We start from the raw sequence: 66,380 nt of genomic DNA on the forward strand, positions 1-66,380 counted from the left end.
AATGACTTGCACTTCCACAGTGCTTTCAGCGAGAGGCCTTCAAAGCCCTCGCAGATGCAGAAGGCCCTGCGACACCCTTAACAAGTACTTTTTCATCTCAGTTTTACAGACAAGGAAATTGAGGCTAGCAAGGTGAGGTGATTTGCCCATGTGGTGGGGAAATAACGAAGCAGCAGCAACCAAGGAAGACTCCAGTGACTTGCAGCCCCACCAAGGTGGGCCCTCCGTCCAGAGCCCCCGGCAGGACCGTCCCCGTTCAGACTGCAGAGCCCTTCCTCCACCGGGGCTCAGTGTAAACCCAGGTGGCAGCAGGGTGGTCCCCAAACACTGGGCTCAGGCCCCAGAAGCATCAGCTGTTACTGATCATTTAAACAAGCTGGCTTCCAAAAAGCAGTGCAGAGGGGCTGGGGCTGCTCCCCCACATCTGCTGGTAAAGCAAAGCCCCAGCCCTCTCCCAGGTGCCCTCCAGGGAGGCATGGAAAGCAGGCAAGGGGAACAGAGGGCAAAACCAGATTTTCTGCAGAAAAGGCTGGGCAAGAAGCAGGCAGGAAAGCAGTGGGCTGGGGCCACCCGCAAGCACCTCCCTTTCCAGAGCGTGTCTTGGCCAGCACCGCAGACAGGCTGTGGCAGGGGACTGCACCCAGCCCCCCATTTCAGCGGTCTCACCAACAAGCCTTGTCATCGTTCCTCAAGACTAATCTTTTTAAATTGCAAAATCTTACAGAGCTATTAACCTCAAAAGAGTTTAACATATGGCAGCACAAGTCTCCCTCTTACCCTAATTATAAGGCTTGCAGTAATGGGGCTGTCTTTTAAGTTACAGCTGCTATGCTTTTGGCTTTTCACTAACATTACATCCTATTAAGGCACTACATTTAATGCATGCAAATTGCCAGAACACAGAGTGCTTCGGACCAGCGAGGGGATGCATTTAAGCAACAGCAGCAATATCCCAGGGTCAGGTTCACCCTGCTGTGAACTCCGTACGAGCCATCAATCAAACTCCACTCATTAATTAACTAATTCATTAAATATCTTTATAGATGAAGGTTCATCAAGGCGGAACATTGTGTTGACAGCGACATCCTGTCAGCACTTAGCAGCGCACCCCCCCCTTAGCTGCCTCCCAGGGCAGGCAGCACCCATGCTTAGGGTGGTCTCCCAGGCGCAGGGACTCCCAGGGCCCCACGCTGCAGAGCCCAGCCCCGCTCGGCAGCAGGACTCACCTCAGCCGCTTGCAGCCACCTCTTCCAGCTCCAGCACCTATGGGGCAGCCCCCACCCGCCCACTGCCTTATATAGCCTCTCCCGGGCTGAGCACAGCTGCAAGCCCTTTGCAATCAGCCTGCCCCACCTGCCCCGTCATCTGCCCCACCTGCCCCATCGTCTGCCCCACCTGCCCCGTCATCTGCCCCACCTGCCCCGTCGTCTGCCCCACCTGCCTGGACACTGCCACTTGCCCCTACACTGTCCCTGGAAGGCCCCAGCAAGGCCCTTCTGACCCAATACAGTGCAAAGCAGCTGCCCTGCTCGAGCACGGCTTGTTTGTTTAGGAAAAGTAACAATAAACATTGCAAACAACGATAAAAAAATAATAAGTGTCTGTTGAATAACACTAACAAGAACAAAGGCAAGGCGGGGCTGCAGGTGAATTGCAGAGCTGGGCACAGGAAAGCTGGGCGAGGGAGCAGAAAATAAGCTGCCATGGCAGAAGGTTTCACAGACCGGGGTAAAACGTACGGCTGCGGCGGCTCTTTCTGCTGGGCACATCTTGCCCTTGTGGGGGATGCTGCTATTAATGCCGGCAGCTCAGAGCCGTGCCGTGCACTGCCCAGAACTGGTGTCGTAGGTGGGTTTTGGGAAACCCTGCCTTAGTCGAGTGGTGACTGACGTGTTCCTATTATATCAGTAAGCCTGCACGGGGGATGCAAGGGGAACTGCAGCTTGTGCAGCTCTATCCCACGCGCCCCTAGGCGAGCAGGCTTGGCGCGAGAAGGCAGTGGTGCTGCAAGCCCCGAGACGCACCTCTCCCTGGGTCCCCACCTTATTGCAGCCCCCTGCCAGCACTCGGAAGCATCACTGCAAGCAGCCCCTAAATTACCTGCGTTTCTGTGAGCTGCAAACGGAGCCCACGAGCAGCATGGACCTGGCTCCAGCCCAAGGGTGTTTTTACTTAGGTAAACCTTGAGTCCAGCAAGGCGCATTACAGTGGTGCGGGGGTCACTGCCACCCCCTCTCTCTGCATGGGCTGCGCTTCAGGATGTGTCGAACTCATGCGTTTCCTGCAGGATCGGGGAATCAGCCCTCTGCGCCAAGGTCCAGCGAAGTCTGGTCACTACGGCCTCCCCCTTCCCTCTTGTAACAGCCTCCCACCCTTGAGCAGCTCCAGAAGAAGCCGTGCTGCGGCAGCGTGCAGTAATGGTAACCTCTGAATCAATTCGTGCTCCCTGAAGAAAATTCTCCTCTCTTTGGTGCCACAAGCTGTAATACTGGAAATGGCTGTAAATTTTAAAAATTGGCACATTGTAGTCCAGCAAGACAATTTTTGAATTGCTCCGTGCAGCTGTGCAGTTCTGGCTGCGACGCTGCTTGCATCTTAAACTGGGAGGTAGAGCATGTTCTCAGCTGAAAAAACAGTTTTGTTCTTCCTTTCTGCCTATCCCAAACCCATGGACTGCTTCTTGGTTCTTAGCTATGGCAGGAGGAAGCTGGACTCCGCAGTCTTGCTGCAGCAATCCCAGTCCTCTGCAGGGGAGAAAGGAGGCAAATGCGGTGGTAGGGTGGGAGTGAGGTGTTTTGGGGACAAAATGACTCGCCCCATAGTTCCTAGGTCGGCCCTGTAGTTTGGCTGCAATTCACAGTCTGCCTCGCTGAGTTTTGCTCGCTCTCTCCCCCAGTGCTGGGCTGATGCAGCCTGGTAGGCTTGCATCCCATGAGCTGCAAGGCAGGGAGCAAAAAGCAGGTGTTATTTAGGGGCTGGTTATGTGCTTTTAGGAGAACCCAGACTAGCAAAACTGAGCAACACCCCAAAACTCAAATCAGCGTGAACTTGCTCATTATATGGATGTTTAATGTTAGGATAGTATTAAGTGTTCATAGGCACAGCGAACCATGTTAGCTCAGTTTAGGAGGAAACTGGGACTGAACCCTGTGGTAGGGTTAAGCAGCACCCAGAGCAAAGATCACCGCAGATCAAGACAGGAGTGGTTAATCCGTTTATCATCACAGTTATTCAATGAGGGTCTGCAGTTATGCTGGACTACGAGGCCTTCCAGCCTCAGCGCTCTAAAGGGGACATAATTCTGGCATAAAAATGTTACGGAGAGGTGAGAAAGTGACAGGAAAAAAATCTGTGTCCAGTCTGCAGGAGGAAGGGGAAAAAGCCCCTCGGTTACAAGGGACTACTTTGCACATGGTTTCTTCTAGTGGACGGAGACTAAAGAGGGTCTGTGGATGATACCTGGGACTCAGGCACCTTTGAGGAGCAGCACTCCTTACAGGTCTGGGAAGCCAACAAAACTGGCTCAGGAAATTTTAGGATTAACTCCATAGCCTTGGCATAGTTTAATTAAAGTTTAATAACTTGTTTGGTGGCTTTTTCTATCTTTTGTACAGTCTTGCCCTCTCCCACCTTCAGACACAGCCTGCATTTGCTGGAGGAAGCAAAAGGCCTTTGTTGGCTTTGCACTGTCAGAAGGAATTAGGAGCTTGTTACCAAGCAGGAGGATAAATTAAACAGCAACGCTCCACTGCAGAGGAAGAGGGCCTAATCTGGGCAGGCTGAGCCCACAGATGACTGAAATGGCTGGAACGACTTCATGCAATCACGGAACCTGCCTATTTCACTAAGGATGCTATTAATTGCATCAGTCAGCTGAATATATCGCTTCCAGCTATGTATTTCCGAGGAACGTAGTTACCAGACTGGAACGGACCCGTCTAGATGGAAGTCCACTGTCCGGCAGCGTCCAGTGTTGGCTGCTGGATATATCAATCCATAGGCATCACTCGCGTACCGGCACAGCGCGGGAGCTGGATGGGAAGAGGAAGGCTCAGGGACCTTGCAGGGCTACCCTTCTCCGGGCTGAGCCGACTGCCTCGCAGCGCCTGGCTCTGGCTGGCTTTTCCTCGAGGAGAGTCATGTTCATTGCCTTGCCCAAATACCACCCTGATTTTTGTTTTGCCTTGCTCTGACGCCGAGCACGCGTCTCCCGACTCCCCGAGCTTGGCTGCAGCGCCTGTTCAGAGGCAGGCGAACACCCCCGAATCGTCGTCCGTAACATCAGCAAGGATTTGCGGTGTTTTTCAGAGCAGCTGGGAAAGGGAAGCCTACGCACTGCCTTGGAGGGGTACAGATGGAGGGGCTCTTAAGTATACTGCATTTTTGGGAAATTCTCAGCTCTCTGTCTCCCGAAAATCTGGCTCCTCTGAGGACCTTAAAAGTGGCTGAAGCCATAATAGTTAGTTTCTGGAAATCCTCGCCTGCCAGTTCCAAGAGGGCTGAAAGCCCTGCCTTGTTGTTGTTTCCATTACTGGTGGCCATTGTAAGCCTCCCCGTTTCTGCCTGTGAATCAGGCTGTCAGCCTTGGAGTACCTAGTTTCCAGGTACATATGGGAGCCTTGACACTTGCAAAATAACTGCAGGCACCAGACTGTGCATGCAAAATTGAGTGCCTGGCGGTATGAAAATGCTCTCTGTGAAATTAAACTTTAAGTCTGAATGAGCAGAATTTTACCGAGATGTTTGTATGTGCATTGAAATGCAGACGGGCCTGAAGCTGTTTGTCTTAAGAATTTAATGAAAATACTTTGTTTATTGCAATGTGTTGTATGTGTGAATTATAGGTGTACATAATGCCTAACAAACGGAGCACACTTCGGCATCCGCTGCCTGGGGGATTCCTGCGTACTCGTAGCAATGATAGCAGAGCCAGGATCCAAGTAAAATCCACCCTTAACCCCTTAGCAGCGTGCGAGTCTTCGGCCACTGGATGTGATCTTATCATCCTAGGGCTTTGCCCTGGCTGTGCCTGTGAGTGCATCAAAGACGGGGGGTGTCGGCTTTGCAGGAGGAGGGCCTGGCGTGCTGCCCCGCTCGCCTCTTCTGCACAGAACGAACGGCAGCGTCTGATGGGGTTGCTCTGCCCCGGCCCGACGCGTGTGCAGCTGGGAGGCCCCGGGGGTGGCCGGGGGCATCTTTGCACGTTTGGCCTTGCACACGTCCCAGCGCGGGGCAGCAGGCTCAGCCGCTGCGTCACCACCCGCTGCTGTGTGGCAGGAGACGGCTCCCCGTGTTGGCTGGCGTTCGGGATAAACGGGAATTTGCGATCGAGAGGCCGAGTGCTGTCGCAGAACGGACCTTCCTCCTGCCAGGTAAGCAGTGCCGCATCGTGCGGAGCCCGCTGAAGAGCCCGGGGCAGCGAGGACGGAGCAGGCCAAGGCCCCTGCAAAGCCGCCCTTGACTCCCGCTTCGCTGAACTACACTGCACCTTTCCTCCCCCCCCCCCTTCCTTCTTTCTTAACAAAAATCTGAAGCCGCTTCCAGTATTACAGCTTTTGCTGCATAAACCAGGGGGATTTTCTTCTGGGAGCGAAAATTGATTCAGAGGTTTCCATTAACTCCCATTAGCACAGCACGGCCACTTTCAAGGGCTGATCTTGACGGCGAGCATGTTGTAAAAGAAATGGGGCGTTCTCTGTGCCTAACTTCAGCAGAGTTAAGCTGGAACAACTCCATTAGGCTGCTTTTGCGGTAGGGCTTGGGAGGCACGGCATTTTGGAGATCCTGGCCAAGATCAGATGGGAGTCTCACAGCGTTTCACAGGGGTTTTTTAGGGGAGGATTGTCCTTAAAGTGGGAGCTTCAAAAGCAGAGCTGATATGAGGCTCAAGTCGGTATGGCAGGGGGGTAACAGCAAGTTGCTGGTGCAGTGCTTTACTAATGCTGTGGCAAGTGTCTCCTCCTGCATCCCTGCAGACGAGGAAACTGAGGCATGGGAGAGGAGGCAGCTCGGAGGCAGCCCTGCAAACCAGGAATAGGAGTCGGGTCGTCCTGCTTTTTCAGCCGGGGTGGGAGTGGAGAGCAGGTAGCTCGACTCGCCCCTGAGCAGCCACATCGCTCCACCGCGTCTCGGCGCTGACCTGCAATTTCCCTTGCTATTGCAGCCGTGACCTGCCGCCAGCTGCCAGGGTGCTTTTATTGTGCTTGTGCTCTCCGCGGAGCAGAGGTTGCCAATAACACTTACTGACGGCGATACCCGCGCTCGGGCCGGGCAGCCTCTCGCTGGACCGCTGCCTGGCCGCGGCGGTGCTGGAGCAAAGCGGGCGCCGCGGCCAGGCGAAGACGTCCAGGGACGGGTCCTGACCACCAAGCCCGTGTAAACCGGAGTGCTCAGACAAGCACCTACCCTCCACCAAGCCACCAAAGGGCTTCATGTACCTCTGCAGAGCTCCTCTGCGACATCGCAGCGCACGGAGAGCATCCTCTCCTTTCGGCATCCTTGCAGGTGACGGGAGACTCAAACCACCGGTGCCTTTTGCAGGGGGCCAGGGCTGGCGAGGAGCTGCATGACTGATACTGCGATTACGCGCTTGCACCTTGGCACCGCTGTAACTGTGCTAGACAGAGCTGTTTAAATACCGCCAGACAGAATATTACTCACAGGAAAATGAGGCCTTAAATGTCATTATTTGTGTCATTATTAATAGCCCCTAATTGTGTTCTCTAATCATCATGAAATTATGTTAATATTAATATTCACATCAAAACTGTCTAGGGAACTGGGAGAACTACTTTTTTTAAAAAATCCTGCCGTATGTCAATTCCCATTACCGTGAAACACTTGCTTTCTGCGTCTAGCAGATCAGACGCAAGAAGGGGAGAGAGATTGGCGCGGGGGGATTTCTCTGCGCACCTCAGCACTGGCAAACGCTCTGTGCTTCGACGTCCCAAGGACCTGCAGAGGCATCTCAAAGAGCTCACTCGCTCAGGCTGTTTCTCTGTTTGCTGAAGAACTTTGCTTCTTTGGGGAGCGCTCCTGACACATCCGTCAGAGGCGACGAAGAGCTCGGTAACGATTCAGGCTTTGAAACCGGGAGAGCCCTGTACGGAAACAGGCACGGGCCTGCGGGGCGGCGGGTCCAGAAGTGGCCGGGCCAGTGAGAGGCCAAAGTCTGTATTCACAGACAGGATGCTCCGAAAATGCAGACATAGCAAAACATTTTGTAATGTGACAAAGTTCCTGTGTGTATCTCTCCCACCTTAAGTGCACTCCTTGCATGAGATTTTTACCAGCACAAAACTCCACCTAAGAGAACGGTAACAGCATGGGACTACCAAAGAACTGTTTGGAAAAACCTCCCAAAGGAGTTAATTTTAATGGATGTTGCTTGAGAGCTGAAGTCTGCGGACGTCAAGGGCATTTGGCACCTTGCGCAGTGATTGCAATTATTATAGCAGTTCCACGGGGCAGCACTTCCAGAAGCCTTCACCAAGTCACAGCCCCGTTATGGTACACGCACACGCGACGATACACACGCAGGGTGGAAAGCGGTCTTTGCCTCCAAGAGCTTCCAGTCCGGAAGATAAGACTCGCTAGGTGAATAGGGTAATGGGCAGGTGGCAGGGAACAGTTTTTCTGGAAAAGACGTTAATGAAAATAAATCACTTTCTTTGCAATTTTCTGCAGCTCCATTTCCCAACTAGCTCTACTTGTAAGTATCCAAATGCCTTACTTCATAAAACAGAGAGGCTTCTAAGTGCCAAACTATTATGACTTGAGTTAAATATAACTCAGAGCATTAAAATAACTTCGGGGCCCGTGCACGGGGAGCTGACGGGATATGGGCTTGAGAGAGCAGCTCCGAGGCTCACGTCCTCGCCGGCCTCGCGGAAGGGGCCTGCGGCGGCACCGGCGCTTGGCCGACGCGCGGGGAGCCCTGACGGGAGTCTGACACCGGTGACACGCTGGCTTCAGCCGCGCTCCGGATCAGCTCTGCGGCAGGCAGGGAGTGCATTTCCGAGGACGCCTACTTCGGCCTCCGCGGTCAGGCTGCCGAGGAGAGTGACGAGCGGCTTGCCGGGGCCCGGCGCGGGCTGACGTGCCTGGTAAGTGCTAGATTGAGGCCAGAACGTCGTTTCCCAGAGGCGTCTCGGCTGCTGCAAGATGGAAATATTTTATTTACCGCCTTACCTGATCCGGGTATGGCCATGCGGAGCAAAACAGGGCAGGCTCTGTTACGCTCTGAAGCATCCCTTGCTTTCCCTGTCCCCACCGCAGCAGCCGGACCTGGGCACCCACCATCCCTCATCCCTCAGCTGCCCGCGGCCGATGCATTCGCCTCTGGCACGACCTGGGTTGCACCGGTGGGGTGGAGGCGCAGAGAGCCCGAGAGCGGCTTACGGCCCCATTCGGGCCCCCGGTGCCCCCGTTAGCGCTCACGCGCATCCGGCAGAGACCGCGGTGCTGGCTCTGCAAAATGGAGTGCTAGGTGCACGGTTCATCGCCTGCGGGAAGGCAGCGGCTCTCCGCTGTCGCCGCGGGATGATAGCGGCTCTGCCGAAGATGCAGGCGGAGGAGGCCAGAGCTGCAGCAACAGGCTGCTCCGGACCAAACGGCAGCCGACTCTCCCCTCTGGCAGCGGCTTGCAGCGCGGCGGGGTGAGGCCTCGCAGAGCGGGTCGCCACGGCTGGATTCCCCCGGGGGTGCAGGGAAAGGAAGTTTTAGAAGGTATTTAACACTTTCGTGGGAAAGATTTTTCCATAAAATATTAATGACGTGTATATATAATCTAATTGATTCCTTAGGGCAATAACCTCTGACAAAATGGCCCTGATTAGAAGATAATTGAGTGTGTTGAATTGCGTCCTGAGAGAGCTTAATGTTGACAGGGCCCATTATGTCGTGGTAATGACCCCCTTTTGTCAGGTGCTAGTGCCATTAGGAGACACTTTGGGGGGAATAAATCCTTCCGTTCAGCTCTTTCGTCTAATTACGCGGGCCATTTTACAAAGCAAAGCAAAGGTTTGCACCCCCTCAGGCTTATGGGGGGGGGTCACGAGGGGCCACAGGCAGGATAACACCTCGTCGTGCCCCGAAGGGACAGGCTGGCCCGGGCCCGGCTCGGGAAGGGCTGAAGGTGCCGCTCAGCATCGTGGTGCGAGCACCAAACTCCGTCCTGCGCGTGGGCAACAGCCGAAGCTCCACCCGGGCGGCCCCGACAGGGCCCCGGCCCCGCAGCGCTGGCCTCCGGCTGGTGGGAAGGCGACGGCGTTCCCGCTGCACAAATGGATGCCTCCCCACGGACGCACCTCTGGGAGTCCCGAAGGGGCATTAAAAAAGCGGCCTTTCCTTCGCACTGCAGCTGACGGTCCCGCAGGCCAAGAGCTGCAGGGCAGCAGAGGTTTAGGCTGGAGCTCAGGGCTGCGCCGCGCTCGCCGAACAGCCCTTGGAGCCGGGGCGGAGGCTCCCAGTCCTGTTTTTTCCCTCAGCAAGTGCTTGGAGCTTCTTCCCGGCAGGTTTGAAACTTCCTGCCTAAAAATAAACTTCCTTTGAAAGAGCAGTTAGGTAGACTTACCGGTTTGCAGGAGAGACAGATTAAACTCTGGCAGCGTAGATCCTGTTCAGCTCCTCCTCCAGATGGGTGCGAGATGAAAATATCTGTGGTCATTTGTGGGAAAAGAACCCCAGCCAATTTCAGCAGCACACTTCACTTCGCCTTGCTCTGCCTGCGCCGCCGTTATCGCTGGCCTGCATTATAACTGCTGCACTTACAGTAATAGGGTGCTTGGCTTTGTCATTTTGAGTGCGAGAGGGTATCTAAATGCAAATCAGCCCTGCCACTCCGCAAGCTGCTAATTCTGGATGGAGCAGCCGGTTTCCCGGCACCGGGCTCGGAGCGCAGCCCTGGGGGGGCCGGGACGCTGCCAGGCTGGGAGGACGACGCCCCGAACGCTGCCTGGGAAGCGCCTGCGTGCGATGCCCGAGTGGGTGCTGTAGCTGGCAGCTGGGGAAGAAAATTTTGGAGTTGGGGCATTTTAATGCGTGTGGGGCGTTAGGGAGCGTGGATGGGGAGTGCATGCCGGGTGCCAGGCAAGAGGGCAGAGGGAGGCAGATGGGGTTTTTCCCTGGAGACCGACGCCTTGCCTGTGCTCCCCCCCAGGCGTGCGCACATATGGACGTTCAAGAAAGCATGAACGTAAGACACCATTGATTTCAATTTACATTAATACACTGTGCGGTGAGCAGAGATGGCTGACTCACAGTGCTCATCAGATTCCACTGTGCTGGCTAAATCAGATCCCCTGGTTCACTGTAGTTTAATTATAAGCAAATTGTAAGTGAATTAAGATAAATCGGATTAGCACCGCTCTAATACGGAATAAGGACACCCGCAAAGGAGTTTGCTAAGGTTGAAGTAATGCACTTCAGGAGTTAATTTGGATTCATTGGCCTGAGTGTGCCCCATACGGACAAGCGCGTACGCTGAGGCCGGGCTTGGAGCCGGCTCCCGGCGCCCCGCTCGCCTTTCCGGGGCCTCGCAGCATCCCGCCTGCGCCGCGCGGCCGCTGGAGCTGGATGATGGAGCTGGGCGGGAGCCGGGCCCCGGCGCGGCGCGGGCTAAGCCGGCGACCCCGGGCAGCTCCCGGTCCCCGCGAGCGCAGCGCGTGCCGGGAAGGGCTCGCCCGCTCCGGCCGTCGCCAGCCGCCGGGGAGACTCAGCAGAGCCGGAGCACCGCGAACGGGGCTGCCCGTGCGGGAGAGGAGGGACCCGAGCAGGGACCCGTGAGACCCGCGCTGGAAGCCGCGATGGGCCTTTCTCCTTCCTCCTGTTTAGTTTTTCTGCCCTAGGGAAGTGCCGTTTGTACAAACTGCCGGGGAGCGGCCTCGGAGGGGAGAGCCGGAGCCTTCCCGGCTTCTCGTGTGAGCGGATGCCCCTTTCATTTCCGCGCGAGGAGCAGGCGGAGAAGGAAGGAGCCGCTGCCAGCCTCCGTGGGAGACGCATCGGCTCTGACGATCACCCACCCCCGGAGGTGAGCCGAGGTGTCCCCCCCCCCAGCCGCAGGCTTTTAAATCGAGCCCCGGATAAGTAACTAAGCGTCCTTTTCGTTTTTATCTGGCCGGGACGACTTACCGGGCCAGCGTGTGAGCGTGCGTGGGGCTCGGCTGCTCAGGCAGCGCAAGACGCCTTGCCACCCGAGCGGAGCGACCCGGCCGCTGCGCAGGGTCGCCGAGACGCGGTGCTCCCGCTCGCCGCCGCCTCGACGCCTTCTCGCCCGAGGGGCAGGAGGGCCCAGCAGGCCCCGCAGCAGCGCAAGCCACGGAGCTACTACAGCAGCGGAGGCAACGCAGCGGCGCGGATGCCCTGCTGCTCGGACGTTTCCGAGGGGGCAAAGGCAAAAATGCAGGAAGGAGCTCGTGCCCTATAAAAGCACAGCGCAGCGCTTTCTGGTTCCTGCCCGCGCTCGCAAGGCGGCTAATTAACCGGGAGGGAGGAAGCCGCACGGCCACCTCGGGGCAGCGGACAGAAGCCCGGCCCCGCGGGGCACGGCTCAGCTGGGGGCTGCGGGAAGGACGCGGGCTTTCCACCGCCGGGTGCTGCCTGGAAGCCTTTGCGTTTCAGGGAACGGCCGGCACCGGGGCTCGCTGGAACCGAGCGGCTGCGTCCACAGCTCCCAGCGATTCGCCCTAATTCGAAGCGCCGCGGCTGGGAGCCAAGCGGCACGGAAAGGGCGGTGAGCCGCACCAGGGAAAGACAGGCTCCCGCACCGCTGCCTCGGGTTTCTCCCTGCCTCGGCATCCACCCGTCCGTCCCCCGGCTTTGCGCTCCCACGCTCGCCCTGGGGCCGCTGCCCGTCCCGCTTCCCGGGCTCCCGGCGTGCGCGCGCTGCCCGGGGCGCTTTCGGAGGCCGGGCGCGGTGGGTGCCGCGACGGCCCACGCCTCGCCGCTGTCCCTGCGCAGACCGGCACCCCTGCCTGCCCGACCTTGGGCCGGCTGCCTCTCCGCCCACGCCCCATCGCTAATGGCCTCATTAGTTAGGGGAAAGGGTTGCTGGAGTCAGTTTATAATATGCAGTCGTGAAAAACAGCAAAATCGATATCTCTGCGGAGCCAGGGGGAGAGTCGGCAGGGAGGGACAGGACCTGGGGCGCCTTCAGACAGCTGCTGAGCTTGGAAACCCGCTCCCAGCATCCGCGCTTGCATTAAATACCCGATCCGGAGCGTCCAGCCCTGACGAAGGGGGCCGACGGGCTGTGCCTGCCGCTCGCTTTGCTCGTGCGGGGCCGGCCTGGCTGGCAGCCCGCAGAAAGCCGCTCTCCGTCCTGCCGGGAAGGGGCCGGCCCTGGCCAGCCGCGTCGCGCTCCGTGCCGTAACGCCGCAAAGGTGGCAGCCAGCGCGAGGGCTGAAGCCAGGCGCGTTTGGATGAGCAGCGCCGGAAGGTAGCGGCTGCTGGCGCTAGGGAGGACTGCCCGTTTTTGGGGGTCTTCATGTCAAGGGAGGGTTTGTTCTCTTCGCGCTTGCGTGCAGGGCAGGCGCAGGCTGGGTTGCGTTTTGCCGCGGAACCTAACCGACACGTCTGCTTCCAGAGGGAGGGGCGGCAGCATCGCCCCGGCCTGGCGCCGCACCGCGCGCAGCCCCCGCGGCCTCGGCAACGCCCGGTCGCGGGGCTCTGTGGGGCCCCGAAGGGAGGGGAGCTGGGGAAACAGCAACACGATGTTAACGGCTCTGTTGAACGTCGGGCCTTCCCCATCAAATTACGGCAACAGCAGAGAGTTTCGGTCTTGTTTCTCGTCCCCTGGTCGTGCCGGGCGTCTCCCGCCGGGAAGAGCGACTCGCCAGCCACCCTGGGCAGCCTGCAGTCCCGACAGCGAGCGAGGCGCAGCGGCGGAGGGAAGCGGTGTCCCTATCGCTCCTTCACAACGGGGACACGCGGCCGCCGCTCCAGAGGGGCGTTGGCCCCGGCTCTGAACGGCGAAGCCATCCTTGCTTCCGTCTAACGCGCGCTTCGTGCTCGGGCCAGCCTGCGGTAACACAGCGCTGCTTAGGCGGCCTCCGTGCAGCAGGGCAGCGCGGCTGCGGACGCCTGCGAGCGGGGCGGGGAGCAGGCCGAGGGGCTCCAGCCGTGCCCGGCCTGGGAGGGAGGGCGAGATGCCGCGTCCGACCCCCAGCCGCGCTCCTGCCGCTGCAGAGCTGCCCTTCTACCGCGGTCCTGTCCGGTTCCTGGAGCCTCCGCGGAGACAGCCCTCACCCCTGCTCGTTAGCCGCATAGCCTTAACGAGCCCATCTCTCCGTGACTCTGCCTCTGCGCACACCTTGCTTCTGTCTTCCCTTTCCCCTGTCGTTCTTTTTCTTCCTTTATAAATTTTGCATTTCTAGCCTGCTTGTCATATTTCCTACCGGATTGGGTGTTTAATTAAAATCATAATTAAAATTGATCTCCTCATTAGCATGCACCTGCTCCGCTGCTCGCGTCCTGGCATTTCATTATACGCTGAAGATGTCAAGTCTGACAGGCGACAACGAGGCCCTGGCCGGCAACCCCGGGCAGGGCTTCCTGGGGACAACATCTGCGCCGCGGCATCCCGTCTGCCGCGGTGGCCTCGGGGCCGGGCCGGGGACGTGGCCGCCGCGAAGCCGCAAACTTCCAGGGCACAGCAGGCGCGGGGTGGGGGGCAACTTGGGGGGTAGCAGAGCAGCAGACGGCACCTTCCTATAGGGCCGATAAACGCCCGTCACCCTTTCCTTTCGCTGCTCAGTAACGGCTTTGTCCAAGCGGTTTCCGTGTGCAGCAGAAACTTCAGCTGCATCTGCTCCTTTCGCTGCGTGCGAGAGGCAATAAAGCTGCCGAGAGGCGTTTTTGGGGCCATTGTGCAGGCGGAGTTTTATTCCCCTGCACTGTCGAAGCCTCAGACTGACGGCTGGCAGTTCAGCGGGATTCACGGGAGGCTGAAAGCTGGCGTCAGCTGTACCCACCGGCTTTATCATTCTCTGAATTGCTGCTCGGGGACCTGGTGGGTTTCACATGCGCCCAGGGGCCTCCCTCCTCCGCAGCGCTTCCCCGTGCTCCGTGCTGGCGGGGCGTCTGGGCGGCCCGCGTCTCCAAAGGCTCCGGGACATCGGCTCAGGTACTCCGGACGATACGGTGGAGGCTGCCTGCCAAAGTCACTTCCAGCAAAGAACGAAGATGAGCGAACCTTGAAACCTTCCTTGCGCAACTCTGCTTACAGCTGATGCCAGCCATTTGTCCCCAGCCGGCCGCACACGCAGCAGCACGCCTGCACGTGCCAGGGAGAGCGGAGGGGGAAACAAGACCTCAAGGTGTAGTTGCCCTTCCGTTTTTATGGCTACTTTTAAGGCCGAGGCCATCAAATGCCAGATACAGAGACCTTTACGCGAGGAGAGAAGCAAACCTGATGGAAGCTGAAGCAGAAGCTTTATGGCGCCGAGGCTCCCCCAAGCCAGCGCTGCTCGAGAGTCTTTTGTGTTGCAAAGGAGGGAAACACCCGGGACACAGCAGACGCATCGGGCTTAGGGGGCGAGGGGGCTTATTTCCAAAAAGGTGACTATGTCACGTTTCGCGCATGGCCAGAGAGTGAAAAACAGACATTTGGTTTTTGCTTTAAGGACACGTAGCGGCCTTTAACAGTAACAAGCTCTTCAGCTTAAAAATCTACTAAAAAAATACCGGTCCAGTCAATAACACCCGTTCTTCTACTCTTCAGAAAGACGGTGAGGCCCGTTAATCACGAGTGAGACAGCTGATCGTTACGAAGGAAAATACGCATCTGTTAATAGCCCGACACCAACGCAGCATCCCCGCGGGGAACATTATTTCCGAGGCTGCGGTGCCACGAGTGCTGCTGGGACCCACGCCGCCGCGGGCCGCAGTCGCGGTGAGTCACTCAGAGCCAGCAGCGTCTATCAACGGTGATTTACACTGGCTAAAGATGCGGCCGTAATGTCGACTCTATGAGACAGCAGGGCGGGATCACTCTGCCAAATCCTGCGGTTCTTAATTCGTGCAAATTCCCGGTGATTTTAATGAGGTTTTGCATGAGCAATAATTCGTCAGTCTTGAGCAGAGGCTCGGGAGAAAGCAAGGGAGGGCCTTTGCGAGGTTGCCAGGGCGGGGAGAGGGCGAGCTTGCCCAGGGCCGCGTGCTCCCGAGCGCAGACCAGCGGAAAGAAGCCCGGAGGCACGCTCTGCTTTTGGAAGGGGGAGAGCCGAGAGCACCAGTGAAAAATGGAGCCTCAGTAAACATTTGCCGTTTGATTTCTAATTACACAATTACGTAAATGTATGATATTAGTAGTCAAGAGCCCGGAGTTTTCAGTAAAGAGTCCCTGAAGTAAATAACCGTTTTCAAGCAATTACATCCCCGGGTTGAGGTTTTTAAAAATCAAATGTTCAGAACTGTGCAGAATACACGGGAAAGAAAACAAGAGAAGAAACAGATAAAAGAGGTCGTAAGACAGATGAGAACAGAGCGCTGGCGGCCTCGGTAGCGAGGTGGTTTATTTTAGGACTGTTGCTCTAGGAGACGGGAATTATTTCACTGCGAGTGGCAGGCTCTCCTCCACACGCGCAGCCCAGGGCAGCATCCAGGCTGCTCCGAGGCCCTTTCACAGACTTTCCCTTCAGTTTCTGGAGCGCAGGAGCCGGCCGGTTTCCCACAAGGGCTTCGCCGCGCTGAAGCGGCACCGGACTGCTTCCCAGACGGCAAAGCGGCAGCTGCGGGGCGCGCGCGGAGCTCTGCCGGATCTCGCTGCGGCGTGCCCGAAGCGGCCACGCTCGGCGTTCCACCCTGCCCTTTCCCGGGAGATGGTGCTGCCCGGGGCGCAGGGAACCTCCGCGTGTGCCACAGCCACGTAAGGGCAAAGCGGGTGTTGCAGGCTGCAGGAGACTGCGTAGCTGCCCTTTTCCCGAGGGACTAATGCTGCCAGCGGGTGATCACTGCGAAGCGCCTGGGAAAGCAGCAGCACCCTCTCCCAGACGCGGTGGTTAAGGGGCCTCTGCAGAAGCGCAGCTGCCGTGAGGGCGGCTGGAGGCAGAACGGAGCGGCAGAGGGGTTTCCTCCTTCCATCACGCAGCACGAGCTGCCGCAGCGACCAGGACAGGGCACCAAGTCCAGCCTGGCCGTGGCTTTGCCGAGTGGCTTTCTGCGTACACGCGGTGCCTCGCTTTCCCCAGCCGTAAGGCAGGCAGGCTTGTACCTAACCTGCCGTTAAGTGGAGGTTTGGGGGGTTTTATGTTCAGTGCTTGCACTGAGCCTGGCGTTGCACCACGGCAAAAGGCTCTTGCAGGTCCGTTCAGCTCCGGAGGAGAATAGCAAGTGCAGGGGCTCTGCTAAGAGGCCGGTGAGACGCCAGAGCTCACGGCTCGCCCTGTTCCCATTGAATCCAGGCTGCGGCTTCGGCCCCGTGTCTGCGGGAGCAGCCGGAGTTTGGAGGCTCGGCTGTGCCCGTGCCTCGCCGCGCCGGCCGTCACTTGGCCAAGCACACGAAGACGTATTCGGCCTGAAGCACGCCCGGTCGCACCGGCTCGTGCGCACGCGTCGCGTTTGCCGCGTATTGGCTGGCCCGGGGCCAGGGCGTGCTGCGCCGTGCCCGCTCACAGCCGTCTCGCTGAGGACATCCGCCTCCCTCCCTTTGCTCGTGCTGGGAGCTGCGCGGCTTTGAAGGAGGCCGTCGGTGAGCACCGCATCCCTGCTTCATGTCTGCCCGCACGGGGAGCTAAATATTCACTGCGTAATTAGCCAGTTCACATCAGAGGTAGGAAAAGACACTTCCTTCTAACTAGAGGAGATACCGGTTGGGAGATGCTGCACAAGGACGTCAGTGGCAATGGAAATACAGAATGTAAATAAATGTCCATGTGTGCAAAACCAAACAAAGCCTGTCAGGACAACCAACAACCAAACCCAGTCCTTGCATTGCATTTGATAATTAAATATTTATCAGAGCAGAGGAAGTCAAGTCCATTTAATGTTTTGGGCTAGCTAAAATCTTTCTTTAAAAATCCTTTTGCAATGACTTCCTTCCTTCCGCAGAGATGGGGACGCAGAAAGAGAGTCTTGGAGTCTGTCTTGAACAAACTGCAGGATGTTTTCCGGTCTGATTGGTACGGGTGTGCCTAAGCATTTCGCAGAACTAACTTTCTTTAGCCTAGATCTTGGCGCGAGTGTCCTTAACGGTGGGTTGCCATGGGTCCGGCAAGTGGGGAACCCCCCCCCCCCATCTGCGCCGCGCTCCGAACACCAGGACGTGCAGCGCGGCTCCGGAATTTCACCTGCGAGATAATTGCATTAAGGTAATTGCCACTACGGCGTTATTTTCCCTTCCTGGGAGAGGATGAGGGCGAGGCTGAGTGTATCGTGTCTGCGTTGGCAGGTTGGTAATTGCAGCCCTCCGGAGCAGCGCTAGCTGGTGCGGAGTCACAGCCGCCGGATCCTGGCGAGGCAAAGCCGAAGACACCCTGCAGCAGCAGCACGCTGCAGCCAAGAGTTGGCCTCTGCCGCTGCCCGGGTGTGCGTGTCGTACCTGCGCGTCCGTCCGGAGCACAGCTGCTTGCAAACAGAAAACACTCTCGACCCGAAGAGGCCCAAAGCTGGGGTGGTGTGGGACGGACCACAGCGTCCGGGACGCCTGGCCGTGCCGGCAACGCGTCGCCCCTCTCCGTGGCAATGCCGTGCTTCGGCTCGCGAGCTGCCTCGCAAACACGGGTTGCCTGGGCCTCACAGCACCCCTGAGACGAGCGAGAAGCGCAGAGCTCTTCCTCCGCTGCCGCAGTGCAGCCACCTCTGCAGCGGCTGCCTGGTTGCTGCGGTGTGATTGAGGACGGGAGGTGAAAGGGGTCCCACAGCCTTCAGGGAAGCGCAGTGAAATTCCCTCAGCGTTACGATACGGATAACACGGGAGCGCTAACAACCGCATCGGTTTTAGGCCCCGTCTGACGGGGCGCAGGCACAGGCAGCACGGCGCAAGGTCCCGAGGGAGCCGGGCACCAACGCTGACGCTGCCTGCAAGAAGCTGTTCTTTCTCTTTAACAGGGCTGCCCCATTAGAGCGAGCTGAAAAATAAAAGCATAAATCGTGCAAAGAAAATTAGATTGATAAATTGATTTCAATTTCACGATCTAGGATGCAAGACAGCAAAGAGTTTGTTTGAAAGCTAAGAACTCCGTCTTCCGTAATGGTGTCTCTTTCGTATATTGATTAATGTCTATATAAAGCATACCATCTAATTTAGGGCACAGTAAAATAATATTGTATTTCTGCTGCGAAGCATCTTAGGGGATTTCACACAGAATTCTGGAGCATAAGCGAGCGTCAGTCGCTCAAAGGCGACGCAGCCGCGTAGCCGGGAGCACGGCGAGGACCTCCTCCATCTGAAACGGTGCCCGCGTCCACGGCCGCTTGTGCCCCAGGGCAGGAACGGGGAACTGGAGGCAGCCTGCCTCCATCCTTTCCACAGCTTTTAATCCCCAGTGCCTTACGGAAGGACGTGCAGAGCAGCGAGGAGGAGGACAGCTCTCCAGGCCTTGCGAGCTGCCGTGCTTGCGGGGATCGGCGACCTCGGATCGAGCGCTAAGCGTCGTAAGGCCTTCTCAGACGTACGGGTCGCTTGTGCAGCCTCACGGTTTGACCTCGGCGCGGCAGAAATTGCATTCCAAATCCCTCTACAACACCCGGCGGAGGAAATCAGAGTATGAGCCCCGAACACCTACAACCGCTCAGTAAAGGAAACAGGACGACAGCTACGTCTGCAGTACCCAGAGAGGAAAGGAGACCGCTTTCCTTTCTTTTCTTTTCTTTCTTCCTTTCTTTTTTTTAAGCACATGCAATTACAGTGCTGAGCATTATTTGGATTTGCTGCTGCAGCTGCTGCTGCTGCCGCCCTGCAGCGTGCTCCAGCCAAATTACGTTTCAGAAACGGCATTTCTGCTCACAGCGGCACAGCCCGGCTCCCCTGCGAACGGGGGGCACAGGGACGCAACGACTTTAGCCTGCACTCTGCCAAGCAAACTGAACCAACTTGCGACGCGGCGGGTGGATGGTGCTGACGTGCTGCTTTCCACCGGAGCGAGCTGAGGCAGATCGCTTGCAGCTGGCGGGCTGGGTCAGGAGGCCCTGTCGAAGGGGTGGTGGTTAATCTGGCTGTTTAATCTACTAATTCCCATACAGGCTCCTCTATCTCGTTACCTATCCATCCAGGCTCATTACAGCAAGCTCGTTATCTTAGCACCTGATGCCCTCCAACCGTTTTTATGCTGTCACAAGAACGCTCACAAACTTTGTGGTAGCGTGGCACGTTTAAGCGCTTAAAGCAGTGGCCGAACCCTCATTCCGGACTGGGAGAGCTTCGTTTTGGAGCGGCAGAGCGCGATCAGGCCCCGGCAGCTCCCCAACCCGCAGCTCCCTTTTGAGAGGAGGCGGGAGAGGAGAGGAGAGACGGGGCAAAGAGCCTGGACTGAACCAGGCTGCGGTCACGTCTGCAGTCACATCCCAGCTCGGAGCAGCTCTGCCGTCCCCGGGGAGGACTGGTGACTCCTCCGTGGTCTCGTACTGCGCCGCGCTCGGCCCTGGTCCCGGCGAGGTCCGTGTAAGGAGGGGGCTGCGCAGCCGGCGATGGCTTGCAGCAGTAGGACTTTGGGAGAAGTGTGTGTTTGGTTATTTTTACGGCTCATTTCCATCTTCAGGTGCACCGGCACCATTAGAAGAAAGGAGCAGCATGTAAATTGCTCGCCGTATTGTAGCATAATGAAGTGTTATGTTTCTCTTGTTGCCGCATTTCGTTGCAAATAATCAGGACAGGGAATTGGCCTGACACGAGCTCCTGCTTTACTCCTAATACTGTGAAAATTAGAATAGAATCACAAATCTCCATCCTCCTTCCAGGCTGGGGAAAGGAGTTCTTTTGTCCCGAGAGCTCACGTTGTCTCGGAGAGCTCGGAAAGCACGGGCCCTTCGCTAGGAGGGAGGAGGCAAGCTCGGGGAAGGAAGGCCCGGTGCGGGACCGCTCGGGGGCAAAGCCCCGCAGACGGAGCAGGGCAGCCCCGCAGACGGGTCTCTCCTCCAGCAGACGGTCGGCACGCGCGGCCGTTGGAAGGCTGCAGCGCTTGTAAACTAATCCCAGTTAATAAATGATTCATGCTGCCACTCTTTGGGGGGCATTTTCGGCGGGAGCATTATAGTAGCTCTGAAGAAGCCAGAAGATGTAATGAGAGGTTTCAGGCTGCTGGAAGCGAAGGAATGAAAACCCCGGGGCCGGTGGCTGGCCACGGGCTGGATGTGATATTCCCCGGCCAAGGGGAATTATCCCGTGTGCCCCCCCGGCTCCTCGGCACGCGGCCGCCCGTCCGCGTCCGGGGCAGGAGGCCAGGCAAAGCCGCAGGGAACGCAGACAGCAGATCCAAGCAGACGCAGGAGCCTCGTCCCACCCCGCCAAGGCGGGTGCGGGCGGGGGACGAGCTCGGGGCTGCACCCCGCCGTGCTTCGCCCGCTCCGTGGGGCCGACCCCGCCTCCCCCCAGTCTGCTCGCCAGACGAGCTGCAGCGCGCGAGCCGCGGCCCGAGGAGCCCTGCCTCGCCGCGGCGTTGAGGCTGATCGTAACGCGCCTTCTTAAGAGGCTGCTCACAAACAGCACGTTGCCAGCGAGGGCTCTGCAGCCAGTCACGCGGGGCTGGTGGAGCTGCCGGCATCCTGCTCTCTGTTCTCCGAGAGCCCGAGCGAAATCGTTAGGGACGCGGAGGGTAAAGCCTGGAATTTAACTTCCCTTTCAGCTTGCAGGAAGCCTCGGAGGGGCCTTTTGGTGAAAGCACCCTCTGCAAGCCCGCCCCAGGCGCCGGCGCTCTGCAGGGCTGTTTGCCTCCCACCCCCTTCCCAGCTGTGCCTTCTCCTCCATGGGAGCTGCCAGCACAGCTGGATCCCGCGTGGGGCCTCGTGGCCCCTGCCAGGGCGATGCCCGCTCACCCCCCCCCCCCCCCCCGGCTGCACCGGGGCTGCCCCAGCCCTCAGGGGCCCCGACCCTGCCGCCGTGATGGGGGAATCAGCGGTCGCCGCTGCAGACCCGGCGGCAGCCTGCTCGGAGCCGAAAACGCGGGGCCTGCTGCATCAGCCGCGTCTGCAGCGGGGAGGCGGGGGGTCCGGGATGCTGCTCCCGGTTCTGCCGCACACACGAGCAATTCGTCAGGAAAACAGGAGGGGAAATAGTCCCCCCGCCCCAGAGTGAAGTGGTGGAAGTAAGGGGCTCTCAGGCTCTCCAGCAGCGAACTTTGGCCGTACCTTGATCCCATTGCTGTTGAACTTGCTGGGAAAACGCCTCTTGATTTCAATAGGAGAAAGATACAAGGTATGACTGCTACCATTCCATATAAACAGCAGCCAATTTGGTAAAATTCATGGGCGTTCAGGCCCCTCTGTGTGCAGAACGAGTCAGGTGAGCAGCTGCAGCCCTGGGCTTCCCGCAGCCCCCACGTCAACAACAGAAACAGAAAACTGGGAAGGAAAAGTCATCTCGGTGAGCTCATCCCTGAGTCACGTTTGCTGAAACACCCTTTGTAAACCCTGAAACCGCCTGAAGCCATCGGCGTGAGGAAATGCAACATTGCTCCCAGGAAGGAAGCAATTAGCAATGCAATTAGTTTTCCGAGAGCCGGCAATAAATATTTGAATTTTCTTTCATGGGGAGGGACCGTGACGGCACTTCCCAATTCCTTGCATCGACCACAGGGGAAACGGCCCATGAAACTGGCCGTTTGCTGGGAATTCTCATCTATCGGCTCTGAGCGGAGCAGAAGGATGGAAGATCGGATGCGGTGTCGAAGCTGCGCTGCCCGCGCGAGCCGGCCCAGCTCTCCGCGGACGGGAAGGGCCCGCGCGCTCCGGCGCGGACGGACGCCCAGGCAGGGAGGGCATCGCCGGTGCCGGCGCCGAGCCAAGCCGCCGTGCCGGGGCGCGCGGACCGCCTCGCGCAAAGCTGTTAAAAACTGCCCTGGCCGAGGTTTTCCAGGGAAGGGGTGGCATGGATTTGCCTCTGCCGCTGAGGAATGAACTAGCGCTAGCGACACAACTTTAACTTAGGAATTTCTGATCAATAAAGCGCTTTCATCGATTCCTCTACTTGCCGTAATGAACTGATGAAGAGGAGCACGGCCACAGACCCAAGTGCAAGCCGGGCTGCTTCTCGCCGTGCAAGAGGCGGCCTGATCGCCTCGGCAGAGCGAGGCTCGGGGCCACGCAAAGCCACGCACGCGCGTGGGGACACGAGAGCAGCGGCGGCAGCGGCTGCAAGGCCACGAGTCCGGGTGGCCTCCGAATTAGGAGGGTGAGGCTGCATGGAAAAGGTTTCCCACCCGGCTTTCAGAAAGTCAGGGGGGTTTCTGCACCCCTCCACCACACAGAATACGCTTCTTCTTCCCATAAAATTTCCAAGCTACAGCCAAACACAAGCCCATATTCACAGACCTTGCAAAGGGACTCAGCCTGACGAGGGAGAAAGGAGCCTTTTCAAAACCCATCAGCATGCACCTTTGCACTAGCAGATTGGGACTTTCTCATTCCCTTTGAGCCAGTTCATTTGTATCCACACTCTCATCTGTCTTTCTGTTCATCCGTTTTTTTTTCCCCTTCATTTCCATCCTTCTCAATCGTTTCAAAAATAAAAGAGTAAAAAAAAAAATTACGTATTTTTCCCTTTTAACTACCTTTATCTCGAATCAGGACTCGCATCGGCTGACCCTGCTGTGGCTGAATCTCAGCATTTTCTGTATTGAATCTTTCCTGTGAAATTTATTCGCCGGTGCAGTATTACCCTCATAAAAATACAATAAATGGCCCTGTTTGCATTATACGCCATAATGACTCTAACCTAGTGGCATTCTTCGAAAGACCTCTTTAGAAATAAAGGGGCAGAAAATAAACCTAGCAGAAATCTTTTGGATAATTACAGTGCTGGAGCGCAGAAACCTTCTAAATCATTTTGAATCAAAGGAAACCCAGACTTTAAATTTCAGACTTATCTATAGCATGTGCTGCAGCTGCAAAACTCTGCAGTCCTGCAATGTCGCCTTTGCACTTTGTGTGCACGACCCAGCACGGGATGGTTTTATGCCTTTCCCTCCAGACCCCCGTTTGTTCTGGGGATCTGCCAGCCTTGGAGAAAGACGACATTCCTGGCTCCTGTTTGTGCTTCCAAAACCCGTTTTCTTGGAAATGGGAGGTGAATTCATGCTCCGCGTCCTGCCGTAAACCCGACTGCCGGGCATCTTGCCGGGTTTTATGCCATTAGCGTTTGTCTCAGCCCTGCAGGGACTCGCAGACAAGCCGCTCTGCCCTGCAGAGCCTTGTTCACGTCAGGGGCCCTTCCCGCGAAATGCTCCCGCCGCTGCGAGAGGAGAGGGCCTTTCCTGGCCGCATCGCCAGCCGCCGCCCGCGGTAGGTGCCCGCGTGCTGAGCTGAGCTCTGCAGGGGTGGGGGGCACCGTCTGCATTGCAAATATGTTTGGTGGCCGAAAAGCAGCGTCTTTCTATGCGCGAGCAGCACCGCAGGGGCGTCGGACCGGGCACCTCGCTGCGCGCGCTCGGCAGAGGCGGGCGGCTGGATACGAGAGGCCCTACGGGCGTTCGAGGCGATGTGCGCGCAGTTATTAGATAGTCGCTGGATTTATTTGCCTCATTTCTCACCGCCGAGCTTGGGTTTGCCCAGGGCCTTCGGAAATCTAGCTACGAGAAAGGACAGTATATTTTCTCACGCCTGTATTACATATGCTATAAAATGTTTGTCACGCTGATTTAAAAAGAGCTGTTACATTACTTAAGAAATATTTAGCCTGATATGAAACTAGTCAAATGTTACTGCATTTGAAATCAATGCTGTAGTGTAATATATTCCGTTGGATACAGAGCGACTTCAGATCAATTACAGCGTTTCATAAATAACCACCGCGTGTGAAAAGCGGCAGGGGCAGACGCACGTCTTGTCCGTGTAAGAAGTTTGCAGAGGCACAAAAAAAGAAAAGGAAAAGCAAGAGCCCTCCTTGGTGACAGGGGAATTAACTGCCCTCGCGACGGCCCGGGTAACCTCTGCAAATTCTGAGCTTAAGCATCTATGTCTCGAGCAATGCGGAGGTTAGAGGGGCCGCAAGCAAGAAATACAGCAGCGGGGCATGCTCCTGCAGCTGATCGTTACTAGCAGCACGTTTGTCCAAAGCCCGCGGTCCGCAGCGGGAACAGCCCCGGCACCCCACGGCTGCCCCGAGGGTCTGCAGCCCTTGCAGATAAAGCGCGTTCGGCTTTGCTAAACGCTCTGCTTTTGCCGCGCTGTTTACCTGACCCGGCAGCCATTTACTGCTCTTTCGGCGGCTCGCCTCCAAGCATTATGGCTTAATTATGTTTTAGGAAAGCAGCGCTTCAGAAATATGGAGCTTGCTGTTTTAGGCAGGATGTGTATTTACTCGGCCCTCATTTCTTTACCGGGTAAAGCAATTTTATCTGTACTTGGCTTCACGGAGTTAAGTAATAAAGCCGAGACATAAAACCACAGCGGAGGGAGAGGGAGAGCCCAGCTGGGGCAAGGGAAGGAGGCAGAGGAGGAGGCACCTGCACCCGGGGCTCCAGCAGGGCTTGCGGTGAAACCACGGTCCGGCCCCGGGGGCTGCTGGCAGCTGGTGCCCCCTCTGCTCCGCAGCTGGGAGGACACACGTGCACCGAGCTTCTCCCAGGTCTCAGCCACCTCACTGCATGTGCTGCGAGGGAGGGGAGCGCAGGAAGGGGCAAAGCAACGCACGTGCTCTGTGCACACGCAATGTGGTCTTGCATAAATCCTGGCCACGTAAGCCAGCAACCACCCCAGGAGAGACAAATCCCAGTACAGCCGAGCGACTGCGTTTCAGCCCCTGCTCCCCAAGCAGGGCTCCTGTCCCGTAATTCCCTCGGATGGCGTGTGGAAATGAAAACAAAGAGAGCAGGAAAGCGGGAGCTCGCTGCTCTGCAAGGCCAGCAATCGAAAACTCCTGACACCGAGCAGAAATGAAAACATGAATGGCAAACACCCAAAGCAAATTATTCCATATGCAAAGGGTAGCCGCGGGCTGAGAAATACAAATGTTGCCTCAGCTACAGAGGGAAGAAGCAAAGAAGTGCTACAGCAAGGAGGAAAGCAGGCTTACTTGCACAGAGTCCAGTGCAGCTCCCTTTGGCCTGTAGCAGCATTTACCGGCTCCCGTGACGCTGGACTGCATCGCGCCCACGGCTGATGGCTGCAGCAGCCCTTCCCGGCGCCGCCAGAGCAGCCTGGTTTACCCGGGGGCATTTAGGGGATGGGGATGGGGATGGGGATGGGGATGGGGATGGGGATGGGGATGGGGATGGGGATGGGGATGGCTGGGGAGCAGCCCCTCTGCGGTGCAGCCCCGCGGGAGGCAGGCAGCAAACAGAGGCACCTTCCCCCGTTACTGCTTTTAGGCTGCAGCTCAGCCCCGTTGCGGGAGCTGCCAACGAGGGGCCGCGTCCCGGCTGTGCGAGGGCGGCAGCTGCGGGCGACTGCTGCTCGGCACCCGCCGTGCCCGGGATGCATCGCCCTCGCCGGCCGCAGCGGCCGCTCCCGGGGAGGATGCCGGCACCGGCCGCCCGGAGCATCCCGCTGCCCCGCAAAGGCCGGGGGGGGGAACGGGGACAAAAGCAATCTCCATTAGCGCGGGGCGTCCGGCAGCGTCGTGCATCACTGTCTCGTTTGGAGGACGCCCACCATAAATTTCCCCCGGAGAAGTTGTGGAGTCAGAATACGAGGCAGAGATTAATGACCTAAAAATAATACAGAGAAACACAGCGAGAATGCAGAAGGTCTTGTCTGCAAGCCCAAGGGAAATTAGTCTAATGCTTGGCGGTCGCTGGGCGGCACAGGGGACTGCTCTGCCCGCAGCCCCAGCCGCTGCCGCGGGGACGTTCACGGCACTTGGTCGCATTTTTAATCGCCGCGGAGGCTGCTGCTCGCACGTGGCCCCGTCATCCCCAGCAAGGAGACCCGGCGAGCAGGGTGCCAGCCCGGGACTCCAGCAGCTTGGCCGCGGTTCGAGCCTCTGCTCCGCGGTAGCTCTGCCACGAAATCACGGCCGCAGCACTTGGCCGAGCCCCAGGTCACGGAAACACAGCAGCAGCACAACCTGCCTTTGCTCCCACCCCCGTTTCCCGAGCCCCAGGTCACGGTTTTTTGAAGCTCTACAATTTTTTCCTTTTCTTCTCTTCCATTTTTTCCAGACCTGCTTCGTGCCTCCAGAAGCAGACAATTTTCACACCTCTCGGGTTTCACCACAAGCATTTCTTACAGCTCCATCTGTGAGTCTTAATTAGGGAATTTACTGACAGAAACTTTATTAATGCAGCCTTTAGGTTTCCTGGCAGTGGCTGGTGCCCTTCCAGAACATCGTGTTCAGCAAAACGCCCGAGCGGGAGAGCTGCGCCGGAGCCGGCGGCGGTGGGAGCGGAGGGGCCCCGTCCCGCCGGCCTGTCCCCACGCGGCCGGGGGCAGCAACGGGGCGCCGGCGGCCCTTCCTCTCCCTTTCGGCTTCTTCCCCCTTCCAGTTTTGTTGGTTTTTTTAACGTTAACCAGAACAAAAGTTAAACGTGAAGCCGAAACAATAAGGCATGGAAATAGCAGAAATAACTTAATTAAGTTTTTAAAGATTTCCATGCTTGAATAAATTAGCCTTCCTGCAAATGTCACAACAGTCGGAAAAAATGTGTAATCAATGGAGCGCAGTGTTACTCCGCTTTTTATTCAAATGAAAGCCCTGCCGCTGTGTTTCTGCTGCGACTTCTCCCGGCGTCTCGCTCCCGCTCCGTGCTCCCCCGCCTCTCCTTTCCCCGCGTGCCGAGCTGCTGCGGGGGAAAAGCGCCGGAAAGCTGCACGTGAGCTGTTTTTCCGGCGGGGTTGGGCCTGCCGTCCTGGCCCGCCGCGGCGCTCGGGCCTCCCGCGCCCCAGGGGACCTGGCACCACCGCCGCAGTCCGGGCAGGCAGCAGGAGCAATCGGCGATTCCCCAGCACTGACACGTGCTGAAAGTCGGGAAAGTTTTGGGTTGTTCAGTCTGAAGAGGAAAGACGAGTGGGGACGTGAAAACGGTCTTCAGACATTTAAAGGCAAGCAGCGAAAAGGAAGGGAATAAACAGTTTTTCATGTCGACGATGAGGATGACAAGACAAACTTGAACTGCAGCAAGCGGCGTTCATGTCAGACGTCGGAAGCACTCCTCAGGGCAAGGCTGGCGAAACCTCCGAGTCGGGTGAACGCCAGCTGGATGCTCCCGGTGGAAAGGCTGGTTAAACCCGGGATTGCAGAGCCTGGAAAACGCGCTTCTCGGGGACGGGGCTGGCTGAGCCGTGGTCGGGATCGGTGTGGGTAGCGCTGGCGGGGCCCGGGAGCAGCGGATGGAGCAGGCGACCTCCTGGGGCGACCGCCCGCGCCGGCTTTCCGCGGCGTTGGCCTCGCGCGGTCCAGAGCTGCCGGCGGCCAGCACGCCTGGCCTGGGGACGCCGGGGCGGCCGGCCGGGAACGGGTCAACGGCTTGGCCCCAAATCCGTGCACTAAACGGCACCGGGCACGGAAAACTCCTCCGAGACCGCTTTGACTGTCCTCGGGGAATGGGCGGCGGCCGCCGCAGCCCCAGCAGGACCCACCGGACCGGCAGATGCTTCTTCCTTGAACCGGGGCAGCGGGCTCAGAGTCGGCCCGGGAGCCCACGCGCTGCGGCATTGGCACACCAACAACTTCACGGAGCAAGGGGCGGGGGCTGCGGCCGGAGCAGCGGAAAGCCGCCGTGCCGGGCTGCCGGGAGCCGCGGGAGCCCTCCGGAGAGGCGTTTCGATAGACGTGAGCACCTACAGCTCGCCGTGGTAACGCAAAAAGTCCTGCAGCCTGCAGAGGCTTTAATTTATATCTCTTATTTTTTGCTGAGCTTAAAGCTTGGCGATGACAGAACATTTCTCTGCAGCTCTGCCCCCCTTCATGGCTACTGAAATATAACGTAAAGCTAGACAATACATCTCCCCGCAGGTTGTTTACCAGCAAGACGAAGGCTCGGAAAGTTACACGTGTTAACTGAAGATAAATCTTTCCTCCCCTCGCAAAATTTGGGACGATTGTTCCTAACGACCCCCTTGGACCCGCGCCCGGGATGCGGATACCATCTCCCAATCCCGGTAATGAGGTCGCAACCGAGCCGCGCAAATGGCACCGTTACTCAATCCGTATGTGGTCAGGCCTGCTCGTGACCCCTCAGCTCGTCGGGATAAGCGGTGCCAGCCCGTCACCGGCGCCATGGGACCGGCGTTGATTATTCGAGAGGTTTTCCCTGGCAGGAAGGCGCTTTTTCCCGCCGGCTCGTCCCTGCCCGGAGCGCGGCCCAGAGCCTCCGGCGAAGGCCCCTCGGCCGGCCCGTTCGTAGCACCGCTCGCCGGCAGCCTCGCCTTTCATTTCCTTAATCTTAAATTGCATCAAAAAGGCAGAGATTAGAGGGAAAACCTCAACAGAAGCCTCAACAAAAGCCTCTGCCCACACTGGATCCTCATACCTGGCTTTGCCTTATTTTTTCTCCTCTTGTCTGACAGGCTGAGCATCTGAGCCTTAAAAAACTGGGAAAACCGCTAAGATTAAAACACTATTTAGAAAAGGCCGTGCCAGTTTGAAGTCACCTGCGGTTCATACATTAAACATCAAAGGTACATTAACTCTGAATTACGGTCGTGGAAAGCAAATCCTTTAATGCCGTTTTCTGTGTTCGGCAGGCTGGAGCTTAGCGGCGTCGCGGCCGTTCGCGGCAGGGCTTTCCGCCTGCGCGCGCTCGGAGACGTCCGAACGCTCCCGCCGCAGAACGGGCGCCGAAGCGCAAACCCCCGGCGCGTTTCTGGGCACGCCGGAAAAGAGCTGGACCCGGCCTGCTCCCGGGAGGGAGCGGAGTGAGGGACCGGCTCCGGGTTTAAGGGGCAGCGGCTGGGGAGCAATGCAATTTCGACAGCGTATCAGCTCTACATTACGCTTGCAACTTCTCTGCTCGGCGTGGAGCTGGGTTTGCGCTTAACGGCTGGAGAGAGCGGCCCGATGGGCAAGGCGGCGATAAATAATAAATCCCCCAACCGCACTTCGATCCTAAAATAACACAGCAATTAAAGCACAGAAGAGCAGCGGCGACAATAAGGGGGAATAAATCACGGCATCGATGCGGGTTGCTCAGCCAGGCAGCCTCTCGGGCGACGTCGCTTTAAAGAAGGAAAACGGCGTCTTCAAATGGTGGCCGGGAAGGCGAGAGCGGGACCTCCTGCGCCGGGAGGCCACGACGCTCTCGAGGCGCCGCCGAGCCGGCTCCTGCTTTATTTCAGGGTGCTACTGAAAGGCAGCTCGCCTTGCTTTGCTATTCTTAATTTTCTTCTTCTTATCAACGTGTAAATGCAGTGCCCCAGGAGCGTTTCTGGCACACGGAGTCTCATCCTGGCAGACCAATTTGGGAGCGCGGACGAGGGGGAGCCCAGCTGCCGGCGGCTGGAAATGGCATCGCCCGGCCCCTTGCCGGCAAGCAAAGCGCTTCCCCCACCGCTCGAGATGGGCCAAGCCATCCCAAAACTGCCAAGGAACAGGCTTTGGGTCCCGTCTCCCGGCCCGCTTTAACCTGATCTGTTTTTCATCTTTCGAACATTTACTCTCTCGTGTATAAATGTTGAGCTGTGTGGAGGCTGCAGCAAATGCTCGGTGCCGAGGAGCGGCGACAGCAGCGGCGCTCTGGCAGCACTGTTTTTAAATACGAGCTTTAAAAATTACGATGCTCCCAGATCCTTCCTTTCTCCAAGTCTAATTCCTTTTCTTCATCCGTAAGAGCCATAACAAAACTGTTGCCTCTGAGCTTGCTGACTATGTTCCTGCCTCTGTTTGTGGTTAAAGAAGGAAAGGCGTTATTGCTTAGAAGCAGGAGAAATGCTCACGCTCCGCGTTCGGAAAGCTGCTGGGATTCGTGCTAAAACATTCCCGTAGTATGGTAACGCACCCCCGGCACCTCGTCCTGCTGCTGTGACGCCCGGCGGCTAGCAGAAGAGGGACTTCTTTTAGGGAGCGGCCGATCCTTCCTTTCTGCAAATTACTGCCTCCGAAGCATTGCCGTTTGGACATCTAAAAACAGAAACTCCCCAAATTATTGTTTTCTTTGCAAATTACAGGCCCAAAGTTTTTACTGCCATTTCACGAGTTCATGTCCGTCCTAAGGCAGCAAGGACTGAACACGTCCAACATGGGCCGCCTGTGTCCCGGCCTCCACAAAACAGCGAAACCCTCTGCAAAAGCAGCTGCCTGCACATCAGCAGCGGTGGGTTTTTCTGTTGTTCTTCATTTCTCTTTTGCCAAAATAAATGCTTATTGGGTTTGGGGGAAAAAAATACTGCAAGCTTTTTTAAGCAGAGTTTTCTTTCCAAGCAGAGATTTTTCTTTGTGTTAAAAGTTTAGGGGGGCAGAAGGACGGCTCTCCTCCTGATCGAGGCCGCGAGCTGCTCCGGCGCCGGAGCAGGGCCCGTTGCGGCAGCTCCCGCTGACGGGCGGCACCGGGACCCCCGCGCCCGGCCGTCGTGTGCGGCGGGACCCGGCCGGGGAGGCAGCCAGCGAGCCGGCCACGACCACGCTTTACACAAGCAGAGCCCTCGCACAAAAGCCGTAATTCCAGGTTTATCCGTCCTTTGAAGACCCCGCTCGCCTCCAGCGCCGCGACTCTGAATCTCTGTTTTGTCGCACCGCTCGCTCCTAATGAGCTGTTAATGATATGACCATTACCGATGCAAATTAAGAGAGCAGATTCGCAGGGTGTTTTTTACCTGGAGAGAGAGGCTGCTCCCTTAACGCAGGGGATGACAAATCATGCTCGTGGTTTCATTAAGCCGCCACTCTTCGGGGACCCGCCGCCCCACCAACCGCACCAACACCGTCGCACGACGGCGCCGGCCCGTCGGCCAGCTCTGCCCCTGCTTTGGTCAGGCGAACTGATAAACTGGGATGTCCGAATGCTGCCGGCAGTCGCGGGAGGGCTGCTCGGAGCATCCCGCCTGCCCCGGCCTCGGCCTCGGTCCTCTGCTTCCTCGGCGCTCCCGCTCCGTCCCCCGCTCCTTCGGCTCCGCGCCACGTGCTGCGGCTTCTGCCGGTGACTTACGGCTCGCTACCGCACTTGTTAAGAAAAGGAGCTAAAACATCACCGCCAGTTTCGCAGCCTTTAACCCGCGATGGTCTCTCTCTCGCTGGCGTCGCCGGCAGCTGCCCGGAGCGCCGAGGTCGCCTTTAATGAACTGCTGGGCATTAAACAGGAGACAGGAAGCCGAAGGGGGCCCCGGCGGCCTGAACTGCCTTTAAAGCCGCTGGCCTTGGAAAGCAGGATGCGATTTGCTGTCCTAAGCGTCCAGGCGGTTGCGTGTCGTGCCCCGCTTCGCAGCGCGGTGCTTGGCGGTGGCTTTGCCGTCGGCAGCAGGGCTGCGGACGCGGGCGGAGACGGGCGCCAAGCGGAGCAGGACTCGGGCACGGGTGCGTCTCTCCTCCACCTCCCGCAGGGCGGGCAAACAAGTAAACGAATAGGTAAAAATAACAAGGTTGGTTTCTTGCAGGAGAATTGTTTCAGGCAGTTCCCTATTAATGAGGAGAAGCAACCTGTCAACAGACAGCGGGTCTAGCTGCAGCGCTCGCGTTAGCCCAGGCGCAGGTTGCGGGCGAGCCGGGGCTGCTGTCAGTCTGCATTTGCCTAACGCCGTGATCGTCTGTTAATTACCCCTGCTCGGACCTATGTGCTCGTCTGGGGCGAGCGGCACGGCCGGGAGCAGGGCGGACGGGGAGAGCAGGTCTGCCCGGCGCTTTACGACCGGAGAACCCCGTTTTGCTCCTGCACCGGCGCGATTTCGTGGCCATCCAGGTGCAAAGACCTGGAAACCGCAGAGAAAAACACAGAGTCAGTAAATCCGGTGGCAGTTATCCCAGCTCACAGCGTCTCCGCGGTCTCGTGCTTCCCGTCCCGACGAGGCTCCTGCCTCCGACCGACCCGGCTCGCCCTCGCCTCGGGTCCCGGGCTCCTCGCGGCTGGGCGGACGGAGCATTTGGCTCAGCCGGGTTTACTGGCGGCTCCTCTGCTTCCCTAGTCGCTCGGCGAGGACAAGGAGAGGGAAGCAGAGTTGGTAAAATACAAACTTCCATTGAGGATATTCCTCAGCGTGACGCGTACCAGCAGCCGCACAGGGAATAAATGCATTTTAATGGAATCATCCTTTTCAGTTCCCAACTTAATTGAGCTCTGCCCTGCAACCTAGCACGAGGGTGCCTCTCTTCATTAACCCCGCGCAGGCTGCGGAGCGTTTCAGCACCGCTCGCACACGTGTTCGGAGGTGAGGCGGGGAGCTGAGAGCTATGCAACATGGTTCGCCACGGCCTGAGAGCGCAGCTGTCGCGGGGAGCGATGTCCCTGTTTTCGCGGAGCAGTGCCGGATGGGAAAGCCGCGGCAGCGGAGCGCGGCAGGCGCTGCAGCCTCCGCCGGGGCTTGCCTACGGGACGAAGCGGCGGAGGTGTTTGCTCGCGAGGCGTGTCGTGGCAGACCCTTTCGAAGCAGAGCCTCGTGGAGCGAAGGCTGAAACTGCCTGCGTTTGCCTTACAGTGCGATGCCCGGGCTGAGCACGCCGGTGGGCTTGTCGTTACACGGACGCGTTCCTCACGCGGACGGGTTCCTTCCTCCAAGATAGCATCTCGCGCTCCCAAGGACACGCCGAGCCCAAGGAAGCCTGTCCAGCTATTTAATAAGTCGTCGAGGACGTGTAGTTTAATTAACTTACCCAAAATTCCTCCTTTCTCTTTCCCCTTTTTGCTATTAATATTTTTCTCTATCTGATAACGCAGCATAGCTAATTCTTTCTGGCTTTATAATGAACGATGCCGTGATGGAAAAGGTTAGCAGTGCTTCAGGCAGCTTTTAATTATCCAGCTGAGCAGGTAAAAGCACTGTATTGCTTGCTTTCTCCCCCCTGCGCACGACACCTTTGCTTTGCAATGAGCCGGGGAGCGCGGCGGCTGCCTCTCCTCCTCCCGCGCGGCCGCGAGCGGTGGCCGAGGAAGGGGCCGCGCGCGGGTGGCGCGTCTGTCAAGGAAGCGAACCCGGGCAGCCGGCTGCAGGCCGTCACCTCCTGCAAGGACCCCTGAAAGCGGCCCTGTTTCACGGTTTCCCTCTCTGCGGCTGCCCCGGCACCCGCCCGGCCCCGCAGCCCCGGCCCCGCCGGCGGCAGCCGCGCCACGCGCTGTTTTCCTGCCCAAAGTCCCCAGCGCGATGTCACGAGGACCATCGCCATGGCGACATGTCAGCAGCTCCTCTGGAGCCACGCAGGAGATGAATTTTAAAAATCCCTATTAAAAATGGAATGGTAAAAGCGACGTTCTGGTTGAAATTTGCTCTAAAAGGATTTTTTTTGCCTTTCTTTTTTCTTTAACAAGAGCGTTCCCTGCAAGGAAAGCGTGAAGTGCTTTGGTTTTTAGGGTTTCACTTCTTTCTTTGATGAGAGCCCAGACTTGGAGAGAGGAAGCTGTTGGCATGTTTGCTTTGCCCAGAAACTGAACTTTGTGGAAAGCCACGTGCAAAATTTTTCGGCAAGAATCGTCCCCACGTTTGGCTGCTAGGTGAGGTCGCTGGATGCCTGGAAATGCTCCCGGCGCCTAGGAATGCCCAGGGCGGTATTTCCGTACGACCAGGCTACCGGACAGCAGGGGAAAACAGGAACGCGCTGTAGCACAAAACCGGGCAATCGGAAGCATTATGTTAAGTTTGAGAGCATTGATCAGTGCCAAGAAGCTGAAACGACGGGCAGGCCCAAATTAACGGGATTATCTATTCTAGAGGTTGCGTGCACAAGGAAATCTATGATAAACCATTTTTCCTCAGCAAGCTACGCCGGTTTTCTCCAAGGGGAAGCTGCAGCCTCGGCTGCCGGGACGCGCTCGCCGCTCGCCGCCGGCTCCGCACCGCGCTGCACGAGGTGCTGCGTCCGCTAACCAGCGCCTGCTTCGACGGCTGCGGTGTCACGAAAAGTCGCCTTGGGCCTTTCTGCGGGGGGGGGCTGAAAATATTATCCCGCTCTTTGTCTCCCGCTTTCAGAGTGAGCAGTCTGCAGAAATGAGTGTTCAGTGCGACGGAAAGGAATACATTAAATAACAGTTCCCGGCACGTGATTAAGCTGCTGAAGCACTCATTTAGAAAATATTTCTTATTTGCAATAAGGAAAGCAATAAAAATCTGCAGTGAAGAACAAACGTGCCTGTTTTACTGCACCTTTTTAAGCAGATGGAGAAATAAGAGGCGGTCGCTTTCTGCTACAGCCTCCGTCGCGCGTCTCCGCTCACTTGTTGCATCCCGGCTCTGCTGCTGCGGCCGGCGCGGGCACGGCCGGCTCATCGCGTGGTCGCCCGGCGCCGCGCGAGGGACACGGGGCCAGGCCGGGCTGGCGATCTGCGGGGCAGCGGGGACGCGAACGAGCCAGCCCCGGGGGCATCCCGCCTGGAAGTGGGTGCTTTGCCATGCCGGACCGCTGCAATGGGGGCAGATTTTCGGGGGGGAAGGCAAGAGGAGGGCAGGTGGCACGATGCCACCGGGCACGGCTTCTCCTCCCTCCCGCCGCCGTCCCGGGATCTGGGCAGCCCCGTCCCGGGCGGCTGTGCGGGGATGCTGCTGCGGAGCATCAGCCCGCGTGAGGTTTTGCTCCCCGAGCCGGCGCGGCGCTCGGCAAGGCCACGAGAGATGCGGGCGATTATTTTTAGTCCCTTGTTCCTCTGGCTGGATTGTGCATCACAAAAGAATGCTAATGCGCGTGGCTTTATGAAAGCGCTCGAGTTCATCAGCTTTGCAAAGAAGAGAAATTAAATCAAGATTTAATTGGGATATGCATGTTTTATTCATGGTACTATCCACAGGAGAAGCCAGACAGCTGAAGGTAAAGGAGAAAAAAAAAAATCTTTTGAAAAGTTGTTTCGCTCTGATTAAATAGTTCCCCACTTCAAAGGGAGCACTCCTTTAATGTATTTTAAATGCTCAGACGTGCTGTCTCAGTGCCCCCCTGCAAGAGGCTGGCGAGGGCACCACGGTCCTCCCCGCCCCGGCCTCCGAAACGGGTCTGCCGCAGTCAGACAGCGACCGGGGGAAGGACGAGACGGCCGGGCAAGGACGCGGCCCCGCAGGTGCAGAGGAGCTGCTCCCAAAGCACCGCTGCCCTGGCCGCGGCCCGGGACATCCGCGCGCGGGCCCGGGAAGCGGCTCCGCCGTGGCGGGCGCAGGGCGTCCCTGGGGAAGGCACGCAGGAGGGGAAAAAGAGCAGGGAAGGATGGGAAACGCCAGGCGGGAAAGCAAGGCTTGAAGGACACAAGGAAGTTTTATCCGGCTCTTCAGCCTCAAGGGCGTACCGAGCCCCTGGAACGCAGCGGTTTGCAGAGGAGGCAGGCAGGGAGACGCGGCAGCAGCGCCTGGGCCGCTCCTGCTGGGAATTTTCGCACAAAGCAGCGATTGTTCGGTGGCTGCACCTGACAAATGCAATCGGAAAAGCGGAGGAGGCAGAAAGAAAGAAAAGAAAACAAAAATTGCCCGTGCAACGGGTGCCCTTCAGAAGCGGCGCGGCGGGGCGAAGGCCCGGCTGCCTGGGGAGCGGCGCTTCGTCGGGGGGGGGACGCGCGGCGAAGCGCCGGCGCTCCCCGGGGCTCCCTATTCACACGGCGCCGGTGACTTTGCGGCCGAACAATCTTATCTCCTGGGTGAAAGGCACCATGTGCTGTTTACTGCCCGGGAGGACAACGCGCAATCGCGGGCGGGAGGAGAGCGGAGCAAAAGCTGCCGGAGAAGGGCGAAAGCGGGAAGGCTCTGCTACCGCCAGCACCTCTGCGCGCCGGGGGGAGCAGCCGAGCCCCGCTGGCCCGAAGGTGAATTATTAGTTTTCAAGTTCCCTCGTTTTCCCCCTTGAGACGTGCTTGCTTGCTGAGTGCATTTGCTTGGTCCAAGGACGGGCATCGCTGCACGTTGTGGTGTGACAGCTTCCTCCTGGGTCGGCTTTGCCTCCTCCTTTTTTGGGTGAAATAAATGCGTTTGCCGTAACGCAGCATGACGGAGGCGAGGATCCGCAGGTGCGTTTGGAAATCAGCTTCTGGGGCTGCGCCCCCCCAGCACGGATCGTTTGCGATCGGAGCCTGTGTACGGATGGGGCAACGGTGGGAGCAAACACCACCGATCCCCGCGGGTCCCCCCGGCTCCCGCTGCCGGTACCGCGCGTGGCACCGCCGGTGCTGCCGCACCCAGGGACCCCTCCGCCCTGGCGACCGAGTTTCTGCAAAAGCCTTTCCTCCCGGAGGGCACCGCACAAGTCAATAGGCTGGGCAAATATTAGAAAAACGACACTTTTTGGCACCCCCAGTTTGCTGAAGATGCATGGCGTGGCTTCGCAAACACGGCTGGATGCGGCGCGGCGAGGCTGGTCTCAAGATCAACACTGCTCGATGGGTTTTCTCTAATTTCCTGGTCCGAATGTATACAAAATGTTTGTCTGAAGCACGGAATTGCTTAGCGAGGCAAGCTGTGCAAATAATTAGTTATCTTAGCTCTTCCGCACCTGAAATGGAAGGATTTCTGTTTTCCCCCAAATTGCAGCGCTGCGGAGCAGCAGTGACTGACCGGCTTTTGGGATGACTGTTACGGGCAGAAGATGCCGTCTGCCGCCCGGGCAGACCCGGGCGAGCGCTGGGACCCCTCGCACCGCGGGAGCCCGCGAGTGCCGAGCCGGGAAGCCCCGGAGGCCCCGGGGCCGGGAGCGGGACCCGACCCCACCTCGCACCCGAGGCACGGCCGTGTCACCAACGAATGCAAACCGCCCGCAGCGGTGACGAGGTGTTTGCTAAACAGGCAAAGGTTGCTGGCACCAGACTTGCAAGGATTTATGCGTTTGGAAACACAGCTGCCCCTCTAGCCGGGAAATGCTACGTATTTTTTTTGATGGAAAATTGCATTTGCTTTTCCGACAGTGTGCATTTCTAGACACACTGCTTGTGAGAAACACTCTCTTTTAAATACACAGGCACAGTTTTTTTTACTGTAAACAGGTTTTGAAGAAAAGATCAAAATCTCAGCAAAATATTTTGAAGCTATTGAAATGAAGCGCTTTAGCGTATAGGACATGGATTTCCTTGGCGTAATTTCAATTTGAGAACTTCAGATTTGCTTTCACATCCCAAAAGCAGAACAGGGAAAAAAAGCCATCGAAGTCTCCAGATTTTCTCAGGACAGAGCTGCCATTTCCCACCACACCCGTTGCGGGAAGACAGGCTATGGAGCCCAAAGCTGTGAAGGAGACGAGCTGGTATTTCGGTGTTCTTCCCCGCACGAGGATGCGGCTCCCGGCTCGCGGGGGTCGGTGCTCGCAGCAGGCGCTGGCAGGGAGCAAGCCGCGCGCGGTGGGTGCTTGCAGGGCCCGGGGCTCAGCGGCACCCTCCTCCCCGCGACGCCTCCGGATGCGACCGGCCCGCGAAGGGTTAAAAGGCACGCCGGGTGCTGTATCCCCCCAAAGGCCAATTTCTCCCTCTCTCCGTACATACGCACGCTTTCCTGCCTTCACCCTGCCTCGCTGTTGGCATCGGCAGTTTAGTCGTGAAATTCCCCGGGGAACAAGTTCTTGCAAACATCCCAAAGCCGCAGAGGGAGGCAGGAAAGAGACCCCAGCCACGAGGGAACAGATTTAGCAAGGGAAGATGCAGAGGCACCGAGGGGGGGAGACGGGGGCTGGGTTCTGCTCCTGTCTGGGGAGAACCCTTCTCTTCCCGGGAAAGCCTTCAGGGTTTAGGAGAAGTAAGCAAGTGATTTTAGGTGGAGGATTTCCTCCTGCTTCGCCCCTGCAGGGAGCCCGTTGGTTGGCGCCTGCGTCGGCGCGGAGACACCGGTTCCTGCGCTCTCCATCTCTCGCAGCCTCGTGGGAAACTCCTTTGAACACTCGCAGCACCCGAGATTTGTCAGACAAGCCTGGCTTTATTATTTTTTCAGAAGGGGAATATTATCCGCTGCCTGCAAAGGAAAGGGGAAGAGGAAAAAGCCACTGATATGAAGTGGGGGTGGAGGCAGACACAGAACCTCATTATTAAACAAAATAAATAAAATATAGCAGCAGAAAATGTGCTCCGGCTTTATTACTGTATTCTGTCCTCTAAATATTTCATTTCCAACTAATGCACAAGCCAAATGGAAAATTTCAAGCAAAACTGCACTACTTAGAATATGCTTAATTATTGATCCAGCCAGCAGGGAGAACAAGTGAAAAAGAGCAGGGAGAAAAGGCACCGAGGTACTGCCGGGTCTGCTGGCCGCTTCCGACCCGGGGGCTTCCCCGGGAGCCGCTTTCCGCCCCGCAGGACCCCATGGGGGGGGGGGGAGAAGCTCCCCCCTTGCTAAGCTGCAACGCGAACTTTCTCCGGGACCGAACCCCAGCGAAGGCAAACTTGGCATTTTGGGTTAATTTTTTTTAACCCGCTGTTAAGATTTCCCTTTACAGCTTGTTGGCAGAGCAGGACCAGAGAGGCGAGGAAAGGAGCAGCCCCCAAACCATTCCCGTTTTCCATACCTGGTCCCCGGGATAGGCCAGCTCCGGCCCCGAGCGAGCAGGGGGGCAGCCGAATCCTGCGAATGCACCCAACTTGCAACGTATTCATTAAAAAAAAAAAAAAAAGAAAGAAAAAAAATGGAAACTTCCTGCTGCCCCCTGATTTTCTGGTCTTTCTTAATGTCCATCTCGTGTTAAACCGTTGTTTTTACAGAATCCTAATCAGACTCCAATGCAGCTCACCCGAACCTCTCCTAGCTTTCACGGCTGCTTCTTCGCTAGCCCCGGGGCCGAGGGTGGCTCTCAGCCGCACAGATGAGGGCTTCTCCCCTGGCCCGGAGCACAGGGAGGAGCCGGGTTTTTATTCTGTACCCTGCTTCCTCACCTTCACAGGCACCGACCTGCCTCCTTGCCTGGCGGCAGGTACCGAGCAGGCCTCCCCGCCAACCTGCAAGGGGAAATAACACCAGCTCCGCGAAGGATGCTCACAGTTGGCACGTTTTCCTGCGGGAGGGGAGGGGAGGGGGAAGAGGCAGCGCCGTGTTTTCTGGCTACCCGGCTCTGAATATTCATAAGCGGCGTCTGCGAACGCCTGAGCTCCTCGACCCAGGCGAGAGCCGGCGGGGCACGCAGCCGGCGCGGCCCGGGATGAGCCCGGCATGGCCCGGGGACGCGGCCCGCATCCCGCCCGGCGCGGGGACAGGGCGACGCCAAGCTGGCGCGGCTGGCTGCCGATTCCATCAGAAATTTCACTGAAATTTCAAATTATGGCCTTTTTTTTTAAGTGACAGAATTCTGCCGTGTTACAGGGGAAGTGACAGGTAATTTGGGACACTAAAGATTTCTTGGGCTCTGTAGTTAATAGGGAGTTTAGCACCAATTCCTCTGCAATTTGCACTTCTGAGAAGCTGCGTTATTATAAAGTCAGAAATCTCGAGCGCTTCCAAGTCCGGGCTCTGCCAGGCTCGCGCGGAGCAGGCACCGAGGCGGCCCCAGCCCACGGGTCACCGCTCCAATATCGCCGGCTGGGTGGCTTCCAAAAACCGGCTTTCCAGCCGAGCAGCTGGAAATTGGAGGTGACATTCAGAAGTCTCTGAAAATTATAACCCTGGCTTCCTCCTTGAAAAGCTTATCTGAATCCGAGCTTATCCCTTGATGAGGTTACTGCAGAAGCATTCTGCTCCCAGCGCTTGCAAGATAACGGGCGACGTCTGCGAGCCGGCACGTGGCTCCCCAGGGGGAAAACACCATCGAACGCACCGAGCGCGGGACGCTAATTAAACGGGCCGAGCTGGGCTGGACGTTAGGGTCCTGGGATGGCTTGGTTTAACCCTTCCCGCCCCGACGCGCGTGGGGCACACGCGCTCCCCCTGCCCGGCGTCAGCCCTGCCCGGCGGTGCAAAAATTTAAGCAAACACTCGGGTTTCTTGGTTCGCAATCAATGTTAAACCCGTGCTCATGTCTCTCTGGGCTTCAGGCAGAAAAGAATAAATAGGCAGAGAAAGAAATACTCTCGTATCAGTGGAAAGCGATGGACTCAGTAACATTCAATGAGGTGGCCAAGGGGCTGTGAGAATTGACCCAGCTGTGTTTGGGAGGGGAAAGCAACGTGGCTCACTGTGTAAACCAGAGCTGCAACCAAAGCTCGCAGGGGGGAGAAAAGATGATGCAGTAAAACATAAGCTATCTTGCTAAAAATCAGTATTAATTTCCCAGAGCAGAAGCTCCCCACTCGAAACACCAAGAGCTGTGATGTGCTTACGCTACTGCTCACTCCCCCAGGGGCCTTTGCGGGGGGGGGGGCAGGGGGGGACAGCATGCTTTTGTCACCCCTTCCCCAGGCGAGCGCCCCAAATCTCTGCGTTCATGGCAGCCAGAGTGGCAGTATTATTTTTCTTCACTTTGAATTTTAAATAACTTTTGACAATTCAATACCAAATGTAAGATGGAAACACAATAACCAATAATTTACACATTTCAAGTTAAGTGAAAAGCAACTCGAGGCTGAGGTTTTTGTGACAAGCTCCTGAATGGGTGAATTTCTGGGAAAATATTTGGTGTGATTAGCAGATAAGTGCCACTGCCAAGTGCAGAGGGCTGGTTTTCAGCTGAGGGAAACTTGCCTCAGCAGCTCTTGGGTTTCGGTGCAAGAACAGCCACTTTGCTGGCGTTTGGAAGACGACAAAATCGAAAGGCTCCAAACCATGAAGAAAAGCAAAAAAGGAAAACTGCATGAAATGAGAAACTTCTAAGCACTGTTTGAACATGTACCAACCAAACCGCACCAGGGAAGTCCTCTGCACATGCAAAACCCGCTCTGGTAGCACTGCAAATCTCCTGCTATGGGGATGCCATCGTAACCTTTAGCGTGGACCCACAGAAACAGGCACACACGCTCTTTTGCAATGGGCCAAGCTGCTTTTATTTGAAAAGCAGTGTGGTTCGGCTCTGCATGCCTCTGCCCTGGCAGCAGGGCGTTTGCACCTGGATGGCCCGGACTGGCTTCCCGCGCTTTCCGTGCCGGCTCTCCCACGCGCTCCTCCTGCTCTCCGGTGCCCCCCGGCCCGTCTGCACTGAGTTGCTTCAGGTCGCTGCCTCCAGCCCCACGGCTTTCTTGATGAGTTCATGGCTGAAAAAGGCAGGAGAAAGAACAAAACCATTTCAACTGCATAATATATTTTAAAGTTAGCTGTCTCAATGCCACGCAGCGCATCCAGCTGCAGAACAGGGATGGAAGGCAGGAGGGAAGCGATCTTGGATGAGAAACGAGGAGGAAAAGATGAAGCTCACAGGACCGAAGTTCAGGAAAACGTTTTGCAACTTACCTGCGACGAGCTGCCGTCTCTAGTAGATCCCTGCGGGCTCGCCCCGGCCGCGCGGCACGAGGTCCTGGTGATCCCTCGCCCAGCCGCGGTGGCCGGCACCGCCGAGCCGAGCCGCTCTGCCGGGAAACCCTTCGGAGGGCCCTCGCCTCGCCAGCGCTGGGCTTCATTTCCGTGGGCCCTTACACAGAATAATTCATTAGTCGGCTAAGAACAATCAATATCACGCTCCGACTATTTATGCACTGACTCTGTTTACCCAGTAGACCCTCTTTGATAATATTATTTATGATTCTAAATAACTCCATCGGTGTTCAATAGAGCTGGGAGGCACCTGTGGGACCGGCGCACAATCAAATTATGAAGACATACGGTTTACTCGGCACTGGAAACGTTCAGCCGCATTTCACCGCCGGCAGCCCCGCCGCAGCACCGTCCCCCACCGGCTGTTCGGCCTCCCAAACACCGCGGGAGCACCGCCGCGGGAGAGGGCTCTCGCACAGCCGACCGAGATGCCGCCATAAAGGGAGTTTTTGCAGCTATTTCTGCTTTTGCAGAGCCGAAGGACAAGCCGAGCGGCTCGACGCAGCCCGGACCGCGGCGGCGATTAGACTCTGGCACGACTGGGGACTCGCTGTGCAAGCTCTGCCGTCCCGGCGAGGCTGCCCCGGTTCATGTGCATGCAACGCCGCGTGCTCCGCATCTCCTGGCTGTATTTATCCCGATGCATCCAGCGTGTACGTTTTAATAAAGCGCTTTGGCTGCGCCCGCCAGCCGACTCACGGCTATCAACGGCGCATCGCGAGCGCTCCGCCGAGCCTCCTCGGGGCTCCGCGGCTGTGGAAAGCAAGCGCTAGCGCTATATTGCTCTATAAACTCCCGTCCTCCCTGCAGAGGAGCAACAATTAATCAGACAATGCATGATAGGCAACAAATTAAAGAGATAAAACTTCCCAACTGCAATTATGGGACTGGAGAGACACGGGCTATGTGCCGCAGCTCCGGCAGAGCTGCCCCGCATCCCGGCTCCCTTCTCCCGCGGGCAGCCCGGGAGGAGCCGGCTGGTGCTCTCCTGGGCAGGATGAGGCCCCGAGCCAGCAGCTGGGCGCAAACCTGGCTGCTTTCGCGGCAAGCAAAGGCAATGCTCCTCAAGCAGGGGCAGAGCAAAGCCGGCGCTTTCTGCCTTTAAACAGGTCCCGTAAGCTCTTCTCAGCAGCGACCCTGCTCATTCACAGCTAACAAATAGCCCGGGCTGTAAAATAAAGTGATAACAGTTACCGCTGTTATTTTCAGGGGAAATATAATCTCTGAGAAAATCCCACTGGAGCAATAATTAAAACAGGTACTGGAGACCCTGGCAATCCTGGATTTATTTTTGGTTTTAAGCGATTACTGCTAAGCAATTTCCTGTTTCAGGAATCAGCCTCTCCTCGCCGTAGCATGCTCAGGTGTTTCAGGAGCTGCCTTTTGCCCCCTCCCACCCTGCACCGGCATGAAAACAAGAGAGATTTCCCGGGGAATGCAAAGTAAAGGCATGCTTCAATTGGGAAATGCCAGGTTTTTCCATTCCCATTTCCCCACGCAAATTCTCGGTTTTGCCAAAAGCCCGCTTTAGAGCGGGAAAATGCTTTGGTGGAAGATTTCCAGCCAGCCCCTGCAATTATCTCGGATGCGTGGCACAGAGCAGCCACGTCCCTGCTGCTCGTGAAGCAGCAGCGAGGGGAACATCTCTTTGTGCTCACCAGCTGAGGATGATCAGCAAAGAAGCCGGTAGGGGGGCAGTGGCTTTTTTCTTATCATCATCTAAAAGATTTGAAAAGAACTTTAAAAACATGCATTCGGGCCCGCAGCTTGGCTCTGCAGCCACCGCTTCCCATCGCAGCCCCTCTCGGCTGCCCTCCCCGCTCCCCAGGCCGGCGGCTGCCAGCGGCTCTCGAGACCCGCGCTAATCCCCAGCAGGCAACGAAAGCGCGTTGCTGGCGGGCATCGATTTTGCTGGAGATCAGCAGCAGGGCAAGGGTCTTCCCGTGAAGCCTGCCCTGGCAGACCAGGCCTGTCAGATCCTGCACGCAGAAGTGCTTGTATTCACCCAGCAAACCCTACGTGTGCCCCTGCACACGTAAAACATACTCAAGCCATTGCAACACATTGCAAAGCGCAGCTGGTGAACAGAGAGGCATCTGTGTGCCCCAAGCAGGCCCCATCCGTGCAAAATTGGGGAGGGAGGCAAGTGCAAGGCAGCCCAAGCGGCTCCGTGCATGCTCAGAGCTCAGTGCAGGGTGGCACGGGCAGCACGCAGCACCGCATGCACCTCAGCACCTTCCTGCATCTGCTTTTCCTGAGCCCCCCGCAGAACAGGTCTCCCTTTCAGGGGCATCACGCATTGCAAACGAGCCGCAACACAGCAGAGGCTCTGCTGGCGTCGCCTGGCCCCCTCCCTGTCCTCCCTTTCCCCAGGGGCTCCCCCGGCAGCGTCCCAGCCCCGCCATCCCGCCCGGGAGCACCTGCAGCTCCGCTAAGCCATTACAGCTCTCTCCGTACCTGGTGCAGAGGTTTCCTCGCCGGACAAGCGCCGAGCAGGGCTCCCGCGGACGGCAATCCTCAGCCGTGCCCCACTGCCCTCCTTGCAGGGCGATCCCCACGCCGGCGGGACGCAGAGGGGAGCCGAGGCCTCTCCCGCTCCCGGGATGGAGGTGGAAAGCCCGGGGCACATAGCTGCCGCAGGTGAGCAGGCCCTCAGGGCAGGCAGCGAGCTGCCCACCAGCCTGCCATTAACTGCCTTTAAACGCCTTAAAGGCTTCCGCTTAGGCTGAGGCTAAGGAGGCTTCTTGGCCGCTGCTTCTGGTAGCCATAAAGGAGACGGCTAGACACCTCGGTGGAGTTTGCCTTGCTGCCAGTGAAGCTCAGATCTCTCTCCCTTGGGGCTGCTGATGGGAACCGTGGTGGGGACGAGCCCAGGGCTCAGCGGCCCCCCCAGGCAGCACCCACCCAGGAGCCGGGCAGGATCTGCAGCACCAAGCAGCAGCACAGCACCAGCCCCTTAGAAGTGGGCTCTTCCCCCTGGGGTGCCTATAAGCATTTCCGAAAATTGGGTCCAGCTGTGCATTGCCTCGCCCCTCGGTCTCTCCGGCACAGGAGGCCCCATCTACCCGTCGCCCCCCCGCCAGCCCCTCGCTGTGTGCTTTACCCGGGAATGACAAACCCCGGTGCCATCCCGAAGCCCCCACCCCGCCGGGCACGCCGTAGCTCCCTTTCGGTCCCCCTCCCCATCCCGTCCCGGGGCTGCGGCTCGGCTTAATGACGCGTTGGGTAGCACCCGCCTCGCCCCCCCCCCCCGTTTGGTCCCCGCGCCCCGAATCGGTGCGGAGGCCGTCCGAGCGGCGGGCTGGGGGTGCAGGCGTGAGCGGGCGGGATGCGGCGAACAGCGAGGGAGAAGTGTTTTCCTGTTTTGCTTTGCACCCCGGCTGCTGTTGTCACCTCCTCGGGTGCTCTTTAATTAACAACAGATTGCTGTTCTGCGGAGAGAGACTAATTTAGCAGCCAGCAGAGAAGCGAGGCAGGTTTGCTTGGCAGCCGGTCACCAGTGGCTGGGGACGTCTCCCGCGGCGCCACGCTTTCGCGGGGACTCTCAAGCGCTTGTCAGGCGCTTCTCCCTCCCAAGCGGCTGGAACGGATCGGCTAATGAAGACGATGTCATGCCGCTTTGCGGGAGCGCCCCGGCGGGCCCGGCCGCGGCTGCCGCCTCGCCGCTACCTCCTGCCATCCCCTGCAAAACAAAGCCGTTCCCAGCCCCACGTCTGCGCTCCTCTTCCAGCCGCAAAACCCCGCAGCGGGATGGAGACGCTCTTCTTCCTCGCCAGACGCCAGATACCCCCGAGGCCCTTGGGCCGTCCCGGGGCTCCGGCTCGCGGTGCTCCCCGGCCACGGAAGCAAGGGCAGGGCTCCGGGCCGGACGCGGCCGGGCAGGACGCCAGGGGCCACCTCTCCATCTCCGACCTCCGCGGAGACGGACACCCACCCACCTCTCCATCTCCGATGCCCGAAGACGGGCACCTGCGCCTCTCCTCTCGGCCGAGCCATATTTAGCAGCTGCAATCATGTCCTTTCAATCTATGTATAAATAGCTGGAATTCCGGGTAAAACGTTGGCTCGCCTGATTTACATCCCCAGTAAGTCAATAAGGTTGCAACAAGGATAAATCAAGGCAGAACTGCACACTCAGGCCATCTGAGAGGAAGAAAGAGAAACTTCTGCCCCCCTCTCCCGCCCATTACTCATGCTGCTTTATGAAGTGGCTGGGATACTTTTGGCATTAAATAAACATTGTGTGATTGCTGGAATATTTCATCATCGTCCTAAGAGCCCGCAGAGAGTTGCGGGAAGGAGGCACTTGTTTTCCTGACTGCTGTTTGCAGGCGGCTGAGTACCAAGCTGCAAATGAGGCCGACAAATTGGGCGTGCCCATCCCGCCGAACCTCTCCGTCCCCCGCCCGCGCTCCCCGGGCGCCTTCCAGCTTCTCCGCCTCGTCTCGCTGCCTCGCGCTGCCGCTCTCCAAGGCGTCCGGGCACGGCCGCGGCGGAGGTGGGGACGAATGTCCCCAATTCCTTCGAAAGTCCCAGCCTTTCCACCTCAAACGCTTCCAGAAACGTCCGTCTCCCGGTGACCTTGACCTTTCTTTGCAAAACAGAAGTTTGCGAAAAGTCAGCATGCCTTTGCAGGGCCCAGAAGCGTCGATATTGGCTCTTCTTGCATCCCCCTTTCCCCCGCCCTGCTGCTCTCCTCCGGAGGTCTGAGACGTGCGTCCCGGCAGCTCCCACGCGCTCGAGGTCCTTCATGTGTGTAAGCGGCCGGCCGCCCCGCGCAGGTGCCGCGCTCGACGGCGGCGCGGTCCCGGGGGTCGCGCGCGGAGGGTTGCCGGGCGCGCGCTTGGGTGGACGTTGGCCAACAGCCTCCTCCTCGGCCGCAGGAACAAGCAACCAGGCCCCGCCTCGCGACCGATCCTCCGCCAGTCTCCAGCCACGCCGTAAAGCGGTGCGTGCAGTGAGCAGCCGGCAACGGGGGGACGTTAGCCGACGGAACAGCAGCACTTGGCGGGGAGTGACAAATCGTTGCTCGTCCCGTTCCGCGCCGAGCGAAACGCCGTCAATCACGCGGCGGGAGCGCGCGGCTGCGGCCGGAGAGAGGCTGCGCGTGCGGGTGCCTCCCGCGTGCGCGCTGGCCCGGCGCGGGCTCCCCGTGCTGCAGGTGGGGAACGTCCTTCTCTCCATCCCCACCGCGGCACGCACGGCGGCGTGCTCGAGTCGGCGAAGGGGGGAAAGCGCAGGGATGCGGGGCCCCGCTCCCCTCCACCAGCGAGGGTTTTCTGCACTCGGCGAGCCGCGCGTGCTGCCCACCGCGGCACGCGGTCCTGGGCGACGCCGGCTCCGTGAACTCCAGCCCGGCGGAGCAGCGCTCGGCGCGGCCGGGAGAGGTCTGCGAGCACAGGGACGCTGCGCACGCGGCACCGCAGCCCGCTCCCGGGCCCGTTACCGGCACGGCACGGACGGACGGTGGGCGCGGGGCGGGCGGCGGGGAGCAGCGCGGCCTCTCGCGCCAAAGCGATCGTTAACCGGGAGGAACCAGGGCCCAGAGGCCACCTCACAGCACACGTCGTCACCGTCCCCCAACGGCTTTTCCCAGGACGTGAGTGTTTCTGCAGCGGAGCGTGTGCCGCCCGCAGCGGGGAGATGGAGGCAGAGAATGGCAGGGCGAGAAGGCCCGCGAGTGCCGGACCGCGGCGTCGCGCGTCCCCGCCCAGCCGTAAGGGCTCTGCAAGCAGCACCCAGTCACGGCAGGACTTGGCCTCCCCTTCCGCGGGAGGCAACGCGAGCCCGGAGAGCGGCTGCGCGGAGCCGCAGAGCCCCTGCAAGGATGGGCCGGCAGCCGCCCGTTTCCCGGCGTGACTCTGGGAGAGGGGCTCATTTCTAGCTTTGCTGCGGACTCCCGTTTTGGCGCGAGGCGAATGATTCGATTATTCTGTGAATTTGGTTCTCTGTCGGTGGAATGGGGATAGCAACACCATCCTTCTCCCCTGCCGTGAGCTTCGATGTGCCAAGGACTGTGAGGCACTTAATACTATGTAAATGGGAGACATATCAGCTGTGCCTCAGATAAATGAATTTCACTTAGATTGATGGGTGTGAAGCACTTCCAAAATTAGGCCTATTCTTCTTAAATCAAACCGTTTCCCCAAGCCAGTTCAGCTCCGTTGATGTAGAGGAAGTCATCAAGTCGTGATTTATCATCGTGCTCAATAAAAGGCGTTCAATAAAATGACCCCCGGCGTGTCCCCTCGGCTCCGCCGCCAACGCTGGCGTCCGGTCAGATGCGCGAGGACCCCGACTGCCCTTGGTCTCCGTGCAAGGGCATGGAGCCCGGTCTGGAGACCAAGGACCAGTGGGTCCCTGAGCGTCTTGCAAGGAGCTGGGCGAACCACCCGGCTGTTTGGGTCACATTCACACCGTTTGTGTGCCAGTGCATTGCCACAAGAGAACATGCTGCTCCAGATATCGGCCCGACCGTCGTGGCTGGACTGGGACACGATCCAGATCAAACCTGGGCATCTGCCATCCCTGCCTCGCTGTCACGAGCCTCTGCTGCTCCCCCGCGACCTTGTTTAAAACATTGCCACTATTTCTGAGAGTTGGGAATGAAGACTAGCGCGCAGCGGCCGGGGAGCTCGCTCCGATGCCGGGGCTGAACTGTATCGATGATTAAATGCTCTGTGAGAGTATAGATGGGGTCATAAACTCCATTTTATTCGGTTAGCACACACTAAACCCCTCCTGCACGTAGCAACACGGCCACGAAGCTGCTGATGGCTGAGTGATGCTGTGCTGGGCCATGCCGAGCCGTGTCCCGCAGCGCTGTGCCGGCGTGCCCGCCGTCACGGGGATGTCCCTAACGGGAGCGGAGCCGCCCCGTGCTCGGCGATGCCCCGGGCCAGCGGCACCGGCAGCCCCTCGTGCGCTGCGTTCGGTGAGGGCTTCGCGGCGGCGAGAGCCTGCGAGGGCACGCCTTTTCCCCCACGCCGCAATTTTTACTCCTTTCCCTTTCCGAAGCCAAGCGCCTTGTGACTGAAAGTCTCCATCTGTCATTTGTGTGTGGAGAGGCTCGGCTCCCCCCAACTTTGTGGCTGCAGATAATCAGCAAAGCTGGGCAAATAATTCAGCGCGTGCAATTTATTCTATGAATTCTGATGCTCTGCCCACAAGCTGCTGGTGCTTGTCGCAAAGGCGTCGGGAACCGATGCAGAGGACGGGCTGCCGTGGCCCGCGGCTCGCTCCGGCATCGGTGCCCGGCGCCCGCCTGCCGCCCCGTGTGGCCGCCGCGCTCTGCCGTCGGCAGCAACAGGGAATGATGCTGCAACGGCAGTGCCAGCTTCAGGCTTTCCCGAAATCCCCAAGGTCAAGCTGGGAACTGCACCTGCCCCGGGCCAGGGCCCGCGCCGCGCTCGCCGCCCCGCTGCAGTGCAATTCGTCCGGATGCGCCGGGCCGGTCCCAGCTACGGCCGCGAAGTGCGGGAGCGTTCCCTGACACCCACGAGCGCCTTACTCCGAGCTTCAGTAAGTGTCCAAATCACGTTTGCTAAAAATTTCTTTTACAGTGGCAGATCAGTTTGCTGCTACCTAATAAAACCTGCTAATTAGCCTGTAGGTTTGCAGGTGCTATTACACGGCGTTGTCTCTGCGTGTGACAGCCGCCGGGACAGCTAATGCAACTTTCCATTAACAGGTCTTGCGGGGTGCAAGCTAATGCTGACAAAAAACGCCGTACCCGATTGTAAATCGTTCTCCCGGCGCTTTGTAACACGCGGATTTTACTGTTCCCGGCTGCGGGGCGCTGAACCGGCAGTCGCTGCAGGCATAGCCTCCGTCCCGTTTCTTTAGCATCCAAACACTGCGACCTTGTTGTCTGGAGGAAGAGCTACAGCCCTTGAAGTTAAACGTGCCTGCCAAGAAAAAGGCTGATTTCTTTCTCCACCTGCGTTCAGGTATCTGATTAATGCAACGGCAGAGCAAGGAATTAGGCTTTTCTCTTTTTAAGCGGAACGCAGAAACGCTGATGTAGGAAAGCGGTGGCTGCTTGAGCTGTCTTGTGACCGAGGCAGCCTCAAAATGCGCTGCAGCCTGACTGGGCACGTTAGCTCTTGGGAGCTAAATGGAGACGTGAGCTAACCGGAGGTCTTAATGAACAGCGTCCAAATCCGGCTGTCGCTCTCAGACGCATCCCTGCATTAGAGAATGAGTCACAAGGTGTTTGTGGTGTGATGGAAGAACAGTCGAGCTGGGAGAGGTGTTTTCACGTGTTTGTGAATCGCTGTGTATGATATTTTCCTCCACTGCGCTTCTCAGTCCTGGCGGTTTTTTGCTAATCCGTTCAGCTGCACGGGAAATGTAGGCACTTTACAGAAAATCTTTAACAGCGCTAGCACAAATGGATGGTCTTACTTCCTCCTTGCAAAGCGGCGATTTGCAAAACCACCGCCAACAAATATCTACCCCTCCCCGCTCCAAACCATTAAAGAAAGACTAATGGCGATGAACCCGGCACGTGCGGGTTCTCTGCAACCGGGCACAGGCGCGGCCCCGGGCCCAAAATGCGGCGGATGCTGCACATGTGCACGACCCGCCCCGCCTCGGCCGCGCACCCGCGGGCTCCCCGACGCACACAGGCACGGACCCGCAAACGCACCGCCGCGCAGCTGCCAGCGTCTCTGCAAACACACACGGGGGGAGCCAGGAGAGCGCCGAGCCGGCTTTCTCTCCCGCGCTTTGTATCCTGGCTGCAGCGCCTGTTTGTTTCCTGGTGCGCTCATCTTGCTGGATTTTTGAACGTTTAATTAGTTGAGCCAGCTGCTTTCGCTTTACAGCGGGCTGTTTGGTTTGGTCTTGTTTCAAACGTGTTTCTTTTGTTAGCAGGATCAGTGCAGGCTCTGGCGGGGCCGCGCAGCGCCGTCCCCCAGCACCGCCACGGTTTATTTGCCTCCCCGTGCTGCCGGCTGCGCGCGGGCGGCCGCAGCCAAGGCGCCCTGGACGCCAGCCCGGGCTTGGAGCGGGACAAAGCGCGGAGCTGCGATGTGTTTCCCTTCGTCCCTCTCGGCTGCGCTGGGGCTGGGAGCGACCGCGCGCCCTGCAGATGACTGTCCCTTGGAGGAGGGATGAGAAGCAGAGGACCTGCCGAAGTGGAAGGCGGGGATGGCCATCCGGCCGCGGCGGGCGCGGGTCCGGCTGCCCCGGCGAGGGGGGCTCGCCAGCCGCAGCAGAATCGCCGCTTGCGTGGATGAGAAGTGCTGCGTTTCTACCAGCGGTGCTCAGCCCCCCGGGAAGGACCGCAGGAGAGCTGGCGGGGGACGGGCTCCCGCGCGCCGCTCCACGCTGGGTGCACTGGGGCCCTGCCGCGGGCTGCGGCGCAAAGTGAGGGAGCCGGCGGCCTGGCCGCTGCCTTGCGTCTGCAGTCGGGGACAGCCCGGGGCAGCTGCGGTGCGGCTCGCCCGCTGCGAGGAAGCGTGTCCTGCGAGAGGCACGGCTCTGCCTGCACGCGGCCAGCGTTTCTGCAGCGCTGCTTACGTCGGGACCGCAGAGCCGCGCGCTGCCTGCCCGCTTTCCGTCGCGGTGTGCGTGCAACGCGCCCCGGCTGGTCCACGCACGGAACAGCAGCTGCCGGCACTGCCCTCTCCCTCCCCACACACCGACGCCCGCCGAGCCCAGCGCCCGAGCCGCTGCGCTCCCCGGGCGCGGAGGTGGCCTGTGCAACGCCCTGCCACGTCTCAAACCACTTGCTGCCCCAGGACGAGCCTGGAAAGCCTCAGACAGTGCCCAGGAGGCCAGCGGGGACGGATGCCGCAGCCGGTCCGGGGCAAGCGGATGCTGGGCGTCCGGAGGCAGCCCACGCCCCAGTGCCGTGGCCGTGCAGCGCCCCGGGGTCTGCTCGGGCTTGTCGCAGGCCTGGAGGGAGAGCACGGCCTGTCCTTAAATCCTTTGCTGAATTACGTGGCAGGCAACCCTTTTCTGCCAGGACGGCGGCCCCGTGCTGGGGACGGCTGCTGCCTTCCCGGCGGACATCGGGGGAGAACGGTTGGAGCTGCTGAAAAGGAGCCCATTGCCTCCAGAGGAGCTGGGATTTCAGCCCGATTATCTCCGTCGCTCCTGGAGACGCTGCGGAGGAGTTTGCTTTGGAAAAGGGCAGCCCGCCTCAAAGGTCGGGTGCGAAGCGCTGCTGCCTCCCCGGCAGCCTCCGCGCCCCGGCTCGGTGGCACAGCAGGGCCCCGGCGCTGCCCTATTCGCACCAGGCGCCGTCGCCTGCCTTTAAAGCCAAGAGGAGGTTGCCTGAAAATATACACAGGAAGTTTTTTTCCAATAGTTCTAATCATTTTTTTCCCCCTGGGAAATAAATTTTTAATTGTTCTTATTCTTCCATATCGCCTTTGAAATGCATTTGCTTTTCCATCGAAAGCCCCAGACAGAACACTTAAAAGTTTCAATTTTCAAACCTGCACAAACCCGTCACCTCTGATGCAAACAAACAAAGCCCCAACATGTTTAATGAAACAGTTTGGGCTTTAAAAATGAGCATTTTTGTTTTCATCAAAAAGCCATTTGTAGTTCCAGTCCCAAAGACGTTCTCCCAAACCCATTTAATCCATCTCTAAAGAGCTCCTCGTGGAGGAGGGTGGAACGCAGGCTTGCTTGCCCGCCTGGCTTTACCATCCTCCTCGGAGCCGCCGGAGGAAGAGCCCCGCGCCGGCCTGAAAACCGCTGTCCCTCCGCCGCCGCGGCCAGCGAGCTCGTTAGCAGAGCCGCTCGTTGGGAGGGAGCGCAAGGAGGAACGAGCCCGGCTTAAAAAAATCGCGGGGCAGAGGTGAAGACTATGGGAAAGCGGTACAAATAATAGTAATAATAAGAATAATGCTTTTTTATAAGTTGCTCACTCAAGGGCACGGAGGGACCTGAGCAGACAATTAAACCACAATAATAATAAACAATAATAATTAAAGCCTCATAAAGCATGTCGTACAGAAAGGAAACAAAATGTTATAAAGCTCATGACAGCCTGCAGGGGACATAAAATAAAGGCAAGGGCAGGGGGGAATTATCTGAGGTTGACTGAAGAGGCATCGGGGTGGAAATGGGTTTCTGCTGAAGAAGGAGACGGGAAGAAGTGGGGCTGGGACTGGAGAGGAGGGCAGCACGGTGGCAGTGGCGGATGCTGCTCCGGGCCCCGGACCCCGCAGCACCGCGCGGGCGGGCGCACAGCTCTCCCCCCACACCGAAGCAGGGTTTGCCAAGCTGCACTATTAAGCGATTTTCACAGCTATTGCAAATCATTCGCTTCCAGAGAGTCTCCAACCCGCTGGCGTCTCAGCGAGTATTGGAGCGCGTGCCGGGAAGCAGCGGGCATCGCATCGATAGCCGGCGGGAGGCCGTTGAGCGATGCCGTGCGGGTGCATCCCGCCGCGCGGTCCCCGGGACAACACCTCCCCGTCGGGAGCCGGCAGACGAGCGCGAGCGGCTTAGCCCTCCGCTCCGCGTGCGCGGCTGCAAACGCCCCTATCGATCGCCGCATCTCGCAGCTCCTCTCCAAACCCGGCTGCGTTTAACTCCCTGACCCCGGCGGCTGCTGACTCTGGAGCTGCCGATGTGTCCCGCTCGCCCCGGCTCCACGCGATGCGCCCGGCCCCGTGCTCCGAGCCTGCAAGGAGGGAACCGCGCGGAGCCGGCCGCTGCGGCCCTGGCACCTCTGCCCACCCGGACGCCTGGGCCCCGCTGCATGCGGCCGCAGGGGGCCGAGGGAAAGTCGCGGCAGCGGGGCCGGGCTCGGTGCTCGGCCGTGCCTCCCCTCCCGGCCCCCTCTCGGCACTCGCCCCGCTCCTCCGCGCCTTGCCTCTCCGATGGAGCGTGTAGGCTGGAGAAGGAAAAAAAGAAAGTGAACCAAAAAAACCCGCGGGAACCCTCGCCATGCCGTAAATAAATAAATAAGGAGGAGCAGCGCCCGCTCTGCCTCGTCGGCGAGGGAGCAGGAGGAGGAGGAGGACTGGCTGCTCCGCTCCCGGCACCGATAGGCAGCAAGTCTTTCTGCCGAGCTATTTTTAGCCGTAATGTTGCAGAACAAGAAGCAGCTCCAGGCAATTTTCTTTTTGCTTTTTTTCCCCTTTCCGCTTTTTTTCCCAAATTTATTCATTGGGAGACGCAACAGAAGCGATACTCGAGGAGCAGGGGCGGCGGGGGCTGCCTTTGCTCCGTGCCGCGGCACCGCGTGTGCGGGGAGGAGCCCGGGAGGACGGGACGGGACGGCCGGGGAAGGGGCCAGCGGCACGGGAGCCCCGCTCGCGCGGGGCAGCGGGGCTCTGCAGCCCCTTTCAGCTCCCACATTTGGCTGCTGGCAGCGGTTCCCTGCCAGCTGATCGCATCCAGCTCATCTCTGGTCCCAAGAAAAGGCTGATTTAAGCCTCGTTTCCCTTGGAGGTGGCGGTGCTCACGCTGGGTGCCGGCCCGCGCGATGGCACGGGGACACCGGCTGGGACAGCACTACACGAGAAATAGATTGTGTTGCATTTAAATATTCCTTACGCCGTTTTAACGCGTTTAAGTTTTAATTCATCTTCTCAAAGTTCCTTTTCACTACCTTAATGTGATGCGTTTGACAGAAAGATGAATGACATTATTAAAGCATTTCTCTGGCAAATTTTTGTAACAAAACCTTCCTTTTCTGCCCCCTGCTTTTCTCCTTTCTCAGCCATTCAGACCTTTCGCTTCCTTAAGCTTCAAAGATTATTCCTGGGCTGCTTGAAGAGGCTTCAAGGCATCGCCTAAATCTTTTCGCCGCGGCTAATTTAATCTCGCGCGGCCGTTTCGAGGCGCGGCGGCGGCGGAGGACGAGGCTGCCAGGACGCAGCGTGCCGCCCGGGGGGCTTTTCCACGCGGCCGGGCTCCCCGGGGCGCAGCAGCGGGTGCATCCCGTGCGCCGCTTCCCGGCTCCGCAGGGACCCTCCTCGGACGGGCTGCCGCGGCTGCTGCTTTTGCCCTGCGTCTGCTAGGGAGCAGCAAGGCCAGAGGTGCAGCCGGTCTAGCTTGAGAAATTTAGCAGCGGAAAGGTGGACAGATGGCAGAAATGGCGCCTCACGGACAAACGTCAGGAGCGCTCCCGACGCAGATGGGTGCCCTGGCTGTTGCAGCTAATGCGCAGCGACACGCGGGAGGACAGGCTGAACGTCACGCCCCGGGGCGTACGCTAATCTGGCCGTCACAGAGACCGACGCGGATGACAGATTACCGCCCGTCTGCCTCCGCACGCGTCTCAGACCTTCCCCTGCAACATCTGGCGCTGGACGCCGGCCGGGATGGACCGCGGCCTTGGTTCGGTTTGGCAGCTTCCCCGTCTCCGAGATGCCCGAGCCGAGGAGGGTGCGGCGAGGCGGTGCTCCCCGGCCGGGCCCCGCACGGAGCCGGGTACAGCAGCCGGTCAGCGCCTGTGCGCGCACACCGCCGTCCCCGCGTCACCTCCTGCCCCTGGTCCAGCTGAGGACGCGGGCGCCGCAGGGAGCAGCCAGCCTGGCTCGGAGCAGCGTGCGCCCATCCCTGCCTGGCATAAACGTGGCTCGAAAACAGAAAAAAGCCGGATCGAAATCGCTAAGAGAAACTCCGGGCTTCGTGTGTGCCTAATATGAAATATTGAAGAGACAGCTCGGAATGGAGTTGTCAGCACTTGGGGAGGTTGCGAAGGAGCCGGGAAGATGGCTCTGCCGTGCTTTTGTGTTTATTTGGCTGTAGGGAGGAAGATAATATAGCGAGAGGTGTGCGGGGTCACGGCTGGCGGGGAATCCCTTTCCTCGTGTGCTCTCGGAGGCTGCGGGGGAATCCTGTAACACCTGCTGCAAAGCAGAGGGGATGGGAAAAACCTCCATCCTGGTGATGCCAATTCCCCCAGTTTTCCTCTAAGGTTGTGTTGGGTTTCTGTGACCGGCGTCAGCACGGGCTTTTCATTCCCTCGTGCTCCTCTCCTAGCCCTTGAGGCCCGGTCCGGCGGGGCCCGGCCGGGCGCGCGTGCTGCTGCGCCTGCACACGACGCACGTGCAGCTAGTGCCTCCGCTAACCCTTCCTGGGGGCTTGCCGTCCTCGGGCACTGCCGAGTGCTGTCGGTTTCCAGTCATCCATCTCCCCACCGCCTCTTCAGCGTCCGGCCTGCAGTCTCCTCGTTAGCCGGTCCCTTCAGCAAGTGATCTCAGTGCAACGCCCGGGACTGCAAGTATTTCGGCGTTTTGGAGCAGCGGGGCGTCGCAGTTCGGCCCGTGGAGGTTACGGTCACCAGACGCCTCTGCGAGGACCTCGGCGCTGGGGAAACTCGTCACGGGGCTCACGCTGCTGCTGCCGCACCGAGGCCGCGCGGGGAGAGGTGGACGCGGCAGGTCGACCCCTCCGCAGCGGCGCGCGGCTGGCAGCAGAGACGAGATCCCGCTTTCTGACTGCTCGGACTCTCCAAAGCCTCAGTGATCTGCCCGGATTAGGCCTCAACAAGCTGAATTTCTGCTCCAGGTGCTGCAGCTGCTCCTCGCTGAATAAAACATGCCATTTACTCTGCTGCGCCCAGAAGACGAGCTCCAAGAATTCTTTTATTTCGTTTTCCACTCGTGCACGCGCTTGGTTTTTGGCAGGCTCTCGCACAAGGGGCACTAGCTGCTGCTCCGCTCGGGTTATTTCCCGCAGGGAAGGAGTCCGCTATTTCCTATGCCTTCTGCCGGGTGCCGGGGGATGCGGGGTGCCGGGTGCACGTGCTGGCACCCATGCCGCGGATGATGGAAACGGCTCAAATGGCCGGCTTGCATCTCCCGAGGCTCGAGGGGAGTCGACAGCGACAGCAGGGACAGAGCCAGAGGTTCGTTTTCCAGCTGATGCACGTAGCTCAATCTGCCCTTCAGCTAAGGGGTGACAGACTGCTTGGTAGGGATGTCTGTACAGCTTCGGTCCTTTTAAAACACTGCTCATTTCCATGGATGCTGCTGCCATTTAGAAGTTAGCTGTGGGATAGTCGGAGGAGTTTTCCGCCTGCTGCCTTTGGTCCAGGTTGTCAGCGCGAGCCGGGCACGCTTCGGCGTGGAAGCAGGGCCATCCCCATGTGCGAGCACATCTGCAGCTGCGTTTGCCTGCGCGCACGCCCCGGGGCAAACGTTATCGCAGGCCTCCTGAGCCGCCAACGAGCTCCGAAACCCCTCCGCAGCAGTTCAGCCAGCGAGAGTCTTTTTATAAACACGGGGAGGTCTAAGTTTGGCATCCGCGCCCGTAATGATACAGCAGATCATTACAATTTGTGACATCCCACAGTAAACAGAAAGCTGCAAAACCCTGTAATTTAGGAAGCTGGATCAGGTACCCATGTGTTTTGCATAATCCAGAAGGATAGTGGATTTCAGGGTGAGTTTTTCTTTCCTTCTGATTTTTTTTTTGGTGTGCTTTCTTTTTTTTCTTGCCTTCTGGTTGACATGGTTACGAATCCTTAGGACGGGGTAATAGCACACGACACAGTCCTTCTGGCAGTCTCAAAATCCGCTGATGCCTCCTGGAAAATGATGAAAAAGGCGCTGTTTGGAGACCATTCGGCTGCTTTGTCTTCTATATTTCGCTCCCTCTCTTTCTTATTTCCAAGGAGGTATTTTTGCATGAGAACGTTGTTTTCTTTCCTGAGCTTTTCGCCTGCTGCTGCTGCTTCCCTACCCACACCTGGATTCCCTGCCCGCGCCATCGGAGTCACTTCTGCGCTGGCCACTTCGGTGTCGGAGGAGACCCGGGCTTGGCGTGGGCAAACGCCCTGCCGCGGGAGCAGGCGCTTAGGAAAAATAGATAGATGGAGGCAAAATGGTCCCTAAATTGGATGTTTTGCACACTTTTTCCAAGCAGCATCTGCAGCACTTTAGGACTGTTCTCTCCTGGGGAGGGCTCATAAAAGCTGCAAATACTCCAAACAGCTTTCAAGGCTAGTTCAGTCCTCGGGAAAAGAGACGCTAATGTGCGTCGCCGTCACTGTCTGGGAGACCTCGGTGCAGATAGCTCCGCGTCTGCGAAGAAAAGGCTTCTGACTGCCAGTGTTTTGCTAGCAGTTAAATACCTGCAGCCCTTGGAAGGCGCTAGGAGGAGAATTTTTAGGCAGGAATCGCCTCGCAGGGCCCCCGTCCACCATACCCCGACTCTGGCGTTTGTTTAAAGGCTGCAGATGGAATTCCCGAGAGGGGCCGGCGTGCAGCGGGCGCGCCGGAGCTCGCCGGGAGGCAACCGGCCTCGGAGCCCGCGGCTCTGCGACGGCTCCCGCCGGGTTTCCAGGCTGGGGGGGACGGGGCAGCTGGCTCTGCCGGCCCCCGCGTGCCTTGGCAGCGCGGCACGGCCGCCGCCTCCCGGGCTGCTCTGCCGGGAGCTGCGCCCAAACGCTCTCCAACATTTACATGCAAAGGCAAACGCTGCAGACACCCACAGTCTATTTCTCTGTTTCAGCCTGGCGAACGGCCTTTGTCAGAAGTGAAGAAGGTTTTTTCTTTTTCTCTCTTTTTTTCAAGTTTCCGCGCTGCGCGTCCTGCCCCGCTGGCTGCACCGCTCCGGCCCCCCGCGGCGCGGTGCCTCGTGCCGTGCGTCCCGGGTGCGGGTAATGGGGCGAGCGTTTCCAGCCCGCTTAGCTTCCCAGCTCGTAGTTACAACCTGTTTTCCTAGGTTTGCTCTTATATACGGAGCTTGGGTGATACGCTCTGCTGTTTTGCAGAAGGCACAGGAGACGGAGGAGTTATGGGAAGCAGCTCTCCGTGGGAAGAAGAGTGGGCTCGGCAGCACGCGCACGGCGACTGCTGCGCCGTCTCCCAGGGAGTTTTGTTCTCTACCATCACCACTGCCATGCAACCAAATGGAAACAAGGCTATTTAAAGGTTCCAGTACGGTACGGTGCTTGCAGAAACATGCTTAAGTGTAAATGTCAACGGGACTGTGACTGTAACGCAGGCACACACTAAGCTATTTTACTTAATTGAGGCCAAAGGCAGCGAAAGGGGAGGGAAATCGGGGCTGCGCAGATGGAAGCAGCGCAGCACTGGCAGATTGACCGCGCGGGCTCCGGCGCTGGGTTGCTCTGGGTGCCCGAAGCAGCTTCGCACAGGCAGACGCATCCACGTGCCGTCCTTGAATCACAGCCCCTGGGAGGAGGAGTGAGGCGCGCCGAGGCCGAGGCAGCGGCTCAGTGCAGGCGGCGGAGGTGAGCGGGGGACAGGGCGGAGCGGGAGCACAGGCCCGAGCAGGACTTCCACGGTCCCGCGGAAAGAAAAATTCCCGCCATTCTCAAGAGCTCCCCAGGAGTGATTTTACCCGTGCGGAAACGCGCAGGGTTTGGGATCCTTGAATCAAACGCGGGATGCTGGGCTTGGTTACCTCAGTGCAGCGGCTCTGCAGTAATCACGTCCTCTCCTCTCGGGGGGAAAACAGAGGCGCTGGGCTCGCACACAAAAGCCGTCTCTCCAGCGTTCCCGGTGGGCCGTCCCCTCTCCGGCGCTGCCCGCTCCGGGGGCACCAGGCCTCCCAGCCGGCACCCACGGGGCCGGAGCAAGCCACGAAGCTTCTCCCTCTCGCTCCTCCGACGTGTCCTCTGCTTTCAAGCCGTGCTTATCATGCATGATTGATGCCCGACACGAGGACGTAGCGGGAAGACGCTCAGCATCGCTCCGCGGGGATGCAACGCCGCTGCCGCGGACACCCCCGGGCAAGGGTGCCCCGGAGGGAGCCGCCCCGGGCAGGAAAAGGGCTCTGCTCCCGGGGGGGATCTGCTGCACATCTGTGGATTTACGGAGCACAGAGAAAAGCAGCGCGTTCAACAGCGCGGACGTTAAAATAAGGCGCCCGTGGGAAGCCTTTCGGAGCAGAGCCGAGCCGCGGACCGCTGCGACCAGGCAGGCTGCGGGATGCCGTCTGCGATCCAGCACCCCTTGGGCCACGGGCGCCCTGCAGAGCTGCCGAGAAGCCCTTGGCGAGGGCAGGGGAGAGCAGGGCTGCGGCGCGCTCGGCTGCGCGCGCGGGGAGCAGGAACGCCGGCACGGCGGCCTCGCGGGCCCCCTCGCTGCACGAGGAGCTCGGGAGCCGGCCACAATTAACAGGTCGCCATTGATTTCTGCTTAACTTCTCATTTATTACAACGCTGCGGACAGAGATTAACTTTGCTGCTCGGTATTTCTTATTGTTTCACCTGCTTTCAAAGGGAAGCTGCAAGCACTCTGATAAATGAATGGCGAGCCGTGCCGTAACTCCTGCGCAGGTCTGCAGGCTCCGGCGTGCCGCAGCCCTCTCGCCGCGCAGCCGGACACGGTCCCGGAGCCCCCGGGACCCCCGTCGAGGGGGGCAGGCGAGCCGGGACGCAGGAAGCCGCCCCAAAGGCTTTGCCGGGACCCGGGCGAGAGCGGGAGGGAGCCAGGCCGCGGCCGCGCTTGCCCCCCGGCCGTTCGCGCTCCCCAGGCGAAGCGTGAATAGGCCTTGCTGTGACGTGCCGCGAGCCACCTGCGGCGAAGCGCTGCGTCTAATTGATTTGGGATGCATCGGCCAAGCCTCGCGCGCGGCTCCGCCGGGCCTGCGCGCGGCAAGTGCGACACGCCGCAAAGAGGGCAATTGCTCTTGACACCGGGATTATATCTCTGCCAAAGGCATCAATATTCTATTAAAGATATGTGATAATATAACGCTAATTACCAATTGAGGGGCCATTACAGGCAGCCTACAAACAGCAGTTCGATCTTACCTTTCAGATTAAAAACACCACAATGATTTCCTGTTCCTTGTGCTTTATCCCTGTCTTTTCTGCCCATGCATAATTCAGCAATGCAAATTGCCGGTGTTTGCTTGGAAGACGTCTGTCTTCCCCTGCCACCCGGGGGTAACGGCTTGCCAGGGCTGGCCGGAGCCAGGAAGGAGACAAGTCACGTCTACGAGCCGAGAGCAGCGCGGGGAAGGAGTCCTCTCTCTTTTCCCTCCGGCTCCCACGGTCACTCGTCGTCCCCGTGCACGGGGCTCTCCCGCAGCAGGGGCGCGTGGCGAAGGCCTGCCCGCGCACGGGGGCTCTTGGGGAATGACGTGGTGCTGCTGGCTGCAGACACACCACCCCGGGAAACGGGGATGCGGGAGCGATGCTGACCGGGAGGAGCGGTTGCTCGGACCAGGCCTGCCAAAAAGCTCCTCTCCAGCCGGATGAGCGGGCGCGCAACCCCGGTCCTAGCTGGCATCTGACTTCTTTCTCGCCAAGCAGCTCTACCGCTGGCTGTGCTCACCGAACCGCGCGGCTGAGACGTTTCTGGAGCCAGAACAAACAAGTCAGACTCTTCAAAAGATGCTGGGTTTTGCAACGGCTATTTTTAGGCTGTGGCGGGCAGACAGCCTGCGACGACGGTCCTGAGGCTAGCGAAATTAAAAGAACGAGGGCAAACTCCAAAAAAGTCTCATCCTGCGTGGGCAAATCCGATTCCCCGGCCGAGCCTTGGTGTCCAAAACCGCAGAACATTTTGCGGGATTCGGGCTGAAAGAGGAATCCGGATTCCTCGGGCCTCGCTGCCAGCTCCCGTGCGTGCCAGCGGCCGCAGCCCCTTCTCCGGGCTTCTTCCCGGCTGGAACAACAGGAACGTTGGTGTTAGAGAGGGAAGGACTTTCCTGCAGGGCAGCGGAGGAATTGCAATTTGTCTCTCACTCCCAGCTGATCTTCACGGCACGATGTAGCTCAGAGCGATCCTTTCGGAGGCCCACATTGAGGAGCGCGCATTAAATAAGCGCCTGATGAAGGGCAAAGCGAACGGCTGCAGGAGGCCGTGCAAGGTCGAGCAGGCGCCCGCAGCAAGCAGCTGCCTCCTCCTCCTCCTCCTCTTCCTCGCGAGCGGCGTGCTGCAGCCGGGAGCCCGGGAGCCCCCGAGCATTTGTTTTCCGGCATGCAGCCGCCACGGCCAGCCATGCATTACTGAAAGGAGACGCAGTAATATCCCATCAGCTCTGCAAGCTATAGATTGCAGCCACGGAGAGGAGCAGTCTGAACCGCCGTATGATCAGTCTTGTCAGAAGCTCTTCATTTAATTCCTTACAAATGAAAGGAAGACGTGTTTAAAATGTCATCCTCGGGGCCTAGGAGCCGGGTTCTTATATATCCGTCATCCCAGGTAAACCGTATTATTTAGGAGCTCTTTGGCAGCCACACACGCTAAAAACATTTTTTAAACCGTGCGCACAAGGTTTACGCTGTCTCAGACGTTAAAACGATACTGATGTTTTTCCGCTGTGTTTTACCTTTCCGTGAGCGAGTACCCAGCGTGCCACGCTCGCACTCGGAGGGAGAAGATGGATAGGCAGAGGTTAAACGGGGACGCGCACAACTCACCGCTGGGAAAGCGCACCGCTCAGCCCGGCACTCGTGAGCCTGCGGAGCTGACAAGAAGGGGCAACCGCATGAAAAACAGGGAGAAGGAGTTATTCTGCTGGGGGAAATGAGCCCTCTCCCGAGCACGGCTGACCTGCAGCAGGGCTGAGCACGGGTGGCCGAGCCTCCTCCGTCCCGCAGGAGCCGTGGCGGAGCGGCCGCCGCGCGTGCAGAACCTGCGTGGGTCGTCGCCTCCCGCGCAGCGGCACCCGCGCCTGCCCCGCGCCCAGCAAGGCCTTTTCTCCCAAGCGGTATCGCTGCAAAAACCCAAGCGCGGGCAGGCTGGCCACGGCACCAGCAGCAAGGAGCCCAACGAGGGCTCGCTTTCTGCCCCAGCCCGATCGGCTGCGCCTGCACAGAGCCTCCCGCGCTCGCCCGGCGCCTACGCCAGCCCCAGCCTCCAAACGGGGCGCTCGGCCAAACCGGCGGCGTGCCTTGCAGCAGCGGGCTCGCTCGGGAAGTCTTGGCAGTGCCGCTCCACACCGGGGAGGACTTTCTCCTGGGAACGGCCTGGCGCGGCGGCGGCAGCGCTCCGGATGAGCACCCGCACGCCCTTTTAGCAGAAAAGACGCTTGACAGATGCGACAGCGGACAGGGATCGGTTGGGTTCCTTATTGGTTCTGAAGGTGCTTATATTTAAAACAATTTGTTAGGCTCTCCGTGATTTACTGCCATGCTGGAAAATGGGGCCGAGTATTGATTCTTTGCCTTTTCTATTGCAAATGGGTGTAATGTTTTATAGTATGTCAGAATAATAGCAGCGGGCACTTTATCAATGTCAAATGTTAAAAATGATCAGCTATTGTGATGTAGGAGATTAAATATGAAAGCTTGATGGGTATATAAAAGCAAAATGGCAATAATAAAGGGACTTTTTATGTTCCACTCGTTGCTCTCCCGAATCCACCTGGGGAGTTATTAGAACCAATTGTGCTGATCAGCAGCATATCACCACGGGTTAAAGGACTAGCAAGCGCCGGGCTTCGTCCCCCAGCTTGGCTGTCGAGGGGGCTGCCAGCCGGCCCTGCCCCTCGCCGGGAGGACGGCTCCACGGAGCCTCGCACAGCGCCGAGCCGCACGTCGCTGCGAAATCCGAGGCCCTGAGAGCTGCCGGCGCAGACAGCCTGGAGGCAGCTCGACCCACGGGGCAGCCGTCTCACAGGACGCCTCTTCTGCCCCTTGCCAGGGCGACGAGGACGCACGAAGCACAGGGAGACGGGGCAGCAGGGGCACGGGGCTCACCCGAGGAGAAAGCTGCTGGGGTGGCGACGTAGAGGCTGGAGCGGCACGAGCTTCAGGACTGCTGAACTGCCAAGCCGGAGGTGTTTGAGACCGCCAGTACGGCACGCATAGCCCCTTTCTGTGATAGCCCAGACCAGGTCAGAGAATCCCCCGGTTTTGGTTGTCCCCCTATTTCTGCGGTCCAGATAAGTGGATGCACTGCAGAGTCGCCTAATGTGTTGATTAGAAAGGCTGCGAGGAGATACCTAGCACACAGCCCCAGACCTGCTGCGAGCAGCAGCATCAGCAGTGCAACGTTTCCCGGCCGTAGTGGAGATTTTGCATGAACTACCTGCAGCCCCGCTGCCGTTCTCCTCCCTGACCCTTCCTGGTGAAGCTCTACCCAGAATAAACACCTAGGTGTGGTTAAAGCTCGGGATGGAGCAGCCCTTGCAAAAGGGGAGCTCGAAATGTGCAGTACTCCTCCTTTTTCCTTTTACTGATTGAGGAAGCAGATGCCTTTCCAAGGGGATATCTCCAAGACTAACTAGTCTTCACCTTTTTAAAGCCCAAAGAGCAAGAGTTTGTCAGAGACCTCTGCTATCCCCCAGATGAAGCCTTGCGAGCTGAGCTGGTTTGAACTAGCTGGGGAAAACACAGCAGTAGAGAGGGGACCTCCTTGAAGAGCTGCTCACAGCAGAAGTGCAAAGCAGAAACCTCAAGAGGAGCCTGGATGCGGGTAGCACGGAAGAGCCCCCCGGGGACCCCCAGCACTCGGCTCACCTTGCTGGCCCGGGACCGCTCTTTTCTCCCGCGCCGCGGCAGGGAAGGCTCGCTCTTGCGGCAGAGCTCCTCGCCCCAGCCCTGCTCTCAAACTCCGCTGCATAAGAGTAATTCTGCATAAAAATAGTGCTCCTCGCTCAGTGCGGCAGTCCTCTTCCTAGCACACCTTCCTCCCCAGCCCAGGCAAAGCCCCCAGTGCCCCAGCCTCAGCCCTTTTATAGTGCTGCAGGCCCCGATTCCCCACAGCCCCTCTGGCAAACCCGGCTCAGCGCGAGCAGCTGTGCCCGGGGCCGGCCAAGGCTGCTCTTAACTCCTTCAGCCCCAGCCCCAGCGCCGCTGCACCAGCAGAGCCGCCTGCACTGACCTAGGCAGCGGCGGCATCAGAGACAGGGGTGTTTCGGCCGGGGGTGCGAGAGCTTTCTGGGCAAGGGCGAAGGAGAATCGCTACCCATGCACACATACGGCACTGGAACGGCGGGAGGCAGAGCCGAGCCGTGGACGCGGGCGCCGGCCTGGAGCTAAGACGGGATACGAGCGCAGGACGGTGCCGCGGTACTGCCCCGGACCAACCGCCCCTCGAAGCGGTGCCGGAGGCTCCGTCAGGGCGCGGAGGGGAGGTCGGATCTCAGACACCAGTGCGGGGCTGGGCGAGAGGTTTCGGAGCACGGCGCGAAGGCGGGACGCGTCGCCGGCCCCGCCGCGCTGCGGACACGGCTGCTCCCCAGGCGCCCGGCGCAGGCAGCCGCTGCCGCCGCCTGATCCGTCCCCCGAGACCTCAGCTCCCACCGCCTCCAGCTTCACCAAGAACTGCCAGGAAGGGGGAAAAGTCCTAAAACGTGGTCAGTAAAAGGCTGCTTCTGCTAGCTACTAACGCTTGCACAAACATCTTTTTGCAGAGGAAGTGTAAAAAAAAATAGTGATAAAGTGCAGTAATTCTGGAAGCCTGGACTCCTGTTCACTTTTCTCTTAATTGTTGTAAGCAAGAGGAAAAAACGCACAGACAGGACAAATGTTCTCCTAATTACCTAAACACTTTATTAACCAACGCTAATTAAAGCATTTCTTGGAGTCTGACAAATGTCTGGAATTACTCAATGTAGAAGTTAGTTTTGACTCCGGTAATTTGTTCAGCATTAGAAAGTTACAGGGGAAAAATATCCTTCAACTAATGTTTTTTATTAAAGCTGACAGCAATAATTAGTTATTTGTTACTAATGGGGCGGCCCCGTGAGGGACATTTGCAGAGATGGATGGGTTGGGTTCGTTCCAGCATTAATTGCTTTGCGCCTTGGTCAGATGCTCCCAGGAAGATTGTCCCAACCACCCGCTCCCGCTCCAAAATCAATCTGCAAATCCCTCACCGGGAAGGAGCAGAAAACGGAGCCGGCTTGGTGTTGCTCGTCGACGTGGGCTGCTTTCCCCCGGCCCCGTCGCCACGGATGCCGCCAAGGGCCGGTGCCCACGGAAAAGCTGCGGAGTTTGGGGGTGAAGCCCGCCTTTCTCCCACCAGGCTTTAGTCTCCTGGATTAAGAAAGGGAGGAAAAGCGGCTGAGCCCGCAGGATGCAGCTCCGCGCGCTCCGTGGTGCCGCGGGAAGCGCCTCGGAAGCACCGCCGCGTCTCGGCACCTCGGCCGCGGCGCGGGCGGAAAACCCCGCCCCAGCATCCCCGGTTCCCGGCAGCGTGCTCCAAAGCTATTCCCTACAAAGCGACAGAGGAAGCGGCGATGTGCTGGGCTCGCCAGCCGCCCCGGGGCAGGGCAGCGGTGGCAGCCGCGCAGCCGGGATCGGCGCCCCGGGCGCCGGCAATCAGGGAACGGGCCATTTGCCTTCCGCAGATAAAAGTCGCGCTTTAAAAATACAGCTTCGGAAAGCAAAGTTCAGCAGTAATGGGAGCAACTCGGCTTCTTAGCAAATGAAGCTGAAAGGAGGTAATTGCAGCTGTAGATTTCCTCGGCGCTCTTGTTGTGCTGGAAGTCAGTATTTTGTGCCGCGCAGCCCTACCAGGCAGTCATTGCCCAATTAGCGACAAGTTACGCACTCCACTCCGAGTAGAAGTAATCCACGTGGAAAACGCCGTTGGTTTTCTTCCAGAGGACACCGGATCATCTCTTTAAAGGGCCAGTGCCAAACGCAGGAGGCCGGCGGTGAAGGCGCCGCCCCAGCCAGGGAGCCCCAGATGTGGCGGTGGCAGCTGTGCTGGCGTTGAGGTCTGCCGAAACCCCCCGCCGCTGGGGTCAAGGGGGTCTGCGAGAAGCTCTGCTAGTATGAACGGCAGATTTTTTGTGGATATTGAAAAGCCCTGGCCAGAGGAAACTCAGGAGCTCGACGGATTCAGCAACCCCGATGCGAAGAAGGGAATCCACATTTTCTTTTCACCTCCGTTTTTTTGAGCTTGGCACATGATTTTGGATGCTGGGGTTATCGGTGTCTTTTTCCCTCATCTTTCCTGTGAACAGGGAATGATTCAATGGTGGAGCAGAAGGGACAGAGCAGGGGAAAAGCAAGAAAA

At 58.6% G+C, this 66,380-nt stretch overlaps 1 long non-coding RNA gene across 1 annotated transcript; it reads right to left on the bottom strand.

The window, feature by feature from the left end:
• Positions 1-40,997: 40,997 nt before the first annotated feature.
• LOC135330513 (uncharacterized) lies at positions 40,998-41,803 on the bottom strand. Its single transcript, XR_010392533.1, has 2 exons — positions 41,425-41,803; positions 40,998-41,228 (listed from the first exon to the last, which is right to left on the bottom strand). It is a non-coding gene; the product is annotated as an uncharacterized LOC135330513 (long non-coding RNA).
• Positions 41,804-66,380: the final 24,577 nt, after the last annotated feature.

Source organism: Dromaius novaehollandiae, chromosome 21 (genome assembly GCF_036370855.1).
Source record: "Dromaius novaehollandiae isolate bDroNov1 chromosome 21, bDroNov1.hap1, whole genome shotgun sequence".
Lineage (NCBI taxonomy): Eukaryota > Metazoa > Chordata > Aves > Casuariiformes > Dromaiidae > Dromaius > Dromaius novaehollandiae.